This window comes from Daldinia loculata (genome assembly GCF_022478755.1).
Source record: "Daldinia loculata strain CBS 113971 unplaced genomic scaffold F4817scaffold_36, whole genome shotgun sequence".
Classification (NCBI taxonomy): domain Eukaryota; kingdom Fungi; phylum Ascomycota; class Sordariomycetes; order Xylariales; family Hypoxylaceae; genus Daldinia; species Daldinia loculata.
Window position 1 is genome coordinate 1 of NW_026054890.1, and position 64,440 is coordinate 64,440.

General features: G+C 47.3%; 20 protein-coding genes and 1 non-coding gene across 21 annotated transcripts; 13 read left to right on the forward strand and 8 right to left on the reverse strand.

Moving 5' to 3' along the window:
* The first annotated feature begins 509 nt into the window (after positions 1–509).
* F4817DRAFT_342157 (RAVE subunit 2/Rogdi) lies at positions 510–2,199 on the forward strand. The gene is made up of 2 exons (XM_049303876.1): positions 510–816; positions 1,005–2,199. The coding sequence occupies exons 1-2, from the start codon at positions 751–753 to the stop codon at positions 2,007–2,009; spliced, it is 1,071 nt and encodes a 356-aa protein (XP_049157486.1). The 5' UTR covers positions 510–750; the 3' UTR covers positions 2,010–2,199.
* Positions 2,200–4,231, reverse strand: F4817DRAFT_342161 (NIPSNAP-domain-containing protein). The gene is made up of 2 exons (XM_049303877.1): positions 3,050–4,231; positions 2,200–2,989 (listed from the first exon to the last, which is right to left on the reverse strand). Exons 1-2 carry the CDS (start codon positions 3,633–3,635, stop codon positions 2,505–2,507), a joined length of 1,071 nt encoding a protein of 356 aa, XP_049157487.1. The 5' UTR covers positions 3,636–4,231; the 3' UTR covers positions 2,200–2,504.
* F4817DRAFT_342164 (ATPase, F0 complex, subunit J) lies at positions 4,232–5,570 on the forward strand. Its single transcript, XM_049303878.1, has 4 exons — positions 4,232–4,556; positions 4,626–4,655; positions 4,725–4,775; positions 4,846–5,570. The coding sequence occupies exons 1-4, from the start codon at positions 4,508–4,510 to the stop codon at positions 4,899–4,901; spliced, it is 186 nt and encodes a 61-aa protein (XP_049157488.1). The 5' UTR covers positions 4,232–4,507; the 3' UTR covers positions 4,902–5,570.
* On the forward strand, positions 5,571–6,886 carry F4817DRAFT_342167 (serine hydrolase-domain-containing protein). Its single transcript, XM_049303879.1, has one exon. It carries the CDS (start codon positions 5,690–5,692, stop codon positions 6,626–6,628), a length of 939 nt encoding a protein of 312 aa, XP_049157489.1. The 5' UTR covers positions 5,571–5,689; the 3' UTR covers positions 6,629–6,886.
* Positions 6,840–8,778, reverse strand: F4817DRAFT_342168 (PCI domain-containing protein). The gene is made up of 4 exons (XM_049303880.1): positions 8,502–8,778; positions 8,389–8,445; positions 7,611–8,330; positions 6,840–7,559 (listed from the first exon to the last, which is right to left on the reverse strand). The coding sequence occupies exons 1-4, from the start codon at positions 8,583–8,585 to the stop codon at positions 6,942–6,944; spliced, it is 1,479 nt and encodes a 492-aa protein (XP_049157490.1). The 5' UTR covers positions 8,586–8,778; the 3' UTR covers positions 6,840–6,941.
* A 161-nt stretch (positions 8,779–8,939) lies between these two features.
* On the reverse strand, positions 8,940–10,793 carry F4817DRAFT_342170 (uncharacterized protein). Its single transcript, XM_049303881.1, has 7 exons — positions 10,399–10,793; positions 10,251–10,333; positions 10,027–10,168; positions 9,933–9,968; positions 9,409–9,874; positions 9,197–9,337; positions 8,940–9,140 (listed from the first exon to the last, which is right to left on the reverse strand). Exons 1-7 carry the CDS (start codon positions 10,480–10,482, stop codon positions 9,100–9,102), a joined length of 993 nt encoding a protein of 330 aa, XP_049157491.1. The 5' UTR covers positions 10,483–10,793; the 3' UTR covers positions 8,940–9,099.
* Positions 10,794–12,291: 1,498 nt separating this feature from the next.
* Positions 12,292–12,390, forward strand: F4817DRAFT_t109. Its single transcript has one exon. It is a non-coding gene; the product is annotated as a tRNA-Glu (tRNA).
* Positions 12,391–13,741: 1,351 nt separating this feature from the next.
* F4817DRAFT_366375 (uncharacterized protein) lies at positions 13,742–15,499 on the forward strand (the record flags this gene model as incomplete). Its single annotated transcript, XM_049306977.1, has 1 exon — positions 13,742–15,499. One exon carries the CDS (start codon positions 13,742–13,744, stop codon positions 15,497–15,499), a length of 1,758 nt encoding a protein of 585 aa, XP_049157492.1.
* A 3,163-nt stretch (positions 15,500–18,662) lies between these two features.
* F4817DRAFT_161329 (uncharacterized protein) lies at positions 18,663–19,978 on the forward strand. The gene is made up of 3 exons (XM_049298088.1): positions 18,663–18,705; positions 18,778–19,450; positions 19,770–19,978. Exon 2 carries the CDS (start codon positions 18,939–18,941, stop codon positions 19,410–19,412), a length of 474 nt encoding a protein of 157 aa, XP_049157493.1. The 5' UTR covers positions 18,663–18,705; positions 18,778–18,938; the 3' UTR covers positions 19,413–19,450; positions 19,770–19,978.
* On the reverse strand, positions 19,449–20,893 carry F4817DRAFT_161225 (YjeF N-terminal domain-like protein). Its single transcript, XM_049298087.1, has 7 exons — positions 20,728–20,893; positions 20,562–20,670; positions 20,438–20,503; positions 20,294–20,388; positions 19,920–20,016; positions 19,640–19,868; positions 19,449–19,587 (listed from the first exon to the last, which is right to left on the reverse strand). The coding sequence occupies exons 1-7, from the start codon at positions 20,737–20,739 to the stop codon at positions 19,485–19,487; spliced, it is 711 nt and encodes a 236-aa protein (XP_049157494.1). The 5' UTR covers positions 20,740–20,893; the 3' UTR covers positions 19,449–19,484.
* Positions 20,894–21,126: 233 nt separating this feature from the next.
* Positions 21,127–21,670, forward strand: F4817DRAFT_317380 (ribosomal protein S16, mitochondrial; the record flags this gene model as incomplete). Its single annotated transcript, XM_049300795.1, has 3 exons — positions 21,127–21,203; positions 21,279–21,459; positions 21,566–21,670. 3 exons carry the CDS (start codon positions 21,127–21,129, stop codon positions 21,668–21,670), a joined length of 363 nt encoding a protein of 120 aa, XP_049157495.1.
* Positions 21,671–22,076: 406 nt separating this feature from the next.
* F4817DRAFT_342178 (uncharacterized protein) lies at positions 22,077–23,390 on the reverse strand. The gene is made up of 3 exons (XM_049303882.1): positions 23,159–23,390; positions 22,915–23,089; positions 22,077–22,846 (listed from the first exon to the last, which is right to left on the reverse strand). The coding sequence occupies exons 1-3, from the start codon at positions 23,264–23,266 to the stop codon at positions 22,407–22,409; spliced, it is 723 nt and encodes a 240-aa protein (XP_049157496.1). The 5' UTR covers positions 23,267–23,390; the 3' UTR covers positions 22,077–22,406.
* A 119-nt stretch (positions 23,391–23,509) lies between these two features.
* Positions 23,510–26,279, forward strand: F4817DRAFT_161398 (carbamoyl-phosphate synthase L chain, ATP binding domain-containing protein). The gene is made up of 2 exons (XM_049298089.1): positions 23,510–25,740; positions 25,802–26,279. The coding sequence occupies exons 1-2, from the start codon at positions 23,738–23,740 to the stop codon at positions 25,920–25,922; spliced, it is 2,124 nt and encodes a 707-aa protein (XP_049157497.1). The 5' UTR covers positions 23,510–23,737; the 3' UTR covers positions 25,923–26,279.
* Positions 26,280–26,874: 595 nt separating this feature from the next.
* On the reverse strand, positions 26,875–27,680 carry F4817DRAFT_342184 (uncharacterized protein; the record flags this gene model as incomplete). Its single annotated transcript, XM_049303883.1, has 2 exons — positions 27,582–27,680; positions 26,875–27,506 (listed from the first exon to the last, which is right to left on the reverse strand). A coding segment is annotated over exon 2 (284 nt), but the record flags the coding sequence as incomplete, so codon positions are not given.
* Positions 27,681–33,614: 5,934 nt separating this feature from the next.
* Positions 33,615–36,716, forward strand: F4817DRAFT_342193 (cysteine proteinase). Its single transcript, XM_049303884.1, has 4 exons — positions 33,615–34,571; positions 34,741–34,827; positions 34,894–34,957; positions 35,210–36,716. Exons 1-4 carry the CDS (start codon positions 34,179–34,181, stop codon positions 36,373–36,375), a joined length of 1,710 nt encoding a protein of 569 aa, XP_049157499.1. The 5' UTR covers positions 33,615–34,178; the 3' UTR covers positions 36,376–36,716.
* A 1,059-nt stretch (positions 36,717–37,775) lies between these two features.
* On the reverse strand, positions 37,776–38,800 carry F4817DRAFT_161470 (uncharacterized protein). The gene has a single exon (XM_049298091.1). It carries the CDS (start codon positions 38,755–38,757, stop codon positions 37,825–37,827), a length of 933 nt encoding a protein of 310 aa, XP_049157500.1. The 5' UTR covers positions 38,758–38,800; the 3' UTR covers positions 37,776–37,824.
* A 6,266-nt stretch (positions 38,801–45,066) lies between these two features.
* On the forward strand, positions 45,067–47,056 carry F4817DRAFT_342198 (SUR7/PalI family-domain-containing protein). Its single transcript, XM_049303885.1, has 3 exons — positions 45,067–45,387; positions 45,547–45,640; positions 45,696–47,056. The coding sequence occupies exons 2-3, from the start codon at positions 45,628–45,630 to the stop codon at positions 46,427–46,429; spliced, it is 747 nt and encodes a 248-aa protein (XP_049157501.1). The 5' UTR covers positions 45,067–45,387; positions 45,547–45,627; the 3' UTR covers positions 46,430–47,056.
* Positions 47,057–48,004: 948 nt separating this feature from the next.
* On the reverse strand, positions 48,005–50,418 carry F4817DRAFT_161627 (kinase-like protein). Its single transcript, XM_049298092.1, has 2 exons — positions 48,777–50,418; positions 48,005–48,715 (listed from the first exon to the last, which is right to left on the reverse strand). The coding sequence occupies exons 1-2, from the start codon at positions 50,325–50,327 to the stop codon at positions 48,314–48,316; spliced, it is 1,953 nt and encodes a 650-aa protein (XP_049157502.1). The 5' UTR covers positions 50,328–50,418; the 3' UTR covers positions 48,005–48,313.
* Positions 50,419–54,436: 4,018 nt separating this feature from the next.
* F4817DRAFT_342208 (auxin efflux carrier) lies at positions 54,437–56,263 on the forward strand. Its single transcript, XM_049303886.1, has 3 exons — positions 54,437–54,621; positions 54,680–56,060; positions 56,115–56,263. Exons 1-3 carry the CDS (start codon positions 54,600–54,602, stop codon positions 56,176–56,178), a joined length of 1,467 nt encoding a protein of 488 aa, XP_049157503.1. The 5' UTR covers positions 54,437–54,599; the 3' UTR covers positions 56,179–56,263.
* Positions 56,264–56,838: 575 nt separating this feature from the next.
* F4817DRAFT_342219 (NAD-dependent deacetylase sirtuin-2) lies at positions 56,839–58,758 on the forward strand. Its single transcript, XM_049303887.1, has 2 exons — positions 56,839–57,177; positions 57,296–58,758. The coding sequence occupies exons 1-2, from the start codon at positions 57,024–57,026 to the stop codon at positions 58,462–58,464; spliced, it is 1,323 nt and encodes a 440-aa protein (XP_049157504.1). The 5' UTR covers positions 56,839–57,023; the 3' UTR covers positions 58,465–58,758.
* A 2,616-nt stretch (positions 58,759–61,374) lies between these two features.
* On the forward strand, positions 61,375–63,849 carry F4817DRAFT_161707 (uncharacterized protein). The gene is made up of 2 exons (XM_049298093.1): positions 61,375–61,578; positions 61,627–63,849. The coding sequence occupies exons 1-2, from the start codon at positions 61,535–61,537 to the stop codon at positions 63,710–63,712; spliced, it is 2,130 nt and encodes a 709-aa protein (XP_049157505.1). The 5' UTR covers positions 61,375–61,534; the 3' UTR covers positions 63,713–63,849.
* Positions 63,850–64,440: the final 591 nt, after the last annotated feature.

Below are 64,440 nucleotides of genomic sequence, written 5' to 3' on the forward strand. Positions count from 1 at the left end.
CCCCCTCGCGCGGCCCGGCAGCGGCGGCACAATGCTCTAGCTATTCTAGGCTATCCTTCATTAAGGTCTTTCTTTATTTATAAATTTTAAAAAAAAGATTAAAAAGAAAAACGTGTGGGATTCGAACCCGGCTTCCTATAGAAGTTATGTGGTGTTGTCCCGAAAGGGTTTAGTTTTGCACTTAAAAACATGTGACCTGTATGTGGCCTTGTATTGGCATATAGCCACTTAATGTAATTGGTTAAATTTTTAGCCTAAACCTGGTGCACAGGCCACCTTTTTCCCCAATCCTCTTATCTTTCCAAAAGCCTTTCTTATCAAAAGCCTTATCCTCTTATCGGCTTATCAAAGGCCTTATTTTTCTTATCAAAGATACGTACCGCCCAAAATATCCACACTAAAATTAGCTCAACGCTAGTCATGCAGCTAAAGCCTTAGCTCCATATCTCAGCCAATAAGAAGCCTGGGATCCAGACGCTAGTGGTGTGCACAGACGAATTGCCTAATTAGGAAATCCCTTCTTGGCCAAACACAACATCCCTCCTAAAAGTCGGGCATCCCTCCTAAAAGTCGGGCATTATGCAAGTCAAGCATCATCAGTCGAAAGCTCCCCACTTACACGCACTAACAAGGCTACAACTTAAACACTACATTCGCTCAGCTCGATCATCATAGCTCCAAATCGTACACCTCAGGATACTATCAGATGGCCCGTTGAAATGCGGTTGCCTATGCCGTCCCGCGCCCACAATGTCCGTTGAGATTTGGCCTCCCATCTCGCCGGCTGAGCTTAAAATCCAGGAAGATGCCACTCAGGTACGATCCCATCACCCCCCGTTCATTCATTACCTTGCTTCCAATCGTATCCCCCTTATTAGGCCCCAAATCCCAAGTTCCGTATATAAAATACTATGCTCCTCACCGAAGACGACTTCGTCCTCGTCCCCGTCCCCCCATACCACTCTCTTACAACTATATACTCACCACAGCGGCAACCTAAACAGGCCCGCGAGCTAACCTGGCTCCTAACCTCCCTGCGCGCGACCCTCGAGAAAATCAAGCGCGGCCTCGAGGACTGCTGCGCGCTACTAGCTCCCGCCGACTCAGCCGGCAGCACGCTCGTGCTAACAACGCCACGCAACGAGACCGTAAAGGGGCACACGACGCGTGTGGGGGCGCGCCTGGTGCGCGGCTTAGTCCATCTCAGGCTGCGAACTCTCCCACCACAAACTCTATCCCTCGACCCGTCCCGTCCCGTCCGTGTCCCCGCTCTAATCCGTCTCGACGCCCTTCTCTCGCTCTCGCTTGAGTTATGCCTCGCCCTCGAAAAACACCAGAACCAAACTACGCCCCCGCCCTCCGCGCCGTACATCGCCTCCGAATTGCGGCTGCTAGCACTACATATTGCAGAAGCAGCAGCGCTAGTCAGAGGGCCGCCTCAACCGCCTGCGCGCCCATCTACTAGTGCTTCTACAGCGAGCCATGAGGGGCCCGGACGCCAGCACCCGCCGGAGCAGAAAGTTCCTCTTGATACCGCGTGGACGACGAATTCGGTGTCACTAGGCCATTTCACGCCCCCGCTTAGTCGTAACCTATCCCTCTACATAACGATTCAAGAGGCCTGTCTGGTCATCTATTTGCGCGCCCTCGAACCCGCCGACGCACCCGTCAATTTCGGAACGAAACTTGCACTCGCTATTGGTACAACACGGCGTATTGAGCACGACGAAGCCGATCGCGTGTTCTCGTACCGATGTGACGAGTCGCGAATTGATGGTGGCACGTCCGCCCCTGAGCATCATGGTAGTCGTAGTGGTAGTAGCAACAGTGGTGAGGATAACGAGGGGACTAAGAAAGAAGTCGAGGTATATGTACGCGAGAAGGTGCGCGTTGAGAGCGCGGACCCTAGCCTCCTTTCGCTATCCGCAAAGTTGAGCGCTTTAGGCAATACGTTGGGGTTGGCGCGGCGTAATTTGGCCGCCGTTATGGAACAAGATTTGGAAGAATAAAGCGACACGAGGGAATCTGGTATCGCCGAATTGCCTCCTGCTAATATAATAGTACAGTTGAGCTATATGCATTAGGGGAAGATGAGCTAGAGTCTCACGAAATGAAAACGAATGACAGCAGCATTAGCTAATAAGGTAACACGTTTAAAATCACAAGACAATCAAATCGCGATAAACACTTAAAACTTTTTCTCGAGTTCGACTTCAGCTATGAGTTTGCCTCCAAAAAGAAAACTCGAATTGCTTCGTATTGGTATCAGTGAAATGTGACCATAGTCTTCAGGGCGTAATTTTCAGCTTCTCCAAGCTCTCATCATGAGTATCCCGATCTCGGCAGTAAAAAGTACAATCACTTTCGCAGGTGCCCTCACGCCAACGTGGCGGATCGACTACATAAAGAAACAATCGCCTCCAAACTCCAATTCTCCATATCAGATGCTTAGTTCGGTTTAAAAATCGGCTGATATTAACGCAATCGTCCTTCCTTCGTGGGAATTACGCCACGGGTGACCATGGCAGTGGGACAAGAATCCTTGACTTCATGGACTGGATTAGAGGAACAGTCTTATGGACCGTCTCGGCCCAGCCTTCTTGCTTCCAGCTCTCCTCTCGTCGAACTTTACGCTCCTCGAGGTTCGCAAATTGCCAAAGATGGTGGACTGTGTTCAGATCGCCGATCTGTACGAACCAAGCACCTACACCTTCCATGACTTGTCTTCGCGCCTTTAAGCCTCGTCGCCAGTGGGTTTCCCACTCCAGCAGGTTTCCAGGGTGAAGAGTGTACGAACGCAACTCGAATAAACCGCCCAATTGGCGTGGTGCAGTAGTTGGCCAGAACGAAAATTCCTGCATAATCGACGTGTTCTTAGACTTGATAAGTGTCTTGAGCTTTTTGTCGAATTCGGCGAAGTCGGGGTGGCGGGAGATGGAATTTAGGGACTGGTGGTATCCTTGGTAACGCTGATACTCCCAGATGTGAACTTAACATTTACGTGATTAGCATATTGTAACCAATTTTGTGAGGCAGAGGCGTAGCTTACCGAATGTATCACAATCTCCCACCTCGGTTCGCCAGCTTCCAACGAGATGAACCTTATTATCCTCCAAGGAAGCCATGCGCGGATACCATTGGCCAACCAACTGAACATACTCATCCACCTTGTCCGGCCGCACCTCGTGGAACACGATCGAGTGAACGTACTTGCCACGAGCCAGAACCGCGGAGAAACTTGCTTCGAGTTGAGCATCCAATTCGCGTCCCTCTTTTGTTCCGTAGATAACCCTGGATAGAAGATTATCGGGTCGCTCGGGTTCCTTAGTTGACACCTCCGCTCGCTTTCCTGTATGGGTGCTTAATGAGCCCAAGCCCTGGGAGGTTTCTCGGGCAGCAGACGAAGAATCATTAGTAGAAGAAGAATTTTTAGTGAACCTACTTGCTTCGCGCTCCTGGTGTGCTTTGACCAACTGCTCGCGGAACTCCTTCTGCTTCGAGTTGAACGAGTCGACACCCTCGGGTGTGATGTCGGCCAGTGTCGGCGTACGCTGGCTAGCAGCGGTGGAGCTGAACGCTCGAAGAGAACGCGGAGCTCCTGCCGCTGCTGCTCGCGCGAGACGTCGGGAAAACATAGCGATTGCTTGAGTTTGAGATATTTCTATGGGGGGTGTAAAAAGAATAAACAGGAACGTTTGGAGTGAGGGGGGAGTGAGGGGATTTGGTTACAGCAGGATTCGAGAATGAAGGCTACGATAAACTTGGTAACAGCGTCAAATTTGACGCAAGTCGATAAGAAAATGAGTGAAAGTGCTGAGGAACGCTAATGTCGAGATTGGTTGGTGATATGGACCATATCATATGGTCAAGCTACCTAGAAGTGTGGGAATGGTGTATCAGGTGTATCAGGTATGTATGAAGACCCCTGCACGGATATAGTGGTTTTTCGCGGGGAAGTCCAGATGAATTTAGTCCTCTAGGTAACAGGCAGTTATGGAGGTTCCGCGGAGCAGTTTGGATATCGAAAGGCAAAGCACAACTAGTCGGAGAGAAGAAGCAAGGTCGATGGTGGAGGGTAGCAAGCGGCAGGTAGGAAGTAGCGTTTACAATTAATTGGTTTAGGTAGGTACTTTACTCCCCCGCATCTGAATTCGGGGGGGAAGCTTTAAAGGTTGTAAGTTTATTCCAGTGCGATTTCCCCAGCTTTTGATGCCGCTGCTTAACAAATACGGAGATGATCTCTGAGATGTGTAACACTATGCAATGATGTCACTAGATTTGTCGGTCAATGGTTTGACCGTTGGCCGACAGCGGGGTACAAGATCTAAGTACTTCTTGCCTTAGGCATGCCGCATCAGTATTACATAACACAACTCGATAAGGCAACAATTAATCGCCAAGTTCCGGCTTAGCGGCAGAAGAAAACCACTCGCTTTACAACCTCAACCTCAACCATCTCCAATCTCGACGCCGTCTACCACTCGAATTCTCCGAATACACATTCAAGATGTCTTGGCTCGGTGTTACCCCCCTCAAGAAGTTCCCGGCGCCAGTTCGTACGTCAATTGACTCCGCAGCCCGGATTCGGATTGCATAATTCGCGACAGCTACTAACATATCGATAGTCCGGCCTTATGCCCCCTTCTTCGCCGCTGGTATGATAAACCACGATTGATATTATGCAAAAATTAGCATGCGCGAATAAGCACCTAACAGACGAACAGGCCTGATTATCGCTTACGGTGTCAACTCGGCGCAAAATGCCATGATGAAGTGTATGTGTTGATTATAGCCCCTAGAGGGAAGAGGGCAGAGGAGCAGAAATAATTGACAATGTCTCAACAGCCGACGAGTGGAAGAACGACCCCCGCAACCCGAACGCGAAGTCTGGTGGACACTAGAATGGAGGTGACAAACTTAGGGAACGCGACCAACTATCCCGAGCGAGAAGCATCATAGACGGTCGAGTCATTCCGATAGACGAGCAAGGCAGGACTGTATCATAAATTATGAGTTCGCGTTGAATCGAGAGTTATGTCCAGCAACCTATCCATTTGCGCCGCGGGCGAATGGCAACCCTAGACTTGGGATTTGTACGATCTGTGCTTATCACAATTTCAAGTACAGCCGCTGTCCTAGCAGGTTAACTAAATTCACCAGTTTGAAATACATGGCCAGCTTCAAACTTGGAGTTGCAAGTGTACCGTAATACCCATGCAAGTTTACTTATCGAACATCACCATTCTATCTAGCCCCTCGAGCCGACTAGTCTCTCGCTGTAGCAATTAGGTTAAAGGGAAATAGGCTTGGGAGCTCAGATTTTCAAAAGGAACTAACTTACACCATATTTCATCTATGATCCCGTATGTTAAAAAGGAGCAAACATTGTCAATTTGTTAGATAAACTTTTCTATACCAAGCCAATTAATTAATAAAAGTTCAAATATTCTTCCTCATATGATCGTGGCTGCATGACAAATAGATACCAGCCGTGTTCGGTCAATTCTGGACCGTCTCTTATCACGATACTCGTTCGCCGACTGGCTCATTCACTAAATTAACCTCGACATAGGTACATACATCTTATCAGACAACTTTACACATCTGAACCGACGAATAAGCAAGAATCCCATGCATTTACATAACTCTATAATATAAGCTATAACTAACATAACTCTATACCACTTCCATGAAACTTTTCATCCCACCCCATCCGCGCTCAATCCACTTTACATTAGCAACTTTCCCCCGTCACCAAACCCGGTCCCTCACCATGTCAAAACCGGCCGTACCCGGGGTCACACCAACCCAAACCAAGCCCTCAATCCCCAAAGGCAAAACGGAGCTGAAAATACTCATGCTCCACGGTTACACCCAATCCGGGCCTCTCTTCTCCTCTAAAACCAAAGCCCTCTCCAAACTCCTCATCAAAGCCCTATCCCCCGCGCCCTATAACCTGCACCCAACACTCATTTTCCCCACGGGCCCGTACCGCCTGCGTCCCTCCGATATCCCGGGGTACATCCCCTCGGAGCAAGACGAAGACGAGGAGGAATCCGACAACTGGGCCTGGTTCCGCAAGGACGTGGCGACGGGTGCGTATCGCGGGTTTGAGGAGGGAATGCGGAGTATTGCGACTGCGATTGCCGAAGCGGGCGGCATTGATGGTGTATGTGGATTTAGCCAGGGAGGAGCGGTAGCTGCGCTTGTGGCTGCAGCGTTGGAGCAACCGTATCGGGACCCGCCGTCTTCGTCCCATGTAGCATCCCCTTCGGACCCGGCCTCGCAACCTGACTGGTCCTGGGTGAGCGAGCTGCGCAGCGCGAACAATAACCAAGCGCTACGCTTCTCTGTCGTGTACTCTGGTTTCTACGCGCCGATAGACTCGCTGCGATGGCTATATGAGCCGCCTATCACGACGCCGACGCTGCATTTCCTAGGTAGCTTGGACACGGTTGTCGAGGAGAGCCGGAGCAAGGGTCTTGTGGACCGGTGTAAGGATCCTACGGTTATTGTGCATCCAGGGGGTCACTACGTTCCTGTTGCCAAGGACTGGGCTATGGCTTTGGCAGGCTGGTTGAGGCAGCGGTATGAGGACCCGGAGGTTGCGAGTAAACGGTCACTGTGAATAGGTAGGCAGGGTTACGCCGTTGGGGTCTAAAATTTAGAGGCTCTACAAAAGAGAGAAGACCTGGGATTAGAAATTAGATATGGGGGAATTACACGCACGACTACACGTATAGTAGAATCAAGACATAGAAGGCAAACCTGTTCTTCGCGGGCATTGTGTACCTCCTAATCTAAATATTATACATTCGCATGTTTTTGATGCAAACCTGTGCTGTGCTGTGCTGTGCTGTGCTGTGCAGTTCCTCTCGAAACCAAGTTCCTCTCCCGGCTCCGACAGAATTACTCCCCAAAACAGAGTCATAAGTCGTCTATCACGTCTTCTTCTTACCCTTCTTCTCCTTGCCTTCCTTCACGCCAGGCTGGATCCTCGCCATCATCTCTTCCTTGGTAATGAGATGATCTACACGTTCCAGTAAACCGAGCAGGCTCTTCATGTTGTGGCTCCACTCGTTGAGGACGTCATCGACATCTCTAGGCTTGGCGAAGCTGACTATACTTGCTGGCCGATCAATGCGGGCAAAGACCGTCTTGGAGCACACCAGTTCGCTAATATACTTCTCCGTCTCGTCCTCCGTCAGGTCGAGCAGCTGGGTCAGGCGCTTCATGCCGATGCGGGTGTAGTATTTCGCGATAACTCTAACATTGTGCTCGATAACCCGTTTGCGCAGATCCTGCCATCGCTGGTAGGCTTTCTCGTCGCCTGACTGGTTTGGACTTTCGTCGAAGATATCAGTCGCACAGAGATGAGGACCGTACTGCTTCGAAACCTCTGGCCATCGCATGAGCTCGTGTACTGTGAACAGCTTGAGAAGCGCCGCATCAACAGGGATTTGGGCGTTTCGAGGATCGCGGAGGATACGTTGAAGAAGATCATGTTGTTCGTTGTCGTGGGGAGCGAGTATGACGAAGTAGATGATGCGTTGCAAGACCTAATTACCATTAGCAAAAGTTACCTTGATAAACATATGGGGACAACGTACGGGTTGTAGTTTTGAGGGGTCCTCTTCGACAGCCTCGGTATCCAACACTTGTCTGTAATGCTTGCAGGCATCAAGATACCTGTCGTCGTGCTTCGCTAGAGTGATCTGTTGTTCATAATAGGCCAGCTTCAAGTCGGTGGTGTCGTCCTCTTGCTCGGGGGGAACCTCCTCCCCACGCTTCAGCTTCTCTTCGCGGTCCTTCTTCTCTTTCTCTAGTTGTTCCGCTGTCTTCTTCGGCTTTCGAGATAGATATTTGGTGCTGATCTTGCGGCTGAGAATGCTAGCTTGCGTCCAGTCGCCGTTCTCGATACATAATGCGACTTGGGCAAGTATGAACTCCGTCTTCTCCCGTCTATCCATTGAACCAAATGTTTCTACCTGCAATTCGCAGAGGATATCCATGGCGGACTTAAGATCTCCCTGCTCCTTCTTGATGTCCGACAGGATTTTAGTCACGCGAGCGCGCTCAACCTCGACGAAGATCTTGCCCTCGGTTACGGTGCGCAGGGTCTCAATTACTGATAGTTTAGTATCTAGATCCGGGGTAGCGTCGAGGAAGCCCATAACGGTCTGAACCATCTTGGTGATAGCTTGTTTAAGCTGGCCATGCTTCTTGGAGAGGACCAGGACCTGGTCGTTGAGTAAACTCCAGTTTCCGGCATTTTTACAGATCGTACATATCGCAACTAGAGTTCGGGATGTAGAGGCGAGATCGGAAGCCTGTAAAGTATTGTAGTTAGTGGTGCTGAACGATTACAGATTAGAGAGAATAGCTCACCTGTCGGGTTTGCTTCTCGAAAATGGTAAGCTTCTCGATAGCTGCTTGGATATCATTCTATAACTATGCATTAGCAACCTATATTCCAGTAATTCTAACCCGGATATGTGCACCTTGGCAAGCTTCTCTGCTTCGCTGATTTGTACGTCAGCTTCCTTACTGAAGTCCTTCTCGGGCTTCAGAGCTGCGTCCGCCATGATTTCCGAACTTTCTTCCTGATGTATAATCTAATCGGAGGAAATTGTAGTAATTTCGGAGCAATGTGTGAGGGCGGACTGTTGGCGGGTTATGTTTGATGTGTTAGATAGTTCGTGGTGGAATATTTAAGGCGATGATGATGGAGGGAAGCTTAATTAAGGCGGCTGCGAGGCGACGAAAGCTCGCGCTGCCTTGCACCAGTTGACCTTGAATTGAATTGGTCCAAGCTTAACGCTTGGTCAGCCTGATAACTAAAGTCACATGTAGATAAGCCGTTACAGGTCTCGCTGCGATATGTCCATATTCATTTATCCATCACAACTACATGCATATCCCATCATCAATCACATGGAAGTATGAAAGGCATGAAACTCTTAGTGACCGATCAGCTACTCATTAAATCTACCTAAACTCACAATATATTATCACCTTAAGTTATACTTATTTTCGCAAGCACTACCCCATCAACCAAACCTAAATGTAAAGCATCCGGGTTGATCCATCCGTCCCGTCTCATACGATAGCTACAGCATTCGCGGTGCTCGATATTCCTCCTATAAGTTCGTATTAGTTAACAACTCCGTTCTTATCCAAAACCCAGGCTACATACCTTTCACGTGGTTAGGAGCACTTGAGAGGAAGAATGTCCATTGTTTCCTCTCTACACATTTCTCTGCAAGTTTCTCAAGGTCCCAAAGCTCGCCGATGGGAACTCCCCAAAGTGCCAACAACTTCTCGTGAAGATAGTAATCTGTCATAAGGTAAATTGCATCAGTAATCCTCTTTTTCCCATGACTTTATCAACCGGAACTATCAATATACCTTTCTCAGATGGCCACGCTTCAAAGGCGGGATGGTCTCCAGCTACAGCCGAGAAGTAGGAGTCATGCAATAAGTCGAGAATCTCCTCACTCTGATCCACACCTATATAGCGCTGTTCATCATGAGGCCCGAATTTATTCTTCCCAAGGTGGTGAGGAGCCCTCTCCTCGTATGTAAGCGAATTTGCGTTCTTCAGAAATCCAGATCTGACGACTAGGATATCGCCAATCTGAATGTCGCCTCCTTGTGCGGCAGGTCTCAGATCGATTCCTTGCGACTCTGCCACGTTTACAAGGTCGCTGTGAGTAATTTTGAAGTTATCATAATATACTGGCTTGATATTTCTGGCTTCGGCCCAGCGACCATAGTCCAGAAGTAGACCTCTACCCGCAATGCCGTGCTTCGCCCACGCTTGCATGCCGCATTTTGTCGAAGCATTTTCACCTTGAATATCCTTGGCGGTGGTCTAGATGGCATGATTCAGACTGCGTGACATACGTAGCGGTTGCGGTGAATAAACTTACCCCATTATAGAAATACCCCGAAGGGATGTGGCAGAACTGCGCTGGGTTAACCACTGAGCTAATAAAGCCCGCCAGATACTCAGTCGAAACTTACATGACGAAACCCGTCCCATTGAGAAGTACTTTGAGGGTTCATGTCATAAAGGTCGTCAAATCCGATATTTCCCAGAGCATGAATAGAATGTTTAAAAACCTGCCGTTTATAGCAAGGTGGTGCGACCTGGTCGAATGGAAGACTATGTGTACGAATCAGTAAACAAGCATCTCTATACCTCAGACTAATCATTGCCTAAACTATATTCGAGACACTTTACTGACCCGAGAGGGATGACCTCTCCAGAAGAGACAGTTTCCAGTGCTTTCTTTACCCTTTCCGGCGTTTGCAGGTTTAATCTACCTAGCTTCAGATAGGGTTAGCTGGGTAGCTATTTTATGATCCATGGACTTGAAATAGGAGCCAACGAACTTCATCATCGCTTCCCCATATCCATGCCGCGTCTTCAGGCTGGCCAGATCTTGGCCGCAAGTCTTTTCTTAGTGGAAGCTCCATGCCAATTGATACCGGTGTAGTGTTTAATAAAAGTTGTACTAGAAATATAAATTACGAGGGGGATAATTGTTAATGACAAGATGTAATGTTGAACTAAGGTGATGATGGCATTACATTAGGCAGCGGGGAAATATAAGCCACTAGATATATCGGAGTAATGCAAACTATCATCATATCATGTTTACATATCCACCTATCATCCTTGCCGTTGAAGCTTCCCCTCATGGAACAGACACAAATTTGGAATGGCTTTCTGTACACCGGTGACGTTATACAATTGCAACATATGTGTGATTTATAATACAGTGCAGGTTGTGGAGGTTGGATTCGTTGTCCTCCAATAGATTTGGGATAAGATATATCCGCATTCTTCTACGACTATACTCAATAAAAGAATCTTATCGTCTTTGCTAACATTCCTGAGTTATGCCATCATATAATAGCCTAACAAAGTTTGAGGTGATAATATATAGTAAAAGCTCTCTGGGACTACTTCACAGGTACCTAGGTATTTATTAAGTTATGGTATTGACTCAACCCATCGACCCAGAAAGTCTACGTAAGAAGTAAGGCGCATATGATCACTTGATTAACTCGGATATCTTTTATTCAACTCTATATGAGATAAGCATATATTTATTACGATATAGAATTATATCAAATTTATTCTACTAAACTGAGCAGTTCAACATAGGTAGAGAACCTCCCCTCTACTAATGCAAATCCGCCATCGGTATGACACGCACAGCAACAAATAATATTATGAAATAAAAGGGCAAAGTTTCAGCAACAGGTACCTATCTCGTAAATCAATCTCAGCTTTGCAATTTTACATCAACACTGATTGGTGTGGACCTACACATTAATATCCAACCTATAGTGAAAAAGTCAGTATGATTTCTTATGTTATTATGCCTGATTTCTAGGACAATATTATGGAATGAGGCATTAATTAACTATAACTATTACCTGTATATTGCCGTCAATAATCCCTTTACTTTTAACACCTTCGGTATTCCCTCGTCTGTATGTAATCATTATTAACCACATCAATAGGACCCTTTTTAGACGTTATCGCCCCGGCATCATTTGTCTTATACGGACATAAAGCAACCTTTAAACTATGGAGTGCGTAGAATTAACTTTGAGATCCTTGGCGAGAATTGATCTTTGTTCCTCGAGTGTGTCATGAAGGGTTGTATTCCAAATTAGGGTTATGGTCAAGTACGTTCTATTCCATGCTACTGCGGTTGAAGGCCTGGTGTTATGATAATCTCTCTTACTGGGTTGGATAGATCTAGGGTCACCCATGACTATCAGGTACCTTAAAACTTCATATACTGGTCACTAACAAAACAGGCTTAAATCAAAGGGGGAGAGAGAAAATCTATGTTGTAATCCCGAAACTTGTTCTACTGAAGATGTATTATTATTACCCATTTGACACTATGGTAACGGATATGGAAGAAGCGCTAAAACACTCCCTTTACCTGAATTTTCATCCCACTTATCGGCATCGGATAAAGGGTTCGTTTGATCTTTCAAGCCCCAAAGACAGGTATTTAATAACACTATTTCTCCTAAAGTTCTAAAATTTGATAGCAGAAAATTCTAGGGCGCCTACCTAAGATATCTAGGTACACAATCTTCAAAGAAAATAGCTTTCCAGTGGTACGGCCCACATCAGTATCTAAGGCATCGACTATTAGACGCCATCGTGGACGCTAACAAGATTAGGGCAACCCCAGCAAACATTCTATATAACCTATCTTTTTGCTAAATTATTTTCATCAACTCACCTAAACACAATCCGAATTGGTGTAGTGGCTAACATTTGGTGCTCTCATGGTTCATAACTGATAACTTGACAGATCCGCCAAGCCCGGGGTTCGATTCCCCGATTCGGAGTTCTTTTTATGTTCTGATCTTACTACCCCTTTTTACTCTAAGTGAAAAGCCTTCAGTAGACATACTTTGCATATGGCGTATCTCTGTCGGCCCTAGACAATCCCAAAATATTAGTAGGTGATAGTGTTAAGTTCGCCCATTGATAAGGGGATGTTTACATCACCCATGACAACGTTAGCCACATGCCTAAGATATATTTCCTCAATCGCGCATAAGTGCCTACCTACTTGGAACACTTATTCTAACGATCTCTAGTTGAATATTTTCGACCCTTTTCCTTCATTTTTCTTTTTATTAAAATAACAATTGCAACAAGCATGATAAAGCCTCGACGTTTAAACATATTCGATTGTGCGCAGACCAGGCTCTTCACGTCGAGTCTACCCGACGACGTATGGTTAACCTAGACAAGTCCGAAACAATTCACGTATTTATAATAAAGGGCTTGTCCCCTCTACCAACTCTCGACAGTGCGAGAGGTTACCGCTGACTTCCACCACCCTTGCTCATGGCCTACCTCCCATGGTAAGTGAGCTTTTGGCTAAGTTATTTATATCCCTTGTAAGAGAGGTGAGCCACTACCTATGCCAAAGGAACGCTCCTCTCGAGAGCATATTTTGCGGAATATAATATTAGAAATAGATAGGGGGTTTATTGCTTCTGTTGTGATATCTCTAAACAAGACTAGCCATAAATCTTTTATAAAAAAGGGAATTAAAAAACAAAACCAGCAAACTACTGATTGTGCGTCTATTACATATGAGAACCTAAACAATTAAAATAAACATATCGAGCCTGGAGCCTAAATCCCGGAAGCTATCATATGCCCAGGTTTTCGGTCTTATTATACGGAGATCCCGTGTCCGGAAAACAACCACCAACCGGAGAACCTCTCGGCCTTGTATCTTCCCTCCCGGTAATTTCTTCCGAATCCCAACTCACATATTGAGTCAGTTTTCGTCACTTCCCAAGTAAGTGCTTAGTCCCATATGGTGCTACAAGGCCAATAGTCTGCTCTGAACAACCCATCACAAGACTACAACTACTTATAAGTTGGTCGACAATCCAAGTGTTGTGCAACAAAGTGCAAGATCGTGAATCAGAAAACTTTCCTCACACAAAGACGGCCACGAAACGATGTGGTTGTTTTTTAACAAATACATCCGACAAATCTTCTATTTAATTTTATCTCTCCCCAGCCTTGTTCTTTCAACATCGACATCCTCATAGGTTATGCCATATACACTCTTGATCGTCCAAATTACCTTTGAACTGCTCACCCATCAAAGCTTCTAAACAAGGAGATCCAATACAACTCGTTCGTCTTTCAACTGCAAAATCGACAGCCAAGATGTGTCGACTCGAGCACTGGCTTTGCTGCATATGCGAGGACGCTTATGTCGCCCTTAACTTCTTCTGTGGGGATGTGGCTCCTGGAGCACCAGCCTGTTCGAACACGACCCGTTACGAGCGACATATTGTAGCACGCTACTGTTACTTCTGTTCTAACGTAAATCATCGCGGTGCCCCTGTGATGTCAAGGACCAAAGAATACCTCGAGAATCTCGCGAGTCTGGAAGGCATGATTCGTGTGGCGGCCAGACCAGACCGAGACGATGTTACTGTTTCGGTATTTAGCAACTGGCTAATGGGGTTCAATGGCCCGACAAGCATCCGCCCTTTCAAGGCAGGTCATCCGGCAATACATAGCAATTCCACGAAAGACCACTTCGCACGCAACCTTTCACCACCACAAAAGGTAGCCTCTTTCATCCTTACTTCATCTGAAATATCTCGGGCTAGCGCGTTCAACTATCAAACTGCAATCCTGTCGAACTTGACGGCTCAGCCATGTTTTCGACCTCCTGTACCGATCCCTGAACAAGGCCTTGTGGGCGGCCAGCCTGGTCGTAGAACCGACAAGGGAACCCGTCGCTGGTCAAATAGGACACATAGGATGATGTCTGCCGAGATGGACCAGCAAGACTCGTCATCTTCTCACCCAAATCCATCTCATACATCACCAAGGGATGCTGTATATGCTTCTTGGGAGGACAGCAATGAGTCCCGGGATGCTGCCAAGCCAGATATCACTATGCCCAACGAAAAGCATTTGCCTGTATCTCTTACTCCGGCCACTCCCGCCAATATCGATGTTCTTGCGACAGCATCCAGCAATGACTTAAAAGGCAAGCAAATTGTGACCCCGCTGGCCTCTGCTCCAACTTTCGCAGGTAATGACACAAAACCTGCTACTGATACTGTAGACCGCGTTGGGCAGCCTGTTGTCATGAGCTATACAACCGTGGCTTCCAGCACCCCGACTGCTTCGGTAGTATCCAACATTGATACCACTAAGGGTAACAGAACCGACAAGCAGGAGGGCGGGAAACTCCCCGAAATCCAAAGGCCCACCCGATCACCCGCTGTTGTCCCGGTGATTCCTCTTGTTCCTATCGTTACAGCTAAGATTCCTCGAGCGCCTGTTACATCCCGAATCGCATCTATCCCAGGAGCTGTTGCTACTCCGATCGTGACTTCGACTGTGGCCCCGACTCAGACGAAAGCTAAAACTGCGACTCCAGCACCAATTAGTCCACAACAAGTCGTCGTCGTATCAGCCAAGGTAAACGTTGAGAAGGCCAAGGCTAGTACTGCCAAATATGCCACTCCTAAGGACACCGCAGCTTCTCAACGTGAGGAGGATGAGCAAAATGCACCTGTGCTACCCGAGACACAGAAGAAGCCCCTCCTCTATAGCCAGGCAATTGCTACCGGTGCCTCATCCGGGGCTATTCCTACCGGCCCCCGCGGTCACTCCATAGACCACTCTAAGAGCCAGGACGAGCCGAAGAAGAAGGATCTCGTCCAGAAGGGATCGAAGAATTCACGCCCGAAGAGTAAGGGGCAGAAGCAAAAACGTGGACAAAAGAAACAGCAGGAAGGCACGCAAGAACTGGAGCCTAAGCCGGCGCCTAAACCGGAGCCCAGACCGGAGCCAAAGTCGGGACAAGAGCTGGAGCACCATCAATTCCGACTACCAAGCCTATCCTATCGAGATGCCCTTAAAGGCAGTCCGAAAAGCAACACTCTGCCCAGCTCGTCCTAACTGAATTTACCTCCATCTTGACTCCGAACAAGGGGGAATAGAGGCCAGATCAGCATAACCAAGCTCTTAAGGCGGAAAACACAGCAGGTATAACCTATCTGGACTCTGGACAATTACCTCCGAGGAAGGTGGATTTGATGCGATGATATATGGATCATGCTATGATCTTCTCTCGCATCGTCTGCAAGTCCTAGGCCACTAGAACATTTTCGTACGGCGTTGTGGAGTTCTACGAGTATTTTTACGCAGGGACCTCTCTCGAGTCTCGACTTGTTTATTTGTTTGTGTTTGTTTGTTATCGTACTCGGATTTTTGAAAGGGGGGCAAGGACGGATGGAGCTTTTGTTCCGGTCGATATTATTTTTATTGTTTTTGTTTGATGTATGGGAGGAGTAAGAAATGAGACGAAATAGGATAGGAAAAATACTACAAGTGGAGAGGTTGGCTATTACTATGAAGCCATGTCGTCCACGTTGTTGGAACTTAGCATTTGCACTACAAACATAATGAAAAAGTTTTTATGATTTCTCATCCCAACTTAGGTACCTAATTAGCCGTATATTTTGCCATGTAAGTATTCGTTATGCCACCCTAACTTAGATATCACAAACCAGGCTGTCATAGATGTAGTAAAACCTTCTAGAGTTGGCCGAGAGTAAGAAAAGACTATCGCGTCTTGTCCCCGTTTTGTCTCTAGTAAGAGACTTCTGCACGGCTTAGTCTCATAGCTTATAAATGAGACCGATACCTCACGGCGTTGAGCATATACTTTGCCACAGGACCATATAATGCATATAAGTCTAAACGGGACAGTTGTTGACTACGCCACCTGAGGCGTGTCTCGGGATAGAGGCGAATATAACACGTGTAGCGTAGTCGCGTTTCATCCTGAATGCCCCGTTTGCGGCCTAGCATTAGACACCTGTCGAAACACTAGGCAGACAAACCAAGGTAGGGCTGGTTGTGAAACATATAGTTACAATATCCAGCCATCGATAGAAGCCGACAGTCAAGCCATAAATGCTCCGGAGTCCGGGCTATCATGGCAAACAATTATCAGGGATGCGACATAGATACGTGGCGCAAGAGTGGCAGAGTGGCTGGCAAGATGGGGAAATATTCGTATTCGCGTTGCCTCCTGAAGAATTCTGCCTCGTATTTCTAAGGGTCTCTATGGGAATCCCGTAGATTCGCATCTAGCCTCGCAAGTTGTCGTTGTAAAGTGGCAAAAGGAGTGGAAACAAAGTGGAACCTTACCTAACGAAGCCGGAATTGAGCTTAGGTCATGTGACAGGGGTAGCTTCAGCCACAGTGGACAGCTGCCACATTATGGCTTATGATTCGGCTGTGAATAAGACAGGGGAACAAGGGGGCGATGGTTGGTGCGAGAAGAGTGGCGAATATTCTCGAACAAGTCTCCCCCAACTTTCGACGGCGTCAGCGGCGGATTCGCGGGTGAGGCCTATTCCGAGCGGAGATTGGCGCGCTGGCGAGACCTCGAGGCTACATACTTATCAGCTCGGGTTCGCCTAGCTGCCTAACCAAATGCGATATGCGACGCCATTCCTTAGAATAATGCTTGCTCTGCATAGCGGAGCGGAAGAAGCTTAAGATAGCTCACCCTCATAGCTACCAAACGATATCAGCATGTCACTATGATCGAGCTGAAGGGAATGATACTCATGTTCAAGAGCCGCCGTGGCGAAACGAAATGTGTGTTGTTATTCAAAGGGTTGATGAGAAGACAATTCGGCCCTTTCTTAAGGTCGCGATCTCTAGTTTGGCTAGCTATGGCTCCCAGCTCGATATCAGCTTTAGCCCAGCTCATTAAGCTTCGCGACCTAGTGATCCCCTAAATCTACTTAATCCTAGACCGCGCCCAGGTAGCCAGGCAGCCCAGGCAAATACTAATAAATTATCGAGGAGTATGATCCGAGCATTAGGACGTTAATATGTGGATACCTCCACACCTGCTCACCGACACGGGTCCTAAGAGGCCGGATGATCTGCTAGGCGCGATCTTAGGTTACCTATAACCGAGGCCACAAAGTAGGGATAGTTAGTGAAGGCAAGAAAGTAATGACGGAAGATATGCCTAATATTGATCAAAAGTTATAAGGTAACAACGCATCCAATGTCGTATTGAGACGAAACAATCTCGATGACTTTGGTAAAGGGCCGCGTGCGGATGAATCGGGATCGAAAAACGGTCAGTCCTCGTACCGAATTCGACGCTGGTAGTGCGCATGCAGACGAGGAGGAAGCCTTCACTTTCTAAGAGGAAAAAGGATTGCGAGCTTGAATGTGGACATCGTTTGCTATATCTGTTGTCTACCTATCTATCTGAGGGGGCTAAATGCTCCTAGCTTCGCATTTACACCAGCCGGTTCGAAGCCGCCATTCGATTAGCTATAGCCCCGGCCGTTTGGCTATGGCGGAGCGCGGGAACACGATCCTTACGGTTGCACTCGGCGGGACGGTTGGGCATGAAGCTGACTCCTAAGTTGCAGGCCAGAATGGTGGCTAAAGAAAGGAACATCTAGTGTGGGTAATGGGAATTATACACATGCAGCGTACACATATATGCTTCTCATGCGGATCGTGGGGATCGTGTGGGAACATCCCGAGAGGCCAAGATGCGTAGACGTAGAAGTGGGGGATTTGATCGTTCGCTCGAAACATTTGTTGCCCCTTTTCTTTACTATGGCGTGCCTCCCAAGAGAGGGGTGCCTCGAAGGAAACAGTTTGATTATCAATAATTCAGCGAGCTTATTTGCATCGCAGGCGCCACCGTGTCGGTATTAGCGGGTCAAATAGAATGTCTCACGGTATGTAGATGCAGGATATTGGCCATTTGCTTATCCGCGAACAACCCTGTGGCATATTAGTACCTACGTTAGGTACCTACGCCAAAGAGAGCCCCCCAAAACGGTGACGGATCTGTAAGGCTGTCGTCGCATCCTCTTACTGATCGTCACCTAGTTACTACCTAGCAATAGCAGATAAGCGTCATGGACAATAATCAGGAGGTTTAACGACAACCCTAGAACGTTCTCTCATGGATTGTCCGAGCACGAGCTTATTCAAGTTCGAATTCGCTCATGTAGAGAGGAAGATCGGTCGAATTGATCTAGAATCTACGAGCATCACGTAAAGGCGGTCGAAGCCCAAGGGAAAAAATGCTGTTCGCTGGGACCACTAACAAGGTAAGCGTTGCAGATCCATATTGGCCTATCACATGTGTTACGGAGCATTTGCTCCGGCTCACCATAGAGCAGTAGTATGCCCCCGTTTAGCTGTATGCTGGATTAGACAAGCACAAAAAATTAGGAAGGATAGGCAGAGTGTAAACAGAACTGCTAGAGTAAACAGAAATGAGAAACTCTAGAAATGAGAAACTCTCTTGTACATTTCTCGGGGTTGTCTGTTACGTATCCCCATGACCAGTAATTGCCACAGGGGGGGGTTCATTAGCAGCATATCAGTGGTCAAATGTGCTTTTTTGGTTCGGTGGTGGCGATTCTATAGTCGTATTACAATACTCTTATGGACGTTTGTGTCCTATTTCTGTACTCGAAAGCCACACCAACATTTAATGAGCCACGTTTATACGGATGATATGCAACAGTTGTCGTCGAGACTTTCGTCCTTCCAGGGACTTTCCATATTCAGGTGTTCTTTGCAATTCGGGGCAAAGACCCAGCTTGCAACTTTAATGTGCACTGAGCACACCGCGGAGTGCCCTGTCTGCGGGAAACAATATCTCGTCTATGTCGAATTCTGCAAAGACTATCATCCTCCATTGTTACGGTGCCCTAGGGGAATAGCTGAAGAGAGCGAAGATATGCAAGAAGGAAGATGTCCCAGTCCAGTTTGTCCTTACAGTCGCACCGGCGGTTGCAGTGTCAGTTAACACAGGGTATGCGCATCTTCGACAAGCCGGTATTTCCAGTTTGGGAGAGCACCCCCGGTCGAACCTATGCAATTAGAGCTTCTCCCCCCCAGTACCGACCTCGACAATTTGGTCAATTCCCTGATACTCTGGCACCTCAAAATCATATTTCTTAGCAATTGCCGGAGAGACAAAGCTGCGGGGTACGTCAGTCAAGAGGCTTTCTCATACTGTAAGAAGACCCTTACCGGCCGCCTACAAAATGACGTCCTTTGAAATGTTTGACCAGTGGCTTGGGAGCTGTCAGGCTGATCAAGAAATCAGGGCTGAACTTGCTTCCCAGGCCGGATTCCGGTGGTCCAGTTTCAATATTCCAAGATGATGGTGCGTCAACGGAGGTTACAGGAAGCTTAGTGTCCTCTAAAGCACGGATCACCGCAGGAAAGGGCTCGCGAACCTCGCCCGAGAAGCTGAACCCTTGCTCATAGATGAGTCTAGTATATTCAAAGTACGACCATAATTACTTACCGAAAACGGCATCCACAATATGATCCGTCGATTTAATAGCCGCTAGGAAATCTTCCACGAACGGCACCTCGAGGTCTTCTAGCTGTTTAGCGAGTCGCTATTTGGAAGAGTTTACGATCAGTATCTCGGACGCTAGATTAAATCGTCTGAGCAGAACCAAACACGATATATACGCGCTGTAGCCCACGACTTAAAGGGTTGATATAGACAAGTCTAGGTGTATAGGGGCAGTGATGAAATAGAGCGGTTAAGAACGTGGCTAAGGGTCATTATGACTTGACCGAGACGGAGAAATCAGAGGGTACATGCGAATCAGTTCCGGGGTGGTAATAGTGCTGGGAGGTTTCAAAGACAGCATGCGATATCCTGCGTACCTGGTAGAGCTCGTTTTTGCTTTGTTTTGGATAGTAAATAGCCGGCCGATACCCATAATGACGAAGATGACGAGCTGCAACGAGCCCATCGCCACCTTTAACATATTAGAAATCTTGACTATGCAGTTCAACGGAGTTGCTAACCGTTATTACCAGGACCGCAAGCTACAAGCACTCTGTTGCCTTTACTCTGGGGGTGAACCCGGTACACTGTACAGCAGCCATTAGATACCGGTTGACAAGTAATCAGCCAAGTTAAAGCGCGTGCCAACTTGTGAGACTGCTAATCCGGCAAGCTCCATGAGCTGATCAAGCGAAAAGGCACCGGTGCTCATAAGCTCTTTATCTAGAGCTGCTGCGGCCTTCGCCGATAAGGTCTAAAATGGTGTAAGTCAATTTCCAACTTTGATATATTGATATGCCACTTAGCTTACTTTGATTGCCATGGTTATTATTATACTGTATATATAATGTTGAGAAGTTGATAGTTATGAGGTTTACCAATTTAAACTACCTAAAATCAAAAAGGTTGGGAAGTTACTTGAGAAAGGAGGAGTTTGAGAGTTTAGGAATTTAGCTAGTCAAACTGATCGACTGACATCACCGGGGGAAGCTGTGATCTTAATTGGCTTCAACTAGTCTAAGTACCATACGATCAACTGACTAAGCAAGTGCATGGCTCCGATTGGTTAGAACGGACAAAACAGTCTCCAGGTCCGCCAAAATTATTGAACCTTATTCCACTTCCGCAACCTTATCGCATGCGACACCAAATTCAGTACAATCGTAAGTCGCAGTCGACCTGCAAACCTCAAAACGGCACTGCGATCAGGATGGTGGTGAAGATTCGTCTTGCGCGCTTTGGGCGCAAGAACTCTCCTTTCTACAATATTGTCGTCGCCCATGCGAGGTTAGTTTTATTTATATGAGCCACTCAACCAAAAATGTTCCCAACCGGCTGGTATCAAGCTAACCACTGGAATAGAACGGCACGAAACAGCAAGCCGCTCGAGGTCATCGGCACGTACGACCCGATCCCAAAGCCCGACCCGTATGATGACTCGGGAAAATTGCACAAAGACATCAAGCTAGACACACTAAGAGCTCAGTATTGGATCGGTGTTGGTGCGCAGCCCACAGATACTGTTTGGAGACTATTATCAATGGTATGAAACAGATTTCTCAACTTTTGCTAGTCTTACGTCATGACCGTAAACGCGTGAAGGCATAGGGATTGTATCAAATACTAATTGGATGCTGACTACTCTCCAGGTCGGCATCATGGAACCAAAATATCGAAATACCGAACCACGGACTCCGCCCCCCATGCCGCGCGAGATCCAAGGCGATTCAAAACCCCAAGATCCGACAAATTAAGAATTGACATATCCGTGTATACAAAGCGTATCGCGCCTCGTAACCTTGGTATGGGACAGTAACATTAAGAAGGGAGATCGTCTAAGTCGACTTGCACGATTTTATCCTCTTTTTATAGCAAAGCCAGGCTCTTGGACTTGGAATATGTCCACTGAGACGGTAGCTCAACCTAGCATGTATATATTAGAAAGCAGGAGGGCTTACTCTTCGATACGTCTTCGAAGATTGTATAACTATCACCATCTCAGGCATAATGCTCGTCGAGGCATCTAAGCCATCTAGATGACAAAATAACGAAAAGAAACGAACCAAATACTGCACTCGCTGGTCTACTGTTAAATACCTTGCCAAGCGCGATAAAGTATCAATGTGTATCATATGCATTGACCCATCTACTAGGTTGACAAGTTCGAAATCAAATATTATTATGAATTAACTAACCCTCAAAATGGTAAACATGGAGTATATACGTGATATAGTTTTAGGTAGCCAAACGGGCTACTTCTTTTAACGTATTCTCTACTACTTAAATCTTGACTAAAAAGCGTAATTGGTTTTTAACCCATGTAAAGTGCTATAGGACGAGCCATTCCGATGTTATAATGCATGGAACATATAGTAGGGGTGAAAATCCTCCTGTCTCGCAAAGAACTTACCAAATGCGCCGAACTGAAGTGAAGCGACACTGAGCAAATAATAAAGCTGCCTCTCTCAAAAGCAGCTCAACTTCGCCTACTCACAGACCAGCTCCCCCACCATTCACAGTCGGCGCCGGATTCGCATCCGGAACCAAAACCCAATCCTTGACGCTGCCCTTCCAGTCGCTGGTTCGTATATCATTGATATGCACCAGTATAACGCGCACCTCCTCGCCCGCAACGAAGCACTCGCGACCACCATCTTCCTGCCCTCCCGGTGTCAGCCCACCCGCAGCGTTGAACGCGACGCCGCCCTCGGAGTCGAAGGTGTTGTTCTCGAGATGCTGGCTACGATAATATTCCTCCTCGGCCGAGCCGCGGGATACGAGCTCCGCTGTCCCGTTGATTGTTGCACTGATGCTGGATATGGCGCTCGTGTTGAGGTTCAGCAGTAGCGATGCTAGGCTCGATCTATTCTCGGGTCCGGGAGAGCCACCCGACATCCTCCGGCCCTGGGTTGGAGGCCTATGTGAGACCCCTGCAAGCGGTTAGCCGTATTCTGGTGCCTTTTTTTCCTGATAATAATCGTCAATTAAGGGTGCTCACAGTCGTGAACTAATAAGGAGACGTTAGGGTTGACCACGAGGTTATTAGTCTTCTTAGACGAAGGATTCGTCGTCATGACGATAACCGGCGCGGAAGAATATTGTGAAGAAGGGATATAAGTGTAATTCATCAGTGACACGTGCGGTTGGTTATCGGTACATGTCGCCAGGTGAAGCTATACCGGGGTTCTGGGTTAGCGGCCGGGGGGTCGAACATGATAAGCAGGGATTGGCGGGGGACTTACAAAGCGAGCATTTTCGAGGCATTGGACGACTTCCGGAGGAAGTGACGTAACCAATTGTTTGTGTGTGTCGCCGGCCGAGGCCTCGTGGTTAAGAGATATCTGATCCATCGCGTCGGTGGTGAGCGTTGGGGATCTCTTGTCGCGTGAAGTGGTTTGACGATGGAGGGGTCAAAAGTTATAATCCTACATGTATCAGCGATCCTATCAGCGATCCTATCAGCGATCCTATCAGATCTCCCATGATGACGCTAGGGTTGGGGCTGAATCCCTGGAATACTCCACTGAGGCTAGAGCTAGGAGCTTGGGCCATAGCTAAAAAGACAAGCAGGAGCAGGGGATTAGAACCGCGGCTTTTCGCGGGGGTGGGTCCGCTTACTTACGGCTTTCATCCATCTCACCTCGAGGACGGCAAGATGGAATGGACGAAGTTATCTTCTTTCCCTCTTATCATTCTCTTTTAACATACCTATTTCAATGTATTTACTCTATAACTTAATACCTATACTGTTCCTACCTCTCATAGCCACCTCATGAGGCATAAGCCAAAGGATATATCACTTTAATCTGAACATATTCAAAATGCGTTCAATTAAGCCAAGACATATCCGCCGAGGTCCATTTCCCCGTTACCTCTCATCAGCTAGTTCTTCTATCCAACTGCATGTTACTCCTATAACATCTCTACTAATTGCAAACCGCGGTGAGATTGCATTGAGGATAAATAAGACGGCTGAACGCCTCGGTATAAAAACTACAACGTTATATACTGACCCGGACGCCTCCGCACAGCATGCTTCTTGCTCGCCACATTCCATCGGTCTTGGTGCCGCTAATGGATACCTTGATGGAGAGAGGATAGTGAGATTAGCAAAGCAGCACGGTATTCAGGCATTACATCCAGGTTATGGCTTCTTATCGGAAAACTCCGCTTTCGCCAAGAGGTGTGAGCAAGAGGGAATCGTGTTTGTTGGGCCACCTGCTCAAGCCATGGCAGACATGGGAGACAAAGCCCGAAGCAAGGAGATTATGACTAAAGCCGGCGTACCATGTGTACCCGGCTATCATGGCAGTGAGCAGGGCGAAGCGGAGTTGTTGCAATATGCGAAGGAGATCGAATTCCCAGTCTTGCTAAAGAGCGTAAAGGGAGGTGGCGGCAAGGGCATGCGTATCGTCATGGAAGAAGGAGAGTTTATCCAACAGTTGAAGAGCGCGCGAGCAGAGGCCAAAGCTTCGTTCGGAGAGGGCGGTGAGGTTATGCTGGTTGAGAAATATATCGTACGGCCAAGACACGTCGAAGTGCAAATATTCGCAGATAAGCACGGTAACTGCGTTGCTCTAGGAGAACGGGACTGCAGCATACAGCGCCGCCACCAAAAGATATTGGAAGAGTCGCCGGCTCCAGACTTAGATGATGTCACAAGACTAGATCTATGGGAAAAGGCCAAGACGGCGGCCTTAGCAGTAGGCTACGTGGGTGCGGGAACAGTAGAATTTATTTTCGACAAGGATACGGGCGACTTTTACTTCATGGAGATGAACACTCGACTCCAAGTTGAGCATCCCGTCAGTGAGATGGTCACGGGGACGGATCTAGTGGAATGGCAATTCCGTATTGCAGCTGGAGAAAGATTACCATTGACACAAAAAGAAATTATAGACAGAATTCACGAGAGGGGAGCGGCCATTGAAGCCAGGATATACGCCGAAAGTCCCGAAAAGGGCTTCCTACCTGACTCCGGGAAGCTTGTTCATCTGAAAACTCCCAAGGTCGATGAGGACATCCGAATCGATGCTGGTTTTGTTGAAGGCGATACTGTCACCGAAGCCTACGACGGGATGATTGCGAAGCTCATCGTCAGGGGTAGGGATCGCGAGACTACTATTAGGAAGATGGAGCTCGCTCTACGCGACTACGAAGTCGTAGGTTTGAGCACTAACATTGAGTTCTTGAAGCGTCTATGTAGGTCACCGGCGTTCATAGAAGGAGATGTCGAGACGGGCTTTATCGAAAAGTGGAAAGAGGAACTTTTCGATCCCGTGGTAATCAAGCCCGAAGTGTATGTGCAAGCGGCACTTGGTGCGTTTGCTTCTCAGGCCGCGGAAGTTGTTGAGCCTCATGGAGAAAGTCTCGGCTTTGGCTTAAACAGCAGTGAACGAACGTTCACTTTTAAGTCCCTGGATGTGTTAGATCAGAAAGAAGGAGAGGTGGTGAATGTTAGCATAACTCAAAAAGGAAACAGCTTGTTCGACGCTCGAGTCATACGGAAGGATGAAGATCCTCAGGTTTTTGAAGATCTCGTGTCTTCTCCCGTTTCAAGCTCCGACAAGACTAGTCTAATAACCTATTTCCCCCACACGCGGGTAGAAACGACAGTGGTCCAAGATCCCAACAACGATAACAAGGTCACCGTATTCCAACTTGGGACTAAGACGGAATTAATACTAGTATCTCCATCCTGGTACGAGAAAGCCTTGGGGTTGAAAGAGGTCACAGGGTCGGTTGCAGCTCCGATGCCTTGCAAGATCCTCAAGAACGAAGTCAAGGAGGGTGATAGAGTTGCCAAAGGAGCCCCGCTTGTTGTGTAAGTCCCCTTTCCCATTTTCTGACATGAAAACTCGGAGGTGTGCTCATATCAAGACCAGTATCGAATCCATGAAGATGGAAACAGTCATTCGATCACCACAAGATGGCGTCATCAAGAGACTCGCGCATAAAGAAGGGGTAAGTCTTTGCGTCTTACTAGTTAGGTCTCGTGATTGCTAACTCGAACTAAAGGATAAATGTAAAGCTGGCACGGTATTAGTGGTGTTTGAAGAAGATAGTATGGAGTAAGATTTAAGTGAGGATATAGTAGAGTGTTGCTAAAAGCTCTATGTTACACATGGTGTACGGTTTACGTGACTTGATTTATGACGAAGCATTATATAGGTAGTCAATATGACATGAATATCCTCTAGCGGGAATAAATTTTACTAACAGCTCATATGAGTCTAATGTCATGTCGAATTTTGAAAGTAGTTGGTGTTAGTCAACCTTTATAGAAGTTATGACACCAAGACCATACGCCTTTTGAGACATCAAATTTAAACCCGACTTAACATTAACTCGAGATACCACCAGTGGTTACTTACATAATGCAACGTCAACCTAAGCCCAACGTAAGTTTATTATCAGATGAGAGTACTAGGATAAAACATAGGAAAGCAGGGCCGTTAAGTACATAGGTAGGTTTTAGCATCAACTAGCAGTAGTGTCAAGTCAGAACGCGACCATAGGAAACACTATCTCCTAAAAGGAATATAACACAAGTAGAATAAAACATTGAGATTTAAAGTCACTTATAGCGTCCGAGGAGCGCAATGAAGGCTAGTAAGGTATTTTTAATAATTAAATTCTATGTGTTAGTCTTCGGCAATTGGAGTTTAGATCAGCTCAATCCTCCATGCGTAACCGCGACATATAAGACTTATCTCGCCTATAGAATAGTGCAACTAATAAGAGAAGAGTGGATCACTAAATATAAAATGAAATATATACTAATATACCTGCTAGCTGTTGCCGATGTTCCTAAGGGGCCAACGTGCGGTAGGTAGGTACATAGACACTTAGCAGAGCTCGGTATAAGTAGTAAGTTTAATTCGATTGCTACCATATACTCGATCAATATTAATTGAACACTTGTCAATTCGCCGGTCAGGGTAAACTGTTTATTAATCTACAATAACTAGAGCTTTCAAACGGATCACTTATACTTACCTTAGGTACCTATATCCCTACAACTGTCTCTCCCACACATCCACTTCTAAATCCCCTCGCTAGATATCCATATGTCCAACCCTCAATCCCCATCCCCATCCCCATCTTGATTTACCCGTTTACTCCTACTCTACCACCTCCTACGTCATACTCAGTCCCATCCGGGGGGGCGCCGAATCAGCTCCCCATTAGCAGCCACCTAGCTATCTCGGCCTGCCGTTCTGGGCAGCGCGGAATCCGTTATGTGTCTACTTATCTGTCTCGTGCGCGCGCATGTCCAAGCCATCGCCGCGCCACGGCAGCGCCATCAAATCGCCGATTGTCCGGGAAACGCCTCTTTTCCCCATATCCACCCTTCTTTTCTGCCTTCTTGTATCTATATATATATATATAGTACTCTTTGCGGAAGCGAGAAAGACAGCAAGCAGGCAAGCAAGCAAGCAAGCAAACAAGCACGCAAGTAAACAAGTGAGCCCGCTAGCATGATGTCTCAGCCCACGGTTGCCGGGTAAGTAGGTACTCAGCGCCGTAAGCATTCTGTATTTAGAAGCGTAGCCTAGATTGCGATGGGATAGGATACGATGTATCGCGCTATGTTGTGATGTATTGTTAGATAGGCTATTCCTACCGACTCCGCGCATGCGCATAACGTGTATTTCTACTCGCCGCTTGAAAAAAGACTCGGATAGTCAGGCAACTAGCAAACCGTATTAGACACGAGCGTAGTACGTCTCGGAACCCCTCCGGGAAAGTATAATAATAATTGCCATAATACTAATAATAATAAAGTCGATCTCCTCAAATGTGACTATACCCCCCCACAGCCACGAGCGCCAAGGGGGTTTGACCAAGACCAAGATTAACAATTTAACATGAGCCATTGGCCGGTGCGATCCATCCATAGGACTTCTCAGATACCTAACATAGTAGTCCGTGGCCGCGGCTGCGGCTGACAGCATTTCGAAGCTAGGCTACTTTATCTTGTATGGCGTTGCCTACCCGCTTGCTCACCCGCTTGATTGCTTGCTTGCTAACTACATACGTTGTGTCCCGTGTAACGCAATAATATACGGTAGTGTGCGAATAGGAAATAGCACCGGGTCCTAGCGAATGCAGGAATCCTCTCGTACGCCACTTACCGTAAGGCCAATGTTCTTCCCCGACCCTTGGTAAAAGGCAGATGTTATACCTAGTAGGTAGTAGCAGGTAGTATATAGGAGGTAGCATGGGCATATAGAGACAAACATAGATAGGTCATAATTTGAAAAGTAGATGAGGACGTAGCATCTAGATGGATAGGCAAGCATCTAAGTAAGGTAACTGTGGCGGGGCCACAGCGTCACCGTCGTATTCTAAGGCACGCACCCCGCGGGCGGGATCGGGGTCGACGAGGGCAAGATGGGCAAGATGGGCAAGATGGGCAACCGTAGGTAACACCCGCGGCAAGTAATATATGACCCCGTCGAGCACCTCCTTACCCGCCTCGCTTTGGTTGGGCGGAGAGGACTTGCAAAGGGTATGATCTAGGTAGAGCGAGATGGGAAATCGCAATATCGCAATATCCTTCATCAAAGGACGTGATTGTGACTGGGTGGGCGCGCAGCTTGGTGGCTAGATGCACGCGATGCGTGTCTTGGAGCCAGCCTATCCTCTTTCCTACCTAATATCCTAATACCTAATATCCTCCTGATCGGCGGTCTCATGGCTACGATATGATTGGCCCCTCTCGTTTAAGCAAGCTTGCTGCATATATATTATTATACATACCTATTATCCAAGCTGTTAAGGGAGAAGCATGATATGCGATGCGCGGAAGCCGTAGATTGGCATAGGACATGGGGGAAAGGGGGGCGAGAGGGCGATATTCGGGGTTTCGTCTAGAACCGTGATCCCCATTCCCCATTCCCCATCCCCGGTCGGCGACCCAGAAGATCAACGAACGCGGCTGTCGAAACGGCTGCGGTGGGTAGAACGGCCCGGAAGCGAGTGTAACGTCTCTCTGTGCCAACCTAAACCTAAGGGGTACATGACCCTGCTTCGGGAATTACCTGACCAAATGCCAAACGGCGTTTCTAACCGCTGACCATGACTAGGCGCTATTTGCTGCCGGATCATGGATGTAAAAAGAAAAAAAAGAAAAATTCTTGTTTGCGCGCACAAGGACGGTGAGATGGAGCGCAAAGGGATGGGCGAAACCCTGAATTTCTAGATGGCAACGTGCTAATAGATTGGCTCGGCATTGCGATATAAAAAATTAAGCGTCATTAAGCGTCTAGATACGGTGCTCGCTGCGGGAATCCTGCAGAGCATCCTAGGAATCCTAGACTGACGAATGAGGTATGCCGAGTGGACACCGGCATAATGCGGATTATAGATGAGAAGGGAACTATCGGGAGATCCATCTCCTCACCCATCTTGAACTACGTGACAGGTCGTAACAAGGCTCCTCGGTGGTCGTGTGTGTTAGTTAGTCTGTTAGTTAGTCTAAAAGCAAAGCAATGGTACTGAGGACATATTTGGTTCGAATGTGACCTCGCTCTCTCGTGTCCGTTTGCGGGAGGTAAGACAAGTAGCGGGTGGATGTTGTTGATGTTGCTTCATTTGTAGTGAAATCTCAGCAGCGGTCGGCGGTTTGCGTCGTGGGCGTCCACACTACCTAGGTAGGTATTTCACCGGCTTGGCGTAACACATATCGCGATTTTCTGCACGCTCCCGTTGGTTGGCTTGGTCTGCTTACAGCATAGCTACCTTACCTATGCTTTTTCTGAAGGCTGTTAGAATTGTTAAAACATGTTCGAATTTCGATATACGGATGACCCAAGCATGATAGGTCTATGGAAGTCCAGATCCTTCGAAAGATCGTTCTAGCTCTGCGATACTCTTCGTTTCAGATATCCTTCTTACGCACACACCTAAACAATAATATGCGAAAAGGCGATGTGTTGTCCTTGTCTATAAGCAACTCTAGATCCTAAGGTGCATTTAGCTAAAAGCCAATATGATTCGTATGAAAACGCCTTGCATGTTCTCTCTATACGGCTTACCTGTTGTGTAATATGATAGTACAGATATAACTTCCTGATAGTATGCAGTAGGTTGTACGTGACAGAGCGTACAGCAGAGCAAATTGACAGAACGCCGTTAGCTGTACGATCCCAACCTCACGTACGAGAATTCTAGGTCGCGTATCTATCCACGCATATTCTCCAGAAATTAGAGCTTAAATTCCATACATTTCAATGGCCCAGAAATAGAGGCGTAGAATGGCTTATGGAACTACCTCCTATCCAATGAGCATGCCGAATAACTAGGCTGTTCCAATTCTACGGCGACGGCCAAGTGCCAAGTGTCGATCTCTTCGATTTTATGCAGATATTACGATAAATCCGGATGCTTCCATAGCCCCCAAGCTTAGCTCGAGCTCTAATCAATGCATAGATTGCAGCTTGTCGGAAGACTTACGGTCTAATACGTCAAGGAGACTGGTTGAGGTTGTGACAAGAGAGGTAAGGCAGATGGATATTCCCGCTTCTCTTCTAGATTCGCACTGGACCCTGATATCTGTTAACGCACGTGTGTTAATGCGATACTCGTCGTTGGTCCGAGAGTTCCGAGTACAGTAGATCGCTGCCGACAGCGGCTTTAGTCTCCAATGGCTTTAACTAGAAGCCGAAGCGTAGTAGCCGTGCAGTTTGGATGGAATGACAACCAGCGAATCACAAGGGCAGCGGCCGTAATCTCTTCTAGGAGCCACATATCGCGGTGCTTCAAGGGTGTTACTATAGGCCGAGGGTGGGTGGCCTCGACGCAAATGGAAAACGTATTCTAGTATGTAATCATTGATCCACCCCACGGTAACAAATGAAGCACCTCTTAGTCCACCGCTCCCGGGTTTAATATCAGAACCGCCTAAAGTTAGGTAGTTTAGAGAGGGTACTGAGGAGTCGTCTGCGGAGGCTTGAATTCCCCAACACTAGACATGGTTGGTATGAATAAGCTAGTTGTAAGACGTGCATGCAGGTAAGATGTTCTGGAAGAAATCTCGGATGTTCGATAGATGATGCCAATGGGGGGGGGGGCATGTTGCCGACGTCTTCGATTCGGTTTGCAGAACATATACATAGAGCAATTCGGTACCACTAAATATCTCTAGAGCTCGAGGGACGTATAAGGCTTTCGCTTAGTGATATAAACATAGCGTATCGACAACTTTGCAACCCTCCAGACCTGTTAACCCTTGGCGTACATATCGGTGCTGGTTAAGTCTTAGATTGATCCAGTACCGTGTTGCGGTGGCGGTGGGAAGGCGGGGTTAAAGCTAGAATGTACATACATTATTATGTACGTAGTAATAGGTAGCACTTGGCATGGGCCCCCATTGGAGTTCACCCACGATCCTTCAACTGATGGATATCAGATAGGTATAAGCCTGGGTCTTAGCTCGACTTATAAGATGAAGTGCGTGAAGAAAGACCCCAAGGAGATATATCCGCTCTTAATTACCAATCCCCAATCCCAACCTACTATTGCCAGTTATTGGGCGATCGTCGAGGTATTGTTCTTCGAAGAAAGCATATAGACATGATTTCATCTCACACCGTCTTTTCAGCCCTAAGGTTTCCGGGAGTATTAATCGAATCCTCTTAAGGACGAGGCAAGAAGGCCCATGGATCCTACGTGGCCTTCCCCTCGCAGGTCCGTCTATGTCAGAAATAACGGCGCTACTCCCACATCTTCTGAGTTAGTTTCTTAATAAAGCATTACTTACCTAGGTAGTTGCTCGACGTATCCATCTCGCGCCATCATGAGGCTCACCTGAGCACCAATTTAAAAAGCTTGTCACGTAGAGCATGATGCGGATTGGTGGGCGGATTGGTCTAGTTCGGCGTCGTTAGGGACGACGTGATGATGATACATACTTTCTATCCTCGCTTGTGATGCTGTGTTATGATGGCTTTTCTTTGTGCTGGTCTGCCTTGTGCCACCAACACATATCCCGACCCACGCTCATCAAGTTTACGCTACGGATTAGTTAGGTTCATGAACCGACAGTATAACACGTATGTACGGTATGTATGCATACCTAGGTAGGTAGGCAGGCCGTGTATCACCCATTGTTTAGGTATAATTGCCACCAAATGACGTTTCCCTAATACTATGGATTGCTTGCTTGTTTTTTCTTTGCATCTGCTTTGCATCTGCTTTGCGTTTTCCGGGCCGGCTGGCAATTCTGTAACGCTTCAGCCGCTGGAGAGATTTCCTTTTTGGCGCCGGAGAATCCTGATTCCTGGGCTGACCGGAAAAGCTAGTCTCATATTGCCCATGCTTTCTGGCCGGTTTTTATCGTCAAAAATCAATCAAATGACCCAACCGAAAGACCAGCGACGAATGGGGATTAGAAGATGCACTACTCGGCTCCCATGCCCCAATACCGTGTGAAGTTGACGATATCGCGCAACGATCGTGCTTCGCGATCCTCCGGTACCCATGAGAGAAGGTACGTAGCGGTCTTGGCCATCGATATACCTTACCCATCAGAGCATGGTGCTGCATTCATCGTAAGCACCAGTCTGGGGTAAGGAAAGATCTGGGTAAAAGTTCTCGGGTTTGATAGCGTGAAGGATTCTACCTCAATGTACGGTTATACCAGGTAGATAAACTGCAGTACAGCCGCAGTACTCAGAAGTGATATGTCAAAAATAGTAGACTGATGGACCATCTAGACGAACGACTATCAGGTTAGCCAACAATTAGTCTGGGTCTTTTACGCCTTGGTTATTAGTCCATCCTCCTCCATCCTAGGGAAATGTAGAGCCATCACACATGATGACCAGCCACCAGCCAGCCAGACAAGCCAGACAAGCAGACAAGCCACAAGGTCGAAAATGCAACATAGGACATTTGGCCGAGAAGTTCTGACTGGCTCATATATAGTGCATTATCTATGCATCTGCGTAAGTAAATTAATTGTAGGTATTTAACATGAATTATAAGGCTATAAGGTGTGGTTTATGCATAGAAAAGCGCGGGAAGGTGATAAAAGTGGCTTTTTTCTAACATTAAAAGGCAGAAGTTGGCGATATACGCCGTAGACATTATTAGGTACCGCTGTGCTACTCGGTACCTAACCGTTTTGCCTGTTGATCTCTTGTGATCGCTAACCGACGTCAAGCCCAACTAGCTTGAAGCATAGACGCACAGACCTTACCTAAGTACTTACCTAAGTAACTACATAACTAGTACATAGGTAATACCTGGAGTATCCTAATTTACAGGGGATTTTTCTAGGTAACACTCTCAGGGGTCTGCCGTACTCCTGCACGTGTAAGTCGTGGACTTTGTCTTCTTACATACTCACATATTGCAGATAGATTGGATAGGTCATCGATTACATATATTAGACTTATATTATAGGTAAAAGCTTCGTAAGGAGTTTCTAGGAAACTTAGGTACGTACGGAGGTATGCAATAGATAATGTGCAATCCTTCCAAGGTTCTAAAGCACTTACACGTCGACGTAGATCAATTGTATACACATATCGGGAGTGGGGTTAGGTACATACTGTCCAGGTGCACTTTATCTTTGAAAAGGTAAACGGGAACTTCCCGTTGAAACATTGAACCTTGAATGTATCTCCATAGTATTTTACATACCCAAAGTACGAAGTACCTACATGTAATACAGACATGGAAGTATACAGACAAGTACCTACCTTGGTAAAGTACATACCTAGCTTATAGCTTCCCTTTGCCTAGGGTATTTCACTTACCACATAAGCAACCCCATGTTACAGGGGGGTCGGTACCACTACCGCTGGATGTGTAACCCCGACTTGATTGATCGCTTCTCGGTGCTCATCTTCCTTTTAGACAAAAACCCGCCCGTTACCAACTCTCTGGATCCCCTCTTGTCTTCTCTTACTTCCTTCTTTTTCCTCCTTCTCCCTCTTCCTCTTCCTCTTCATCATCCTCCTATCTCCCGCTCTCTCTTTCCTGCTTCCTTCTTTTTTATCACTCTCGTTTCTCTTTTATCTGTCGCTGCTGGTTACAGCCCGAAGAGAAGCCCTAATAATTCCTCGCACGAGAACAGCCAGGCGGATCCAGACGGAACTAAAGTTAATCTATGAGCTCTGAGCTACTTGCAGCTAGGAAGCCCACCCCGAACTTCAAGGACCATCCACCCGGTTACGTACTTGGAGCTTTCATGACCCGAAGCTCCCAAGCTTGGGGTCAAGCTCTGGCTCGTCAAGCCCAGGCACAGGCATGTTCCAGCCTCAACCCACCCCATATTCCTCGTACGCTTCCTATGGAATCCACATAGCCAACGCAGAAGTTCCCGAATACGCCTTCCAGCCCACTCCGCTGGGACAATTCGGGACGGCGCAAGCTGGCGGTGCTGGCGCAGTTGCAGGTGGTAGACCAGCAGCCGTCGACTTCTTCGTCTCTCCCATCTACCATAACCATAATCCTCTAATATCGCCTCCCGCATGCAATTCAGGTCATATTCCTTACAACACCACCAATACCAATACAAACAACCCGGCGATACCCCACAATCATCATCAAAATCATCGCAACATCAAGATGGAACCACCACATCCAACCGACCTTGCTCAGCAAGAAGCTGCAGCTCGCGAATTCGAGCCTCAGCTGGTTGTAAGTACTATTTTTATTGCGATCCTCTTCTATTGACATCGTCCATCCTATCTACACCGTATATAGCTATATATTTAGCTCCTATCGCCATTACACTTTGCGCTTTGCACATTGCCCCTCCTCGTCTCCACCGGAAGCATCAAAACGCTCACATTTCAACGGCATACAGAATCCTTTAGTCGGCGAGAGACGACCAAGCACGATAATCACGGAGGAGTATGCGAAGGCAGATCCTATATATGTCGCCAAAACTATGGTTAGTCAAACCCGAGCTCCAGCAACACAATCGAACTCTTCCAATTGACTCGTCGTAACATCGCAGGCATTACCCCAGACCTATTCCCACTATCGCCCTGTCCAAGGTGACGGTAATTGTGGTTGGCGAGGTGAGTTCCGACATATTTCCTACTTGATATATCTCGAGGATCCTCCTGCGTCACGTACGCATACCCCGCAGTTCATGCGTAGCCAAGTCAATTTAGGATCTGGGTCCTATCTAAAATATTCTTCGATCGATCGATGATCTACTTCTGTGAAGATAAGGCAACTTAGTGGGGACAATATTCAACTTTTCCATCACCTCACCTAGTTCTCAGACTCATAGTATCCTAAGTTGACTCTTTGCTGTATCGTTGTAGCGATCGCCTTCGGTTATTTCGAGACGTTAGTACGATGCGGCGATATAAATCAAGTTCAAGGCGAGTTGGCTCGGTTAACAAGCTTGAACAAGTTCATCGAGACCGTTGGGGGACATAGTGTCTGGCTGTTCGAGGATATGGTTGCCGTAACGTTTGACTTATTCAATGAGATCATCGGAGCGATGTCCAATGGCCAGGATGCCATGCTGGCCGTGATGGATACGTTCAACAATCCTGAGAAGTCGCAATCCATCGTCTACCATCAGCGCTTGCTCGCATCGTCATGGTTGAAGGGTCGTTATGCCCATTACGAGCCCTGGATAACAGGTGGCGCCGAGAGCTACGTTCAAGATACCATCCTACCTATTGACCGGGAGATCGACCACGTAGGTGTTGTGCTACTTCACGACGTGCTACTCAAACCAGCGAATATCGTACTCGAGATCGTCTACTTGGACCGGAGCAGCGGCATGGAAGCCAATATTCATCGGATGCCCGAAGAAGCTAACGGTCAGGACTCGGCTGCATTAGGGCCAATAATATACCTGTTGTACCGTCCGGGTCATTACGATATCTTATATCGCGACTCTATTGTCCAGCCTTCACCCATGCCGCCCGCACTAACTACACTGTCGATCAATCGGGCAACGCCCTTCACGCATCAAGAGATTGAAAGCACAGACATGCCGCTTCAAGATTTTCCGGTAGACATGAGTACATTGGCTATGATACCTGGTTTTGGTGTTCCCGACATATCTCCCTTGGGATCTCCGGCCGCACCGTCTCCTATGACAGATCCTTATGCCCATTCTCCGCAGTCGCCATGGATGCCGCAACCGTTTCCAGATGGCCTAGCGACCGGACCTCCACCTCCACAGCCGAGTCCCCCGCAGCAACAGCCAGCAACCCCCATGACATTGCACCCTCTGCGCTTCAGCAAATACAACTTCCCTGACTTGGTTGAGACCAACACGTTTCACGAACCATCTTTCACGACGAATACATTCAAAAACAGCCACTTCAATGTGGCTCATTACAATAATATGAATTTCCAGCCTGAGATGTACAGGCCAGAGGCAGATGAAGAGATACCACATGGAAAAGGCAGCGGTCGGAAACGGAGTAGCGAGCATTGCGCGGTCATCAAAAAGGAGAACAGGGGTTAGAGGTTATTTTCCCCCCGGTCCCATGAGCATTCTTCCGTTTGGGGGCGGTGATACTTCCCGACTATTACACTCACGGCGTTACTTGGTAGTGAAAGACTGCGAGGTACGCGGCCGTTTTACCGGCCGGTGCCATTTATACCACCGACACGAAATAATGAGATGGAGTATCCGGTATCCCTAATACAAGAATTAAGGCCTACGAGTTTGGTATGTAATACGGACCAGAGGGCAAACAGGATAAAATTCCACGTGTATCCGAAGCCCCTCGAAATAATCGGCAAAGCCGAACGCAGATGAGTTAATAAAGTTCGAGCAGAAACTAATATGAGATTTTAATCTGACGTTTATGGTATGATTCGTGATATTCGTAATGATGTTTCGCAGTATATCAGTATATAAATGCCTCGTAAATGCGGTCCAATAGCCGTATCGAAGTAGCTGCTGTACCTTGAATTTTCATTCTAGAACGGAAGCACGAGCCAACGAAGAGCAAGGATTCATTGGTCTCGACTAGCTAGACCCGGCCGCGCACCAAACACTAAACACCTTCGCATCCTCGATCCCAGTAACTCGCTCACTTTTCACTCCCTACATGCCTGGCTAAGGCAGCCAATTCTTGGTACAGCAAAGCAAGACCACGACGGTAAGCCACGTCGCCCTCTGATTAGAAGACTGCACTTTGCCGCTCGCTACCCAGCTAAATATATATGCATACGTGCTTTTCTCTTCCCTGTCTGAAAAGGTTGTCCGTCCTGTCCGCCTTCCTGCACAGTACATACATACCATACTATACATTAGGTATTATCCTATCCTGTCCCAACTTGAAAACCTTAGGTATGTACTTATCCTTCAATCTTGACTCAACGCCGACATCGGCCGCGGACCGCTGCATGGCATCCCAGCATCCCTGATGATGGTGTCCGCAGCGCGTGTTCACTGATTGATTCGTTCGTATATACGATTCCTTCGAGACAGGCAGGCAAGACAGATGGGTGGATGGATAGATAGGGGGCTTAGTGGTGGGGAGGGTCGCTTATACGTAGGCCTGGCTGCTGGCTTTTCGTGGCTGGGAGGTTATGAGCAATCGCGATGCATAAATATGCATGTGTGTGTGTGCGTATGTATGTACGTGTGTATACCCGTACTCCAGCGCGTGTGTAGATCGATCGGGAGGGGCGTAGCCCTGGCGTGGAGACTTTGGGGCTGGGCTGGCAGAGGCGTGGCCAGTCCTGCTTCGTGGAACAGTTGTTCCATTGTTCGTGGTATCTGTCCGTACAGATCAAACCCCCACGATGGCCCTCAGTACTTGGTTGTCTGGCTCAGTATGCGAACACGTGATTCGTTCGCATAAGGCTTCGAAGAGAATACGCAAGATGGGCATCATAGACGTGACGTAAATACCATATGGAAAGATAATAAGGGACTCAAGGCGGCAGCGTGTAGTACGAATCATGATTGCATCACTTGACCCTCGACAAACCCAGCATCCGCGCCTGGTCCCACCGGTTCGAGTTGTAATTCCTTCTCCCACGTCTCCCAGTCCTCTTCCTCCACAGCGGCACCAGGTAGCTCCAGCCTCTCAGCGAACTCGGTAGCCCATGCCTCCGCGATATCCTCAGGCGCAATGCCGTGAGTAGGCAGCAAGTCTGATTGCGCGGCGATACTCGTGACACCCCTATCTCCCAATCCACACGCTACGATTCGCGCCCACGGGTTCGTCGCCTCGGTCCCGGTAACCGAGACACCGACGTTGACCGCCACGCCGAGACCCGTCACATGTCGCCGAAGGTGAACACCCAGCGCCGAGATCTTTTCCTCGTCTCTCGACAAGTCATTATCCTTGCGCACCCATACCCCCGGGTTCGAGGTCGTGAACCCGGTAACGCCGTACACACGGCGCAGCGTCGCGATAGTGGTCTTTTCCAGCAGACAGGTGTAGTCGCGCACGGAGAAGTGCGCATGCAGCGGGGACCGCAGGTCTATAACGGGCCAGAGCACGGCTTGTCCCGGACCGTGGTACGTAGTCAGCCCGCCGCGGGGCGCGTGTAAGACCTCAGGCGCGAAGACGGCAGTAGTGATAGATTCGTAGTCATCGCAGGAGGCCGATGATACGGAGAGAGGGGCGCGCAGACGCGCGAGCTCGGAGGCGGATAGCGGCTCGGTCTGCCGCCTGCCGAGAGTATATATGGGCGCCGGGGTAAAGGAGATAAGGGTGGGAAGCGGAGGCGGGGGATCAGGTCGCCGTGGGTCGTCTCGCAGGGCCTTCCAGGCCAGTAGTTCCTTCTGCAGCCTCGACTGGACGCGGGTCGCCAGGGCATAGGTCGGGTACCTGGGCGGCGTGGTCCGGGGCCACGAGGGAATAGCGATGTGGCGGAGCGGCATTGGATGTCACGCTCTAGGAAGGGGAAGGGGGAGGGGGAGGGGGAGGGATGAGAGAGAGGGATATCTTTTAATCTGGGGCTTGCTTTCTCCAGCAGGGTGCAAAAACTACTGCAATCTACGAGCTGGCTGCACTTAACAGTACCTAGATTATTAATATAATAGAAAGCGGAGCAATGCCTAGGTCGAAAATATTAGAAGAGAGAGAAATGAATTGAAGTTGTTCCGATGTAAATCTTATTGTATTAGGTACCTAAAGGTATACGTACCCAACTCAACTAAACTTAACCCTGTTCCTAGCGCCGTGCAGGCTTAGGCTGTTTACATAGGTACCTACCTAGGTAGGTAAAGATATAGCAAGGAAAGAGCAGGGACATAAGGTCAAGGTGAAGATAGCTTGAGCTCAGACCACTTTTTGTCGGTGACGAGGGAGCTACGATGGGTCCATGGCACGGGACGATCCAGCAGGGGGGTCCTTAAAGCCTTGATCCCTGTTTCCCATTATAATCTTCAGTTTGTGAGCTGTCATTTCTTGGCGATTTAAAAGCTTTTTGCGTTTTTGCGAAAAGTACCTAACCTACAAAAGATTAACTACACTAGCGTAAACTTGTTTTGTTACTTGTTACTCGCTGTCTTTTCCTACATTAGGTAAGGATGTATCCTAGATTAGTGTATGTACCTAGGTACTTACTTTTCTTACAATTCTTCGGTCTCGCGCTCGAATTCGTTTATGTATTTGCTGACAACATCTTGAATGCGACTCGTTCGTCAAAGCCTAGTCCAATCCAGTCTGGTCCACCATGAAAACACCACCAACTGCGCCGCTTTCAAACAGCTTCTTACTCTAATGATTCTCTCTTGATACATAGTAGAAAACACTAGGTCTCTCCTTTACTGATACTTGAGAGATACATGTAAGCACTTGCGCGTTGCAACATTGTGTTGCCTCGCTCACCGCATAATAGATCGCGCACATGATCATCGATGGCTACCTCCTTTTCTCTGCTCACATCAGCCGCAAGATAGGTACATATCTGTTATATCCAAATTACCGATACCTACCCTAAAGTCTAGCCCCCCGGGGGGTGTACGTTCCCGCTGGTGCCCGGTACTTCAGTGGTACAAACCTGTCAAGAGCCGAACGTTATGGCACTTCATTGCCAAATACGGAATTCGCTTATTGGACGCCTCGGGTTGATTGGCAGCTGAGTGTGAATGATCTGCTCCGGGGCGGGGCAGGGAGTGTGTTTAATTCACTGTCGGTCTATCACTTCGTATCGTAAGTATCGCAAGTATCGCAAGTATCGTATGTATCGTACCTATCTCCTGTAGTGTATGCGCAGCAGACTAGTAATCTCGTGCGGCTCCGTTCGGACCAGACACTACCGAACCATGGATGAGGGAGAAGAGGAGCCGAGACTACGTGTAACGGTGTATACCTGTCCAACTAATTGTCCAACAATGGCATATGTAAGTGAGCAGGCCCAACATCAAGTTTATGCATCCTAACATTGAACGGCCGGGATGAGGAAGGAGTGTGCGCCCTATGCCCAGCCAGGCGACGGCCCGGCGTGGGCTCTCTTTACAAATCAACCCCATGTAAGATCTTCAGCCAAGATTGCCGTCCATCCTCGGCTCTAGTCGGGCATTTCAACTCCAGCACCACGGAGCGGACTCCGTATCCACCATGTCGAACACCTGCCTAAAGGATCTCGAGAAAACAAGGAAACGTACCTTGCCAATCCCGTCTTCAGGGCTGATTAGCTGAATGGTAAATACCCCGATGCTTCCATGTCGATATCTGTTGGGATACTTTAGCTATGCTTGAAAAACGCTCTCTCGACGCACACCCCGCCGACCCTCTGCCTTCCTGTCAAATGTTACATGGATACGAAAGTTCGTGCCTGAAAAAAAGCAAGTAGAGCCATTGCAATAATACACGGTCATAGCATAGTCAGCTGGTTCCTAATACGGAGAGCATCGTTTTCTGTCAGCTTCCCCGAGGAGCTTTTCGGCGAATTTGACCTATTACCATGTCACAAGACCTCGGCACAGGCACAGCAGTCCTTTGCCACCTTATACCCGGGCTGAGTAGGACAGCAACCGGCTAATTTCTACTGTACGCTCTAACAAATGCCGAGAATCATCAATTGTAGAATGTAGTCACAATGTTTCATCCATCTCCAAGGGGCTTGATAATGTTTGGTGATAGTGTTAAGGTCTCTTTTCTAGTTAGTTTGAAATGACAGCACCTATCAGCCAGGCTCTCTTTCAATGACATCTAAACCTCCAATTACGAGCTTTTTATTTTCTATTTATAGAAATGAAACAGCAATGATAGCTTAGACAGTGCTCAGTAGTAACCAGGTTTCCAGCTAACCCTCGCTTAGTGCTTATATACAACCTACTTTACCATATCCAATTATGTATTATCTCAGCGAGTGTATATATGGCAGGCATCTAATTGCACAGATTGGGAAGCACGGGCCTAGCTCGTAGTATACTGATGATTGTTTTAACCCATGGCTCATCTCAGAATAGGAGGGGATGTCCCCTTGAATGGACCTGCTACCTAGCGGCTGTCCCGTGGATTCTCAACGAGACGTCTAGAACAAAGGATACTCTCAGTATTACTGTCAGAGATACCCTTTGATGGTTGTCATACACAGAGTGAGTGCCTAGGATACCTAGGTAGATCAGGTAGTAGATAGTATTGAACTAGTGACGCCTGGCCTTCTATCCTCTTACGAGGGCGCTGCGCGCCCCTTATATAGTAGATAGACCCCTGTAGCTACCCCTAACCCACTTATACCCTCACAATTACATATGTAGTTACTGCCCTATTTCGGACTTAGAGTTCTCTAGGGGGTAATAGAGTCGTTTCCATGTCTTCGATATTCATTTCGTGATCGCCACGTCCAGTCTAGATTAATTTATATATTAGAGGCAGACACGCCTAGGTACAGCAACAGTCGACGATATGGCCATACCGCGATATGCTGGAATAAACAGTTCACTATAGGAGGTGCTACTATAGCTGTGCATGAAGTATCAACCATTGCAAGTTAAAAGGGGAGGTTATTGCCAGTTCTAAAAGAGCGGTAGATATAGCGGCTGGTCTACCAGCCTTGCAGGGGTGCTTATATTATTTCTAGTATCATCTGTACCTACGATTTCATCCCCGTGGCAAAATGGCCCATCTAATTATGAAGGCGTAAATTTACTAACATATCATCACGTAGCGTGGAAGCAATACGATACCGTGTATCTTGCTTATAACTCATAAATATATCACTACCCCATCCTTATCGTATCCCAGAATGTTTTACCCCTTATAAGGTAATATCCAGCCAGATATTTTAGTCACTAACTCAATCAACAAGACTTGATTTTCTTGATAAGACATAGAATTAGTTAGAATCTTTAAAATTAAACACAGAAGCAGATATATAAATAATAGACCATTGTCCAGGCTACCCCCAAATCAACGTATAAAGGATAAAAAAATCCCCCCCCCCCCGCCCATACAGCCACTTTCTAAGCCCTTTAAACTCTTATTCTAGGGTTTGTTTTTTTATGGGTTGCTCCTGTGGTGGTTGAAATAAATATAAACATGGGCTGTACAGGCTTTTCAGCAACAGCATCAGTAGTAGGAATAGTAGTGCTAGCGGTAGCGGTAGTTTGGTGATAGTGGTGGTAGAGGTGGTAGAGGTGGTAGAGGTGGTGGTGGTGGTGATGTAGAGATATTATTCGTCAGACGTAAATGTTCCAGGCTATAACGTGATTCGTCTCGTACTTCTTATCCGGACCCTATCCTCCACAGTGGTTGTTATTATACCCCCCCTCCCGTCAACAGAAGGTTGTTTTCATCCAGCATCCAGCGAAGCTTGTATAGGGGATCTCGTGGCCTCCGTCGTAGCTTTGCGTCGAGCCATTAAGCGGTGATGGGTATATCGGCTATACCCCGCGTAACAGCTAGCAGCCGAGTAGTGATATAACAGAGCATGGAGCTCGTCAGACAATATACATATACCACTCAAACCTGTTGGCAGGCGCTATCTCAACCGACATTAGAGATTCGTCGTAATTATCAGAACCATCAAAGCTCAGCTCATCATCGGAAAGATAGCCCGATCTTCGTAGCCCTGATTCTTGGATCAGAAAAGTATGTTCATCCAACTCGTCGGGTTGTTGTGCTTGGGCGTAGCATCTTTGTACATAGAGAATGAACATGCCAGAGGCGATCCCGACGATGATCCAAGCTAGAAGCAATAAATAGAAAATAACAAGTGGGATAGACATGATTACTTCTTCAGGAACATGTAGTATCGTCTCGCCAACAGGCTCAGGGGGGAAAGTGCTAAGAAATGGTCGATTCGATAGGGCTAGAAATAAACGATTACACCGTATGGCCCCCTTCATACGGGCACTCTACAATTTACCTTATAAATTTCTATAGTTTATCCCTAGGGTTTCGCAGCGCAATATTTAATTCTTTTGGTTTACGGTTTGTGATTCTTCAAAGCTCCTAAAGTCTAATTGTGGCGAGCCCAAATTATTTATAAACGGGTAGACTTTAAACCTCATGTATTCTATTAGTTGCCTATAGGGACGACTATATGTAAAAGGAGATCTCTAGAACAATTGGATTATGATATTTGGATACAATAGAACATAGGAGTAAACAAAAGGAAGCTCCTTAGACTCCGATTAGGTACCTAAGCAGCCATTGTGCCAATATGAGATATCAATAAAGGAGGATAGTGTAACGAAATCAAAGCCCGTCTTAGTTTGCATTCTTACTACGTATCTGTGGATGTCGCACGCTCCGGGCTGGCGTAGGATTTAGTTCCTGTGCTCATCTCGATAGCCTTAAGATAAGTTGCATACCAATTTTTAAAACAGCCTAAGTGATATGGTGAGTTGATCGGCTGATTTGTATCCTGGGTCTGACACAGCCGCCATTCATAGCGTTAGGTGCGTACTAAACTATAAACAATATTTATTAATAGGGGCTAGAAAGAGCACGATTATTATATCGTAGACTTTATTTGGCTTATACATGTAGCCTCATATGAGATGGAAAGGAAAGGGAAGTTCGCAAGACTCGGAAATATTATAACTTATAAGTCTCACCAAGGCGTCCAGTTAAGATTTATAAACGACTGTCTAGTTATATAAATTTCTAAGTTTCGAGAACTCTCACTATCAGCAATGATGTTATGGTTCGTACGGGGTATTGGTAGCCGTGATACACAGGCTGTGGCTGAGAGACTCAAGCCTTATCATACAGTGGTAGAGTCATCACAGCATACTAGTTATATCAGTATCACCACTATCCCAGGTGATAATATCCTGCAAGTATAATAATAGTAGTAATCGATTAGCAAGTATAATAATAGTAGTAATCGATTAAATAGAACAATAAATTCTAACCCACCCCTGAAAAGGTATACGGATAGGCCCAATCTGCTAGCCTTTCAGTCTAAATTCCGACTCTAACGAAAATGGATATTCCGTGTATAGGAGAACCACGAGAATATATTAAGCGTCGTCAGCAAAAAGACATTAATATAATTGACTGACGGACTTCGGTATTACCATGTCTTAACCAATAGAAGCTCGATACGTAGTGTAGGTACTTACATAAGCACCACGGTGATTTTTCGAGAAGAAATAGAAGTAGAATACGTATTACCTACGGTGTTCTAGACTCGGATGTCGGATGTCGGATGCCTCGGAGGACACGCCGCAAGCGTAGCACCACGTTATCACTATCTTTAAGCCTCGCGAGAATGACGACGACTCGGCATCATGGTGATCATCAGGATTATGCTATCACGATGATCCAGCTTCGTCTTTTCGTCTCTTTTTGGTTTCTTTGAATGAGCTATATAGATGACGTATGAGTAGAGCGGCTTTTTTAAAAGATGTTGTAAGTGGATTGCAGTCAAGCCTGACCTGTAACATGTAGTACATATAATAAAGGAAGTACCTAACGTATTGATTTCAACTAACGGTGCAGCAGTTATGTACTATAAGTATTTATATACGAATTAATGCATATATTAATTACCTAATACATACGAAATGGGCAATCATAAAGTTGAAAAGGGTCTTGCCGGGAAGAGCAGTCTGCGGGAAGGGAGACTCGGATGTAGCTTCTTTGGTACTATTATCAGGCTATTCGGCAGAGCTAGTCTAATTTAGGTAACGAGCTCTTCCAATAGCTTCGTCAGTGTCGTCATATTGCCCCACTAGGCGTTGGCTCGTGCCCACCCTTTGACGAACCTCTAACGACTTTTCTTTCGATGATCAACACACTCTCAATCGGAAGAGAGACCTTCAACTATTTTATTTTATTTTATTTTATTTCGTTTCCGTCTTCCTCCCCTTTCTCGTTCGTGATAACAACTTTGCGAAAATCTTACTCCATCTTACGATAATACTAATCCCTATCTGGGTTTATCTGGGTTGTATCGATACCTATTCCCTCAAACCATCTGCCCCGACCGCCTTTGATCTCAAACCCTCTTCCGGATTCGTATCTAAGACAACCTAATCTAAGAAATTGTGTCTTGGCTCTAGTTTCTCCTGGAAACGAAACAGTGTCTTAACAAGTGTAAAAAACAGGTACGTGCTGCACACAGTTTTACCTACCCCTTACCCTGCCAGCTGCCCTGGCCCCTGGGTACTTTATGTAGTTTGCCCGTCTCCGCCAAACGTAAATTTCAATGTTTTTATTTTTTTTTCTGAGTTTGCGACCTGAAGTCTAACATTTTCAACCCTTAGCTCCTTGTCAACCATCTTTATTGACACCACCAGTAACATCTACGCACTTCAATCAGGCCTGGCCGGTCAATAGTATCCAAGATGGCGCGTTCAAGTAAGTCTTACCGCAACCACTTTCTAGCTCTGCAACACCGCTAATAGCTCTCCAGACGCATATCTCGCGCCTCTCTCCCTCATCTTCCTCGCCGGCTCCCTAGTGATGCTGTTCTTCGTGATCCTATCAGCCGTCACCGATACATCGCCCCTAAGACAAACCTACTTCCTCTCGGCCCAGACCGGCGGCATAACGGGCGCCCGCTCCGTCACCCAGTGGACCTACTTCTACATCTGCGGTGAAGGCAACACCGACTGTAGCGGCGCATGGCCTGCCCCTCCGCTGGGTTGGGCCTGGTCCGCAAACCCGGCTAATGCGCCCTCTTCTCTGACCGGTGCCCATGGTGGCGATACTACGAGCTCCTACTACTTCTACATGTGGCGGTTCGGCTGGGTCTTCTTCTTGATCGCGCTCGTGTTCTCCGTACTTGCCTTCTTCGCAGGCTTCGTGGCATGCTGCGGACGCTTAGGCTCAGCCATCGCAGGACTAGGAGCTCTCGTCGCCTTGTTCTTCCACACCATCGCCGTGTCGCTGATGACAGCTGTCTTCGTTAAGATGCGTAATGCGTTCATTGCGAGCGGCCGTGATGCTAGCCTCGGTCGATGGGCCTTCGGCTTTACCTGGGGTAGCTGGGCCGCCTTACTGATCGCCACGATACTCTTCTGTCTGGGTATCCGCGGTAGCAACGGTGAGAGTCACACCGGTCGTAGATGGGGCCGTCAGAGGAGTGTGCGGAGCCACCGAAGCTACGACATGAACGGCCGACGTGTTAAGGAGGAGTACGCCTAAGTAAGAGTTTCGGGGGTTGTAGCAACCTAACTATGAAAAATGAACTATATCAAGAAACAAAAATTCTACATGCGAAAAGGGGGAAGGAAAATCAAGAAAAACAAATTGCGCCAGATGAAGCAGTATGAATGGACGGATGGAGATTTTGAGAGTACCACTTCACGCCTCAAGTTTTACGCGTTTTACACGAAGCTTGGCATAATGGATAATAACGACGATAATGACCGACGCAAAGTCACATACGAGGTACCGTGAGCAAGGATACGGAGGAATAGCAAGGAACAGACCAGCAGACAGAGACGATGGATGGATGGACAGTGGAGAATATAATAATTGAGATGCCACAGCCATAAGTTGCGCCTATGCTCTATGTATGCTACAGGTACTTTTGTGCTTACTCGGTCGTTATGGTAGATGATTAATTGATTGAGACTATCTGGCCAGCTTGCAGGCTTGAGTTACATCGTGAGGGGGAAATACTTGTGATGTTATTGTGGAAAGGATGTTGACTACAGGTGATTGAGAGATGATCGTGTTTCATATAGCTAGAGCTTACTGGTTCTCGAACGCCGTGTCTACAGTATCACAGATGCCTACTAATTGAACAATATGTCAACAATCTGTCAACAATCTGACCCCAAATCACCCCTAGAAGAGTGAATTGGAGTTGTTGTATAAAGAGTATATACACTTAAAAACCTAAAAGAACTACGCAACTATTGAGCTAATGACTACATACCCGTTTTCAGTAGTTTGATCGAGGGGCAAGAATCCCCCCCTCCCCCCTTTACCTCTTTAAAATAAATACTGGGATTTCTCTCAGTATTCCCATAAGAAGTTGACGTTTCATATGCTCTACTCACTCTACAATTACTATACACTATTTATATCACGTTATATCGCATCACAACTCTCACGCACGTTTCCGATCTCATGTCCTAACAATAGCATCGTATATATTCGCTCCTCTAGCCACATCACCATTTCAATTCTCTTGTAGTATAGTATAGTCCACTCGACCAAACTCATGTTCTTGACCTCAAAACCAGTCTTATTTATCTGCCCCCGAATTATACCCCGGCAGGCAATACTTCCCCTATCGAAGAACCTTTATTTCAATCTGCTCTGTCCTGCCTTGCCTCGACCGTCCAAGTATCCCTTCCTCAACAGCTCTTCTTTCCGTGTATTTACCTCTTCCAATCCCTATATCTCCGTGCGGAATGCGAATTCCCATCTTATCTCTGCAAAAGATTATCCACCGCGATGAACAAGAAGTCGAGGAGTAAGGGGAAGAAAAAGCATCTCTCGCAAGACGGAAGCAAATGACTTCTTGAAATATCCCGCTCTCTTTATTTCTTTCCCTTCGTGCGATGCCAATATTAAGATCAGACGAGTTTTTTTTAAAAAAAAAAATAGTAACAAAAAGTGTACAATGTGTTGCATAGAACGAAGAGCCAGCCCTCTCTGAATCTCTCGATTTTCATCGGCCGCTTTTATAATATCACACGGATCCCTCGCGTATACGTCGCGTCATTCATTCCAAGTTGCCCGGATTTAAATAACAGCCTATCCCTTCCTTATCCCGAATACGTATACAGGGACTCCTCGCTTCGTCCAAAATGCCGTTTCGATGATCGAAAACCCCTAAAAGACCCTTTTGCGGAAGGAGAACAAGACGTGAGATGATAAAATATTGAGACAGTGATGCCGCCCCTGGCTGTGCTATGTGTGTTGAACCAAGTTTGTACGCCGAATAATGCTATGTTCTCGAAGTAATCGTGAGGGAAGATCGCGGAGGGCCTGCTCCACCATATCGCGAGAAAATCCTACCCTTCGCTTTTTGTGATCTAATGGGAATTGCCTTCGCAAAGTACCACGCCATTTCTATTTCCCAATCCGTGGACTGGCTAACGGGCTCACGGCATCAAGAGGAGCGTGGTGGAGCGCCGGTTGCCCTTCTGCCTCGCCATACTGTTCGCTTTCTTTCTTTTCCAATACTCCATTAACCCATGCGGCGACTTCCGCGTCATCGGTGCTTGAATGGCTGAGGTCTAATTTCTCAGCCGCGCCGGCAACTGCTTCGGCGCTAACATCATTCTCGTCTACCTCCTCATCTTCTTCTGCGATGGTCTCCGGCTTCGTCAAGTCTTCAATCCACTCGGAAGCTAGTAGTGCCTGATATGTCGGCCTAAGCTTAGGCACCTTGTTGAGACAGCCGTGAACGAATGTTCGCGCAGCTTCGGAATATCGATCTGGTAAATCGGGAGGATCTCCTTCGACGATTGCCTACGGAATAACGTTAGGGGTTATCTAAAATTTGCAGACTCGAGCCCGATTATTTACTTACGCTGAGCTGGCTGAAGATTGTTGAGGATACTTCTGGAGGATAGGGGTATTTCCCCATACCACATTCGATGATTGTCAGGCCTAAACTCCATATGTCGCTTTGTACGCTATATGTGCCATCTCCCGCGCCAGCTTGCATAAATGCTCCGCCAGAGATTCGCTCGGGTGCCATGTAACTTTGACATCCGATGTTGGTTTTGGCAATGCTTGCCACCAGATTACCACTTACACCAAAGTCGCAGATTTTTACTTGCCCTCGGGTGTTTATGAGGATATTCGTGGGCTTGACGTCGCGGTGGATGATGTTGTGCTTATCCTTCAGCTCTTTGAGACCCGTTACAGTGCAGTACGTAATTTTACGAAGCACATTTTCCGGGATTCCTCCCGAGTAGAGTTTGTCGATAGAACCTCCATCCATATATTCGAGACACATATACACTGCGCTTTCTTGAAAGAAAGCCCCGAAAAATTCGATAATGTATGGGGACGCGCATTCGTGCAAGATTACCAATTCCTTCAATATGGTTGTCAACTTTGCCTCGTCCAACTCTAGGCGTATCTCTTTCATAGCCATAACCATACCGGTAGTAGACCCAACTTTAGCCTCGGTGTCCACCTTGTCTTGCGTGCCCGTAGGAACACCTGGCAAGGAAGCAGATTTGAATCCAGAAAGGCCAGGACCGAAGCGCGGAACCCTCGGTTTCGTATGCCTCACCTTGTAAACTGTGCCATAATTACCTTTCCCTAGCTCATCAAGCTTCTCTACTTCGTCAAGCGATATTCTAAACACGGACCCGTCCGAGAAGTTGACTCCCTTATTGGTAATAATCGCTTTACCCTTAAATGTCAGGTATCCTTTTTCAGAGTCGATGTACTCCTCGAATTGCTTCATTTGTGACATGTGGGCATTCCCGTTTTGAACGGGCATCGCTTGGGGGCCGGCATTGACACCGCCGGATACGGGAGAAGCAGGCGGAGCTCCGCCCATATCCCCAAGCTTAAAACCAAACCGCCTCTTGCCTGCCAAACCACCACCTGCTGGGGGCATCGAGGGTACCGAAGGGGCTGATTTTGGAAACGAGGGCGCGCCGGGTCTCTGAAGACCTCCAGGCATTTGAAGGCGTCCAGGTAGGCCGGCTATCACTGGACCGCCTGGGGAGGGCCCGCTGGGTGGGGTGGCCTGCTGTGAATTCAGAGGAGAGCTACCCTGACGCGACAGGTGGAAAGCTCGCATCTTTGCGTTAAGGTCTTCAGGTAGGCGTCCACTCGACATATGCGTAGCAGCGCCGGGGCGCCTTGCATTAGACAAAACGCCTAGGTGAGTAGAGGAAGCAGACATTGGATGACCCGGGTTTTGGGGATCGGAAACGGAGCGCAACGACGGCATTCTCTTAGGTGCCTCGGAGTTAATTTCGTTGGGCGTCTCGAGAGGTGTACTTGCTTCTGAAGAGTTAATAGAGCTAGGTGAGCCGGGGCTGCCCATGCCATCCCTATCGATCAGCTCATCAGGCGTTGCGGGCACCGAATTCGGATCGTCATGTATGCCAACCATGATGAAGAGAGGTTTTAGGGTAAAGGAAAGAAGGTATCTAGGGGTGCGCCCTCTACTATCATCACCGAGTAGTAGCTCTTGATAAAGTTTATCTATTGTTGGTACCGGAGTAGAAGTCGGTCTGGTGGGATTGGTATGCTGGTCGGCGGGGAATAGCGCAAACCGGCGTTTAATAAAAAAAAGATGACGATGGGGCAGCTCGGCGACCGAAAACGCAGGTCAGGTTGGGCGTCTAAAAGATCGAGAAAAAAAATTCTACATAAAAGTGGCAAAGGCGCAACACCGATTCGTCGGCACAGGGGTCTTGGGTCGTTCTACAATATAGTTATTTTTTTCATTAGCGGTCTATAGTCTTGTCCACGAAATCGGAGCTCATGCCGGACTCTTCGGGTAGACATGGTAAGGTAAGGTAATAAAGGTGGGAGGGTAGTGAGCGATTGGGTTCCATATCGGACAACCAAAGTTATTCGTCTGACAACCCGAAGCAAAGCACAGATAGGGCTGCACGAACCTAGTCAAATCCGAGACACTAGCTCAAGCTGCCCAATTGTGATATTCATGAGCTGTTAAACTCTTGGTTGTATGTAACAGCGGCTAATCTTTCCGTATGGGTACCTTAAGGGTCTTGGGGGAAAAGAGTAAGAGTGAGAGTGAGAGTGACAGAGAGGGTGTAGATAGTATGGAGTGGTGATAACTAGTATGTAAGAGATAGTAGCGAGAGGGATGTATGTATGAGATATGTATGTGTCTGTGGGATAATTAGGTTTTTTTTTTTTTTTTTTTTTTTTTTTGCTAAGAACGAACGTACGAAATACGAAGCGGCCGAGGCTTGTTGACAAAGAAGTTTGTAGGATTGTGGGTTGTGGAACCTTTTAGACGTGTCTTCTCTTCCTTGGACCCTCAAAACCAAGACCTTGGACACAATGGGGTTTAGGGATTTGGTAATCGACCTTGTTTAGATGCTTTAAATTTTTGTTCGGGTTTTTTTTTTTAAAAAAAAAAAAGTTGGATAGTTGGAGAGGGATGATTTAATGATGGAGACAGTAGTAACGGCGCTGTAGATTTTTAGTGGTTAGCTTGTGAAGGTTGCAAAAGGTTGCCCCGCGTTTCTAGTTTCAGAAATGCTGATTAACCTGCTATGGTCTTTCACGTGGCCATAGCTTACAGCTTCTTTAACAGATTCATCCAATCAAACAACTCCGATAGGATTAAATAATAAGTACGAAACAATGATAAAAGATGATGGGCCTATTCTAGCCGCAGATCATCAGAGATGGAATTCTCGTCAACTCGATCCATTTGCTTCCTTTTCCTCTCTAACCTACATCCTAAATATTTATCAATAATATGACCGCCGTCATTAATCTAAACAACAACGTACCCGCACGCTACGAGATTATGGCATGATGCTTAAACGATGCTAGCGACGAGAAGGAAAAATAAATCATTGACGTCATATATACGGGGCGGTCTGAAGAAGCGCGAGGCTCGAATAAGATAAACTACCGGTTGGACTGCGGTTGGAAAATATCGAAGCATGATTTGGGTGGGGGAGCATTATAATTATCACGAGCCAATTTGGAGATGCAGCCAGGTTACCAAGGAATGATTTGAGTACCCAATGCCGCAATACATCACGACTAACTCGTAAACCAATACCAACGCCGATAAAACCCGGTGATCTTTCCCTTTATAATAACTAGCCACCCCGCAAACGATGCTGTCAAAATGGTAATGCAACGTACGCAGATCTCGGGCTGCATAGAATTCCAACGCGATGTAAGCCATTCTCGCTAGTGAGGCGCACATTATTGATTGAGCAACGACTACGACCTACAATATTAAGGTAGGGGATATAGAGAGAGCCATTAGAACATTGAAGCTTCTAGCCAAGGAAATTTTAGCTGCATGTAGGGGACTAATGTACGTCAATACTATGGATTACCTCTTGGATGTAGTTGATGGAATTCATAAACTCGTGTTGGAGCATTATGTAATCCCCTCAAGCCACATATTCAGGTACCTATTACGTACCCCTGCATGCCATCACTTGCGTAAGGCAGTGAATACCTAGGTAGAAACTGATAAGGTCGAATAACGTCATCGCCACAATCGTCATCACTTCAACCCAATCACCCCCCAAAAATACAACACTGCCTTACTTATCTGTAGGCAGATATAGCTGATATGTAGGCAAGCAAGCAGGAATTCCGGTCCTACTCTTGACAGGTTGCATTGTTTATGGTAGACTGGAGGATCGGAGATGTAGCCATAAGACCGGCCATAAGACCGACCTTTCAAGATCTTGGTCTACCTAAGACTTACTATGCGGTAACATTTGCGTCGTTCATTGTGTGGTTGATGTGTTGGCTTTACTGGCCTTTGCTGCCCGTGGCTATATTCGGGTACTATTCAGTCAACCTCTCCGATGCCCAGAGTCCAAAAAAGACGTCATCGTATGTAGTTCGACAGCCATATCGTACCATTTGAAGCGTGTTGCGGGTAATATCGTTAAGTATTTTAGCTTAACTAAATAAAATAGCTTACCTAAAGTAAGCATATCCCAAGACGGTTAAAATACAAGATCATGTTAGACAACTTTGTATAAGTTCTACATGCGCCTCGGTCGGTGACTTGATGAATCCTTCGTTACTTCTAGTACCTACTAGAAGACGACTAAGTTAAACGGTTGGGAGCGATTAGCGGACGGATGGTTGCATTCCTTCAAGTCACCGGTCAAGCAGATACGGTAGCCTCTGCAAGCAATGTACCGAGTAGGCATTCTTGGCTAGAGTCGTCATTATTGCGCCCTGGCGTACTGGGGCGAAATCATAGCCACACTAATACACTAAGTGATAGGTAGTAGCTTTTAGCTGGCAGACTGGGCAGACTGGGCAGACTGGGCATTCGTACTAGTTACGCGCTAATCGCATCATTATCACGATACATATATCTGTCACTGATAACAAAACAACAAAGAAGGCATATTTTTTTCTAATTGATATGATTAGATATCTAACGACGGTATTAATATACGATGGTAGTACATAACCGAAATAAAAAGCGTTATAGCATACGGTTATAGTTGCTCCAGAATCTGTAAATGAGGTCTCCAATCTGTGTCTATGCGGTAAGACCGTTTTATTCTCTACGGATTACTACTCTAGCCATTTAACCCCCACACGTGCAACGACGAGACCCTGAGGGCCTGAGGGGGGCTGTTTTGATGTTCTGTAAAGGCCAATCAATTAGCGGAAAAGATCCCTCCGAAATTGTTTCACACAGTGGACCTGCAGGTCTTGCCGCACAGCTGCAACCCGGCCATGCACCGGGCGGCTTTAGCCAGCCTTGAAGAGGTACATGTATTACATACGGCGATTAGGTACTATGTTACCTGCCTACCTAGGTACACACGCTAGTCAACGTTAAGGTATGCGCTTCAATGTTTCACTGGTAACTTTATTGGGACTTATCTCGTTCGAGATCTCAGGGCGCAGGCTAAGATCAGCAAGTACTTTAACAGTAACCTTCGGAGCTTGAGCTCCTTCGCCTTTTCCTTTTTTATTTTCTTGTTTCTAATTCACTCAATTAGTTCTTCTGGGCACTGCTGCCAATAAAGAAAAAGCAGCTTCGGTCAAGTTGCCGTTTAATTATTCCCTTCTCCTTTATTTCCTCATCATCTTAGGTGCTTTTCTTTCAACCTTACCCAACCTTCTTTTTTCTTCACCTCGTATTTCTGACGAACTTTATCGCGTCACATCTTGACGGCTCTGCAGCTGGTCTGAACAGCCAGCACTAGATTTCTAGACAAAGTCGTCATATAATTACCTACAATCTCGTGCCGGAGATCAAGAGGCTGATCAACGTATTCCAAGAGAAATCATCCATCGAAAGTTGAATCCCGGTGTTTCTGTTTGGTCGTAGGATTACGAGTTTAACTACCAGTGTTTGCCAATAGTAAGACCAACGGCAACAGTAACACACTCTGTCCTTAGTCGATCTAGATCTCTCAAGTCAAGCAACATGATAGACCTATCAAGCGCAAGGCCAACCTCCTTCCGGGTCAACAATGCTTTAGTAAACTGGGCTCCCGGCATGCCGACGATGGCAATAGAAAACACTCACGACTCCCATCCTTCCATTGACCACTTGATCTTACTGGTCTTTGAGGCTGTGCTGGAGGTCGTCTGTGTCAGCTTGCCCGGATATATTATCGCAAGATTGGGACATTTCGACGCCGACAAGCAGAAGTTTCTAGCGAATCTCAACGTCATGCTATTTACGCCATGCCTAAGTATGCGCATATGGTCGGGCCTGTTCTTTTGGTAATAACAATACTAACAGATAGACAGTTTTCACCAAACTAGCATCACAGCTCAACGCCGACAAACTTATCGACCTTGCAGTTATACCTTTCATCTTTATCATCCAAACCAGCATATCTTACTTAGTATCCATATGCGTCTCGAAAGCATTCCGGTTTTCGAAGCGCCCGGCCAATTTTGTTACGGCTATGGGTGTATTTGGAAATTCAAACTCGCTACCAATTTCCCTCGTCATTTCGCTCTCGCAAACTCTAAAGGGGCTCCATTGGGACAGGATACCAGGCGACAACGATGATGAAGTAGCCGCACGCGGTATTTTATATCTCTTGATATTTCAGCAGCTTGGGCAATTGGTCAGATGGAGCTGGGGATATCACATTTTGCTAGCGCCCAAGAACAAGTACGAAGAATACCAGGATGAGACGGTAGAAGAGGGCAGATATAGAGACGAAGTGCCTCGAGACGAAGTTTTGATTCCAGGTCTTGACGGAAATGTTACCGAGAATGATGACCGCAACGACTCAGACAACTCAGACGACGGGGACGTATACGAACCGGCCGGTCGAACTCCAGTAGCTGGGACATCGGTAGCATCGCCCACCGATTCCGATGACGAAACTGCCGCGCCAAGAAAACGGACAGCAAAGGGGTATAGCAGTGGTACTAATTCCCCCAACGGTCACTCCGTAACAACCGGGCCCGGCGACATGACATTGTTTCCTCGTATGCGAGACTTGAGTGACACGGACATTCCAAGTGGAGTTAAGGGATGCTATGTGCGCGCGCGTCTCGGAATCAAGAAGGCTGCTACGTCTACTAAGCAACGCATCGTTCAGCTTTCTACACGCGCATACAAAGGTCTACCCAATCCGATCCAGGATGGTCTGGCTAGGGTATGGGGATGGTGGCTCCGAGTTTACAACTTCTTGTGGGAATTCATGAACCCACCACTGTGGGCTATGCTTATTGCCATCATCGTGGCTTCGGTGCCTGATCTGCAGCGACTATTCTTTCAAGAAGGGACATTCATCAACAACAGCGTAACCAGAGCAGTATCTCAGAGTGGCGGTGTCGCCGTACCTCTTATTCTGGTGGTGCTAGGTGCCAACCTAGCTCGAAACACGCAAGCCCAGAAGATTAGCGACCCCGAAGAACAACAGATTGGAAAACGCCTCCTTGTAGCCTCGCTCATTAGCCGCATGTTACTCCCTACCCTCATCATGGCACCTATTCTAGCGCTCTTCGCCAAATACGTCCCCGTTAGCATACTGGATGACCCAATATTCATTATCGTCTGCTTTCTGCTCACGGGTGCGCCGAGTGCTTTACAGCTGGCACAGATCTGTCAGATCAACGAGGTATACGAAGGAGTCATGTCAAAGATCCTGTTCCAGAGCTACGTTATCTGGTAAGTCATATATCATGCTAAATTTCATGAGGTCAAAGTATTAACGGTTTCTAGGATTCTCCCTTCAACATTAGTGCTTGTCATGATGGCGCTAGAGACGGTAGAATGGGCAAGATGATAAAAGTAGTCATTCGGCATCCAACCACTTGTACACTTGTATTATATAATGTGCGATATGCGGGAAAGGGGGAAGCAAGAAAAAATTAGCTTGAGCGATGGTCCGGCGTAAAGGTAGAAGTGTATTAGCTTTGCGTGTCTCAGTCATTGCTTCAGCTATTGCCTGAACATCCCGACCGAGTGCGAGACCGACTATATTGTGTCACGATGAGGTTTGTCACGGCGAAGACCGCTCAATATGATCGATACTCGTTGGAAGTCCAATGTACTTTTTGTACATAGAAGGATAGGCCCCTTAGAGATACTCCAAGTTCGGGCTCCGGGTGTTGGTTGACTCTTACCTAGGAGTTTTACCTAGGAGTTTTACCTAGGAGTTCGATAGCTCAAGTCAAGGTTCGGGAGTGTCGTAGCTATGCAAATATATAATTCTGTATACTATGCAATGGCAATAATTTTTGAATTAAACATAGCTAAATGACTGGAGTTGTCTAAATTCATTTAGGGCAACACATCTCGCGGCGTCATACGATTAGATAACATGGACCCCGCCATACGATATGGATGGAAATCACTAACAGGTATGTACCTTATGTACATCTGTAGTAGGTAGGTACATAGGTACGCTGTTTCTAATAAAAAATAATGTAACTTCCAATTCGTTCAATCTTCAACTTTAGGTACATTTTACTATTCTTCAAACCATCAAGGATTAATCTTTTAGCTCTCAGCCTTACATACCCCATTAACAATATCATTCAATTTCTTTTTTGTCCACTACTCAACATAGGTCGCAGAAAGAGACCCCGCCATCAAAAAAGCCAAAAACTGTACCCGCGGTCAAGAAAGATGGGTCAGGAGTCTTCGCATCTCATCGACCCGGACACGCCGCCAGAGACATTATCGGAGCGCAGTCTCCGTGCTGTCGCACAGCTCATCAAGGATGGCGGCGCAAAAAATATCGTTGTCATGACCGGCGCCGGTATCTCTACCGCGGCTGGAAGTGAGTCCGTCCATTCTTTTTACATTTTTTCTTCTCACTATGCAATTTATATATCGTATCTACCCAAGTTCTACGTAGCCAGCCTTATCACATATCACACTTACTTATCACGATGCAGTACCCGACTTTCGCTCCCCTAAGACGGGGCTGTATCACAATCTTTCTCGCTTCAACCTCCCGCATCCGGAGGCTGTCTTCGAGATCGACTTCTTCCGCACTAACCCGGAGCCCTTCTACCTACTAGCGAAGGAGCTTTACCCGGGAAACTTTAGCCCGACAGTCTCACATGCATTCATCGCCCTACTTGCTAAAAAGGGTCTTCTCCGCATGCTTTTCACCCAGAACATAGATTGCTTAGAGCGTGTTGCTGGTGTGCCTTCCGAGAAAATCGTTGAGGCTCACGGCAGTTTTGCTAAGCAGCGCTGTATCGACTGCCGTACCGAGTTCCCTGATGACCTGATGCGCGAGCACGTCAAGCGTGGCGAGGCTCCGCGATGTATCCGAAAGGACTGTGGGGGCCTCGTCAAGCCCGACATCGTCTTCTTTGGCGAGCAGCTCCCTGAGACGTTTTATAATAACATCTCGGTGCCTAACACCGCTGACCTAATGCTTGTCATGGGCACCAGCTTACTGGTACATCCGTTCGCCGGTCTACCGCAACGGGCACGTGAAGGTGTGCCGCGCGTACTTATCAACCGCGATCGTGTAGGCGATATGGGCTCGCGTGCAGACGACGTCTTAGTCCTAGGGGACTGCGACTCCGGGATCCGGAAGCTGGCGGATGAGCTGGGATGGGGCGACGAACTGGAGGCGACATGGAGAGCCGTAGTCGGAGAAAAGGAGGCAAACCGACAATTATCCAAGACAGAGAAGGAGGAGGAGATCCATGACGAGCTTGATCAGCTGGCTAGGGATATGGAGAATAAGTTGGGCATCTCCGAGGGCGGCGACGACAAATTCGAGGCTAACGTCGCGAAGCAGGGAGAGGGCACAACGACTGTTGGAACGCGCGAACCGGATCATGCTAAGGAAGGCATTAAGGAGAGCACTGCGCCTAGTGATGCAGCACAGCTCGTGGACGACGGCGAGACGGTTCCGGCGAAGAGCGCTGAGAGATTGGATCGAGAGGAAGGCCAGAAAGATGAGGGAAAGGACGTGGAAGCACGAGAGCAAGATAACGCGAAGATGAGCTATGAGCCACTGCAGCCTACGAAGGAGAAGCCTGTTACGGTGGACGACAGTGTCAAGGCGGAGGATAAGGGCGGGGGCGATGAGCCTGCGCTATGAGTTCGCCTTTGGTTATTTAGTGTGATATATACCTACGCATATGAGGTGGTGACAAGATTTCGCTATGGGCTTATGGTTTTGATGTGTGAATTGTCGGTTGTGGGTTATGTATAGATTATTATCTATAAAGACGGACGGGCGGGCGGCCGTGTATAGATGCGACAATATATACCCACTAGTATTCTGAGATAGAGATGAGGTGGGTTTTTGTTGCTCTTTAGTGTAGAGATATATATAAGCATCGATGTGTGAATGATACGAGTTGAAGGCGATATTAATACAACTGAGTGGGATTATTAGTTTGCTACGTACCTCTATGGAGCGATTAGGTTACGTATCTACCTAGGTTAGGTACCTAGGCATTGGATTATGTTGTTTTCCTGCTGTGTGTCGGAGCAAGAGAGTTTACAGTCGACGAATAGTGCCTCCTAATACTTTGGAAAAGGTTCTCCTAGGGGATATTACTTCTAGGAAGGCCGCATCCTACGAGACTGTCAGTAAAACGGTAAAATCTATTCATCACTTCTCAATGCCATAATTGTTTAAAACTGAGGCTAGGTTATAGAGGGTACCTTGGCGCATCTTTCTCTCTCCCGGCGAGTGATTATATTCAGTGGTAGCCGGTAGTAGTGAGATAAACATTTTCAACTTGATAACCTCAGGAGCTGTAGTAAGATGTGTTGGCAAGAATTAGAACTAATAATATTTTGCAGAGCTAACCTACCTAATCTACGATCTATAAGTCTGGTCATCATATATATCTAAGTTACATAGTTGTGTATCGTCATATGTGCTAATAGATCAAATATGAGGACCGCGTATGAAGTTTTTGGTTGCCATTCAGGCTTAGTATAACGGCAGCATCAGTCCGTGAGAACTCCGGTGTCATTTAACATTTTCCTGAAGAAATCCGGTTCCTGATACATTTATGAATCAAAATCGATATTCTATAGCCGGATAGATAGTTTTTACAAAGACTTTCTAATCTCATATGAGTAAGATACAAAGTGGCGCTTCTCTTCCAAGATACCGGTATATTACAATAACAGTAGGCAGGCCACATATTGTCTCATCACACACGCTATTGCCACCGAGACATGGATACAACGGCTACACTAGATATTAGTGCTTCTCACGCCAAGCTAACCCTTTTTAAAGAAGAGGTATATGATGATATTTGGAAATACCCAGACTGGCGGTCGGACTGCTTATTAGGACACGCGCCGGCGAACTTGACCTCTTTATAGGCAGGGACTAGCATCGGCAATGCTATCGCTTAACTACATACGGCAATTTGTACGAGAAGCTGGGTGTGCTGATTGCCTCGTCTATGCAGTTCTGCGGCTGTGATGCAAGGGGATGAGCTCGGAGACGGACTATTGGCTCGTCTGTATTGGTGGTGATAGTGTGGTTTGTTTCACCTAAGTCGTCCGGTCGGGACGAGGCGAGCCAACGAATCAAAAATAGGAATACGAGGTTGTCACATATATTTTACAAGCACATAATTATGAGTTTTGAGCGTCGGGGGCTAGATGAAGAGTTTAACCGCACGCGCTATTCGAACTACGGAATACTCCCTTTAGAATCATCATGGTTTGAAGTTTCGAGTCGCTAGTATTGGTTAGACGGTTTCAGCAGGGCTATTAAACGTGAGGATCCGGATGGCTCCGAGCTACAATATACGTACGGAATACATATGTCCCCCATCCCCGTTTGATATTTCTCAACCGTTGTTGATAAATTCAAACCTACCAATAACATCTTTAGATAAGACAAGGTAGAGATAAGTCTTCGAGGTAACATCCCGAGTTGAAAGGTTTCTATCTTTATTCTTCATTCGTATGGAATATGGAGTGGGTAAATTACCATAACGCCTTTTTAGCTAATAGCCTAATATAAACAAAGATGCCATACGAAGGGCTGTAAATTAGTTAAAGGCGGCCTTGCCGATAAGTCCTAAGAACTCATGCGTTAGGTAGGAGATAATATGCTATAATAGGATGACTAATTTATTCTCATTTTATATACATAACTTCATCCACATGGAATCTTGAAGACTTCGCTCACTTTGTTCATACTGATGAAAATCTCTAATGGTTCACTGTTCGCAGAAAAGCATGTGCGGAGTCTAAAGAACACTATCGGTATAATTCTAGCGCAAGCGGCCCCCTGCCAAGACAACCAAGGGTTGTCTATTCCCTGTCAAGTTGTTCCCCTGAATTTTATGGAGCCGTATCCCCTTGTATCCCTTTTCCTTTTTGGGGGTCCTGTGCCCTCACGATACATGGAATCAAGACATCAATTCTCATAATTCGAACCATAGTTCACTCATAGAACGTAGGTTGTTATTCGCCCTGCGGTTACCCATGCATAATGTGTAATTCGCCCCGTCGTGATCATATCAATGCCGCCTTACGCCACTTCTAATTCTCACTAACTACCCAAGTTTACTTCACAAGTTTCTATCCCTTCTTTACCTAACTGCTCTGTCAGGAACAGGAGAACCGTTGTGTGTCATCAGAAAGTAGACTTCTGGCTTGGCGACTTCGAAGAAATACTACCTCACACCACCCGCCGCGTGACAATTCAGGAATTGCAGGAGAAAAAAAAAACATTATCACGAATCCCTCCTAGGACCATATTACAAGCCTACGAGCTTATTCTTACCTTACCCTTACTATTTTCCGCAAATAGAAGCCAGCCGCTTCCAGATTTATCAAAGTTTCGGAGATCGCGCATGGCATCCTAACATACAACGTCGATTGCATTGTGACGCTGAGCTCTTGGTCGCTATTAGGATCGACATGTACTGCTAGCATCCTCGTTTCAACCCCGCTGTATCAACACGTCCCTGTCGCGCGCTCCTGGTTCCGAATCTGCGGTCCGAGCATATCCCTTCTGAATTCTGCACATAGTTAAACTTTTTTCTTGCTTCCTACTATTCTGTACAGTCATTACCGTCTTGGTTGTTAGGGAGAGAGTGTGTGCGCGCGCGCGTGTGTGTAAGAGTGAGAGTACGGTAATATTAGAGGTGGAAAGCAGCGCATGTATAATTGTGTGAAAGGAAACGATGGTCTCATTCTTTGGGTTTAAGCTCGGCGGCGAGAAAAAGAAGTGAGTCGGAATAAGTCTTGCGTAGTACATCTAACTAACAATATACAGAAGCCGAGAAGATGAAGAGGCTTCACCAACGCAGGTTCGTAGGAAACTTGTTAGAGAGCCTCTAGATGAGGAATTTCCCATGAGGGAGGATGGGAAAGCCGCACCTTATAGTGTCAACGTCTACTCGGTATCCCGTCCCAACACGTCTCATTCGGTCAAAATCACGGCTATGCAGGCGAAACCATCTCCCTACGGCGCAGACATGGCCAATGTAGTTGGTACGAACATATCCGAACTTCCTCAGCCAAGTTTTCCGGCTCTAAAGCAACATTCGTCGAATCCCATCTTGGGAAGTGGTAGTGGTTGGCAAAACACTCCGACTCAGGACATAGTGCCTCCAGTTCCTATGCGAAACCCTTCACGGCCAGCTACTCCTGTTCAGCAGCAACAGACAGTCTGGATGAATCCCCTCGAAATGCATTCTACCACAGGTCCACCGCCGTCCTTGGCATCAGCGCCCTTACCGTCGCTGAGCAAACATCAACTTAAACTGGAAATTCCTAATGATACGGCCCCCTTACCTAGGGAGGAGGATCCATCATTGCCTCCAGTACCTCTGCGGATAAGAAGGCCAAGCCCTGGTCCACACTCTGCCGAGTCGCCACAGAGAAGTCAATCGCCAAGTAAGCCGCCATCCCCTCCGCAGTCGATTAGAGGTGGAACGCCGGTCTTGGGACGGCCGCCATTTCCTAGGGACGACATGTTCCGTTCGTCAAGCAGAGGCAGTCACAGGAACGGACCGACTACTCTTAAAGAGGTACAAAATGTCAGGGATATGCCAAATCGCGGGCATTTTGGACCAGCGTCGATCCCTTCGCCTATAGCGACTCCCCGTGGTAGCGAAGATCGAGTTCAGGGCGGCCTAGCGAATATCTTGGGCGATCCCGGTATCCATATCCAGTCAGTCGGGGCAAGACGCGACACAGTAACTTCCTTTTCAACCCCCATCCTGTCCCAGAGACGAAGCCTTGAGATGCGAGTGGAGGAGCTCACGAGACCGCGCGTGGAAGAACCAATACAGCGTCCAAGGACATCGAACGGTCCCGAGATGCGCAAGCTCATGCGGCCTCCGCCGTTGAACCTCGACTCTCGCCCGAGAACCCCCGATCGCGCCGGCACTTATCCACCACCGTTCGCCATGAATCAGGGACCTCAGTCGCCGATGCAGAGTCCGCGTAGGATGCCGAGGGATAGAAATGGCCCGCCACCTGCTGCTGTCGGGGCGCGTAGGCCAAACACTAGAAATGTGCGCAGACCCGCCGCAGACGAGTACGAGATTCAGCCGTCGTCTCAGCCGTCGTCTCAACCACAGTCCCGATCTCAATCCCGATCTCAGTCCCGGGCCAGGAGAATGTCTCAGGACAGCATGGGTTCCATTTATGACCGGCCGACCTCCCCCGACAGCCCTCTAATGCCGCGCACGGGACCGCTGGCAGGAAGCCCATGCATCACGCCCATCGAAGCACCACTAGCACCACCACCGCTCAAGAACGCGGGCTCGCGGTCGCGTCTACAAGAAATGGAACTATTCCTTGCCGACGGAGACGAAGAAGAGGCCGAGTTAGACGAGCCACTGATCCCGCCACGCCTAGGTAACCGCAACGTTCCAACCCCAGATTCCACGATGTGGCCGATGCCCTCGCCGATCTCCTCCTCGTTCGATGATTACTCCTCGCGCGTTGGATCCCCGCTTGAGACACCGCCTCGCATGTTAGCGGATATGGCCAGGGGAGGTAACGTAATGATTGGTACGCGATCAGAATCGCCGTTTGGGATTCGGTCTTTTAATTTCAGCCGGCCAATGACGCCGACTCTAGGACATGCGCCGCTGCGCCACGAATTTAATCACCTTAATCATTATGGTGGTAGCAGTGGTAGCCATAATGTAATTATAATGCCGCCGAAGCGCTCCGAGACTGCCCCCTTATCACCTAGATTCCGCGACCCGCAGGCCTCGCCATCATTTAGTAAGCCGCTACCGCCGAAGTCAAATACGGTGTCTCCTAGCATGGGCCATAGGCACAACCGTAGCCTTAGAAGCCCGGCAATCGTGGGGGATGATTTCGGGGGCGGTAGGTTTATCTAACCTAGCCTGGTTATTGTCATGGTATATCATGGTGCGGCTGGCTGGCTAGCTGACTTCGATTCACGTACGACTATTAACAGACAGGCGGGGACTGATAACATTCGTTTTTAAGCTTCCGTTTCCTATTATTTCTCCCCTTTGTCTTTGGAATATCGCATCGCATTACATTACATTACACTATCACGTCATCTTCAGCCGAGATACCCCTTATATATTCGCACATACCCGTAACATTACCTTTACGTTACTATACTTTGCTCCCTTTGTCGATATATGGGATTCGCGATTCGAGATTCGAGCTGGGCGTTCGGAAGGGGGAAAGCAAAATGGAATTCTCATTTAATGTCTGCATCGGCATCAGCATTTAAGCATTGGCGGTTTGTATTTCGCCTACTGTATCGCATATGTATGTATAGCATCTGTTTGGAGGAAGAGAAAAGAGAAGGCTACGCTAGGATGCGCGGTTTGGATGGGATAGAAAGACGGGGCTTTTTTTGTTGGACTGGTTAAGCTATCTATGATTCTTGTATATTGTTAATGCGGACGGCATATATATATTACATATATTTTACCCTTAGGCTCTTGGTGAATTGAGGTTAGGACTATTCAGATCTTGTGGTTGAGGTTTACTATGTAGTTCCCCTATTCCCCTTTCAATATTCATCCATTACTATCGAACTTTGCGCTCACGGTATGTGAGAGGCGTTTTCCAGTTCGTCAGCGGGCTT

Coding starts and splice junctions, on each gene's coding strand:
- F4817DRAFT_161707 (XM_049298093.1), top strand. CDS start 61,535: ATGGTCTCATTCTTTGGGTTTAAGCTCGGCGGCGAGAAAAAGAA. Junction 61,579..61,626: donor CTCGGCGGCGAGAAAAAGAA/GTGAGTCGGAAT, acceptor AACAATATACAG/AAGCCGAGAAGATGAAGAGG.
- F4817DRAFT_342208 (XM_049303886.1), top strand. CDS start 54,600: ATGCTATTTACGCCATGCCTAA. Junction 54,622..54,679: donor GCTATTTACGCCATGCCTAA/GTATGCGCATAT, acceptor ACAGATAGACAG/TTTTCACCAAACTAGCATCA. Junction 56,061..56,114: donor TTCCAGAGCTACGTTATCTG/GTAAGTCATATA, acceptor AACGGTTTCTAG/GATTCTCCCTTCAACATTAG.
- F4817DRAFT_161225 (XM_049298087.1), bottom strand. Junction 20,504..20,561: donor ATTAGCAGTCTCACAAGTTG/GCACGCGCTTTA, acceptor GCTGCTGTACAG/TGTACCGGGTTCACCCCCAG. Junction 20,389..20,437: donor TTGCGGTCCTGGTAATAACG/GTTAGCAACTCC, acceptor AATATGTTAAAG/GTGGCGATGGGCTCGTTGCA.
- F4817DRAFT_342161 (XM_049303877.1), bottom strand. CDS start 3,635: ATGTTTTCCCGACGTCTCGCGCGAGCAGCAGCGGCAGGAGCTCCGCGT. Junction 2,990..3,049: donor GGGAGATTGTGATACATTCG/GTAAGCTACGCC, acceptor GTAAATGTTAAG/TTCACATCTGGGAGTATCAG.
- F4817DRAFT_342193 (XM_049303884.1), top strand. CDS start 34,179: ATGTTCCAGCCTCAACCCACCCCATATTCCTCGTACGCTTCCTATGGA. Junction 34,572..34,740: donor AATTCGAGCCTCAGCTGGTT/GTAAGTACTATT, acceptor AACGGCATACAG/AATCCTTTAGTCGGCGAGAG. Junction 34,958..35,209: donor CGGTAATTGTGGTTGGCGAG/GTGAGTTCCGAC, acceptor GTATCGTTGTAG/CGATCGCCTTCGGTTATTTC.
- F4817DRAFT_161329 (XM_049298088.1), top strand. CDS start 18,939: ATGACCAGTAATTGCCACAGGGGGGGGTTCATTAGCAGCATATCAGTG.
- F4817DRAFT_161398 (XM_049298089.1), top strand. CDS start 23,738: ATGCGTTCAATTAAGCCAAGACATATCCGCCGAGGTCCATTTCCCCGT. Junction 25,741..25,801: donor AAAGGAGCCCCGCTTGTTGT/GTAAGTCCCCTT, acceptor TATCAAGACCAG/TATCGAATCCATGAAGATGG.
- F4817DRAFT_161470 (XM_049298091.1), bottom strand. CDS start 38,757: ATGCCGCTCCGCCACATCGCTATTCCCTCGTGGCCCCGGACCACGCCG.
- F4817DRAFT_342170 (XM_049303881.1), bottom strand. CDS start 10,482: ATGGAGCTTCCACTAAGAAAAGACTTGCGGCCAAGATCTGGCCAGCCT. Junction 10,334..10,398: donor TATGGGGAAGCGATGATGAA/GTTCGTTGGCTC, acceptor CCCTATCTGAAG/CTAGGTAGATTAAACCTGCA. Junction 9,141..9,196: donor TGCTCCTAACCACGTGAAAG/GTATGTAGCCTG, acceptor ACGAACTTATAG/GAGGAATATCGAGCACCGCG.
- F4817DRAFT_342164 (XM_049303878.1), top strand. CDS start 4,508: ATGTCTTGGCTCGGTGTTACCCCCCTCAAGAAGTTCCCGGCGCCAGTT. Junction 4,557..4,625: donor GAAGTTCCCGGCGCCAGTTC/GTACGTCAATTG, acceptor ACATATCGATAG/TCCGGCCTTATGCCCCCTTC. Junction 4,776..4,845: donor GCAAAATGCCATGATGAAGT/GTATGTGTTGAT, acceptor ATGTCTCAACAG/CCGACGAGTGGAAGAACGAC.
- F4817DRAFT_342157 (XM_049303876.1), top strand. CDS start 751: ATGTCCGTTGAGATTTGGCCTCCCATCTCGCCGGCTGAGCTTAAAATC. Junction 817..1,004: donor TCCAGGAAGATGCCACTCAG/GTACGATCCCAT, acceptor CAACCTAAACAG/GCCCGCGAGCTAACCTGGCT.
- F4817DRAFT_342219 (XM_049303887.1), top strand. CDS start 57,024: ATGGGTCAGGAGTCTTCGCATCTCATCGACCCGGACACGCCGCCAGAG. Junction 57,178..57,295: donor TATCTCTACCGCGGCTGGAA/GTGAGTCCGTCC, acceptor ATCACGATGCAG/TACCCGACTTTCGCTCCCCT.
- F4817DRAFT_161627 (XM_049298092.1), bottom strand. CDS start 50,327: ATGGTTGGCATACATGACGATCCGAATTCGGTGCCCGCAACGCCTGAT. Junction 48,716..48,776: donor CAATCTTCAGCCAGCTCAGC/GTAAGTAAATAA, acceptor GTTATTCCGTAG/GCAATCGTCGAAGGAGATCC.
- F4817DRAFT_342168 (XM_049303880.1), bottom strand. CDS start 8,585: ATGGCGGACGCAGCTCTGAAGCCCGAGAAGGACTTCAGTAAGGAAGCT. Junction 8,446..8,501: donor AAGCAGAGAAGCTTGCCAAG/GTGCACATATCC, acceptor GCATAGTTATAG/AATGATATCCAAGCAGCTAT. Junction 7,560..7,610: donor ACCCCTCAAAACTACAACCC/GTACGTTGTCCC, acceptor AATGGTAATTAG/GTCTTGCAACGCATCATCTA.
- F4817DRAFT_342178 (XM_049303882.1), bottom strand. CDS start 23,266: ATGGATCAGATATCTCTTAACCACGAGGCCTCGGCCGGCGACACACAC. Junction 23,090..23,158: donor GCCTCGAAAATGCTCGCTTT/GTAAGTCCCCCG, acceptor ACCCCGGTATAG/CTTCACCTGGCGACATGTAC. Junction 22,847..22,914: donor CTCCTTATTAGTTCACGACT/GTGAGCACCCTT, acceptor AACCGCTTGCAG/GGGTCTCACATAGGCCTCCA.
- F4817DRAFT_342167 (XM_049303879.1), top strand. CDS start 5,690: ATGAAACTTTTCATCCCACCCCATCCGCGCTCAATCCACTTTACATTA.